Raw genomic sequence first — 72,089 nt, 5'->3', positions numbered from 1 at the left:
GAGAGGGAGAGAGAGAATCCCAAGCAAGCTCCATGCTCTGAGGGCAGAGCCCAACACGGGGCTCAATCTCACCAACTGTGAGATGATGACCTGAGCCGAAATCAAGAGTGGGCGCTTAACCCACTGAGCCACTAGGCACTCCAAAAACACAGGGTTAAAAACAGTTTAACAGATACCTTTATTATAGGATTTCTCAACGTTAAAATAGAAAGTTTCAAAAACTTAGTTTTTTAAATTTATGTGATGAAACAAGCCTCTCATCCTGCCTCTAGTTTTTGAAGTGTACCTAAAAGTATCTCCAAGAATTAAGCATTTATGGATCATAGTTTAGAAAACTAGTTTTTACCAGAACAGATGAGAAGAGTGTGTGACTGACTTATGATACAGCACAATGATGACAGTAATACAGGGACAGAAATGTGCTACGGGAATCCAGAGGGATCACTGCCCTTCTCGGAGGTTCTCACTCAGAATGGCAGATGGGTTTCACATTATGTGCCAATTCTAGTAAATATTTACTAATTGCCTGGAATACTATATTGAAAAGGATTCTGAGGCCTCATCCAGATTCAGCAGGAAAACAAAAACAGCCTTACTCAATTAGAAATGATCATCATGAGCATAGAAGGGGTAGTTGGGACATGATTCTAGTTCATCCTGAGACTTCTAAAGTGACATCAATTCCTAAACAAATCCTAGAACCATCCCAAAGAATTTCAAATTTTTTTAAACCTCAATCAGGTGAGATTGATCTTTAATAATTAAAAGGGTAATAAAGTGGTTAAGTGTATGGACTCCAGGGTAAGAGAGACCTGGGTTTAATTCTTAGTTCCTCCACTTGCTATGTGGACTGGATACAGTATTCAGCTGCTCTAAATCTAAGTTTTCCCATCTGTAAAATGAGATGAACAGTCCTAACTCACATGGTAGGTTTAAAACTTAAATTAGGTAATACATCCAGCTGCATACAGTATGTACAATAAATATTAAGTTTAGCTACAGCAATTACTAAGGCATTTACTCTGATATTCGTATGTGTCCACTGTATACACAACCATGGACTGGAATGCAATGAATTAAATGGAGACCATACAACCTATTTCCCTGAACCCGTTAACAATGCCAAGATAGGCTACGATAAGCAAGTGGCAAAGATGATTACAAAGCACTGTTCAAAGTGTTACTTGCCTTTAAGGAGACCTATGAAATAAATAAAGCTAACACCTGAGAGAATTCTCTGCAAAACACACTTTTCCAGATCTCTCCATAGAGAAAGCCAAGAAACAATGACCAAACCAAGCCTCCTTAACACCTAGAATGAGTTTTATTTTTTTCCCCTGGGGCACAGAACTTTTGGTACTAAAACCAAGACAGTTGGAAGCAAATCAGGTCGGCTGGTCACCCTACAAATAAAGCAAATGAAGTCCCAACAGCTGGGTCCGGGTCTTGGCTGTGCTACTCAGAGCTGAGGCAGAATGAGTTCTTGAAATACCATTTCCCACTAAAAGAAATCAGGGCTCTTTTTGGAGAAATGGCTAAGTCCAGGTGTGAGAAGAAACTGCTCAAGATGAACCTGAAATATCCGGTTATGTCAGACAGCAAGAAAACTCTAAAAACTAATCAGGGTCATATCAAAAGGTAGGGTCATATAGAAAGGTCTCTGGAGCCAACTTCCAAAGGCTCCCATGGGCCAAAGATGGGATTATAGAAGCTTCAAAAAAGATCATTACAACTGATCAAAACCTGTCTATTATGTTCTCATCTGCAAGTTCGTAGTAAATTCTTTTTTCAAAACACATAACTAATTGATTACCTTCAAAGGATGTTGGGGAACCAACTCATCATTTTAGAAACTAATAATGGGGGAAAATCTAGCATTTGCTCTGCTTTTCTATATGAACTGTATACCACTGTGTAACCAAATAGATGACGGAAACAGGTCTCTTTTAAAAAAGTATTCAGGGGTGCCAGCATGGCTCAGTTGGTTAAATGTCTGACTTCGGCTTCGGTTCTCATCTCACCATTCTTGAGTCCAAGCCCCACATCAGGCTTTGCACTGTGCTGACGGTGCAGAGCCTGTTTGGGATTCTCTCTCCCTCTCTCTCTCTCTGCCCCTCCCCGACTTGTTCTTTCTCTCTCTCTCTCCCTCTAAGTAACTAAATAAACTTAGAAAAAAATTTTTTAATTAAAAAAAAGTATTCAAAGCAATAAATGAAAAGTAAATGACAGAATTTGAACATTACCATTTTGTCACCCCCAACAAATTAGTGGATCTAGCTATCAAGCATCAGCAGCTACTAATATAACCAAAAGTCAGTACGATGTTTTGTGTCTCCCAATGAAAGATCACACCACCACCTATAGTCTGTCAAATGGATCGAACACAAGTTTGATCACACCTCTGGATCCAGCTGCCAATTTGCGGGACATACAAAGGAGAGGACATGTTGAACTGCATCATTCACGTGTAATCAGCAAAATCCAGACCACAGGATACTCCACAGGACAAATGCTCCAGGTTCTTCACAAATAAATTGCAAAGAAAGGACAGAGGATAAGAGAATAAGGATATCGCATAAGGAAAAGGATAGAGGAGAAACTAATTTTTTTTTAATGGGGGAAAAAAACCTATCATGTCCACTGATGCACATTTGAGTGATAACACCATAACAACATGCAAGGAAGTGAATACTATAAAGTCAAGAGTTACTTAAGTGGAAGAGGAGGGGCTGACATTGGGTGGAAATACAGAGGGGCTTCTGGAGTTTCTGGAAGTTCCAAGGGTGTTCTCTTTATGATCATTCATCCAACTATACATTTATTTTCTGTGATTTTCTGAATCTGCATTTGTTATTTTACAATAAAAAGGTTTTTTTTAAAAGTGATAGTGCAAAATCTACTATTTAACACCTCCTATATTCAAAACACTTTTACAAATATTAGAATTTGTATTTTCAAATACTATAACATTGTTCCAAATAACCCTTGAAAAGTATTTATTATCTCCATTTTTCATATAAGGAGACTGAACTCTAGAAATGTTTTTTTAAAAAATATGTTAATGTTTATTATTTACTTTTGAGAGAGACAGAGACAGAGCACAAGTAGGGGAGGGGCAGTGAGAGAGGGAGACATAGGATCCAAAGAAGGCTCCAGTCTTTGAGCAGTCAGCACAGAACATAATGTGGGGCTCGAGACCACAAACTGTGAGATCATGACCTGAGCCGAAATCGGACACTTAGCCAACTGAGCCACCCAGGCATGAGGTCTAGAAATCTTAAGCAGGTTGCCCATACTCAGAGTTATTAGGGCAGAGCCATGATTCAAATTCAGAAGAGTGGCTCCAGAACCATTATCTTATTGTCAATGCTCTATTAATGCCCAGTTATTTATTTGGTCAAGAAAGATTTATTGCTCACCTACTAAATCATGCTCTTAAAGATACAGGGGAGTTTCTGCCTTTGTGGAGATCAAGACAGACAAGGAATCATCCAAGGGAATATAAAATTACAGCCGTTGGTAGGTACAGTAAGGAAAAGGTATGTGGTGCCAGGAGAATCCACACAGCAGAGAGGGAGACCCTCCCTGCACAAGTGATGACTGAGGTCTGGGGAAGCAGTTCACTAAGTAAGGGGGGAGTGGGCTGCTCCACGCAAAGGAGGCAATGTACAAAGTCGCCAGTGATGGAGGGAGCATGGCCCTTTAAGGATGGAGTATGAGGATGAAGGTAGTGAAGACAGAGGAGGCTGAAGAGCTGGGAAGAACAGGAAGCCACTAGCGGATTTTAATTAAACCTGTTGCTGAAGATGGATTGAATTAGGTTCGCATTTTTAAAATGGCAACAAGGTCAGGGCGCCTGAGTGGCTCAATCGGTTAAGCATCTGACTTCAGCTCAGGTCATGATCTCGCGCTCTGTGAGTTCGAGCCCCATGTCAGGCTCTGTGCCGACAGCTCAGAGCCTGGAGCCTGCTTCAGGTTCTGTGCCTCCCTCTCTCTGTTCCCCTCACCTGCTCATGCGTGTGCGCTCGCTCTCTCTCTCTCTCTCTCTCAAAAATAAAGATTTTAAAAATTTAAAAAATAAACAATATAAATAAAATGCCAACAAGGAGACAGAGAGCGGAGTTGAGAGGCTACTGCAGCCATCTAGGTGAGACATGATGGCAACTGGGACAAAGCAGAAGAGATGGAAAGAAGGGGATGGGTGCAAGACACTCAAGAGGTAAGAAGGCAGGACCTGATGATAGACAGCATATGCACAGTGAGGAGAAGGAGATGTCCAGGCAACTCAAAGCCTTCTGGCCATAGGGGCGCCTGGGTGGCGCAGTCGGTTAAGCGTCCGACTTCAGCCAGGTCACGATCTCGCGGTCCGTGAGTTCGAGCCCCGCGTCAGGCTCTGGGCTGATGGCTCGGAGCCTGGAGCCCGTTTCCGATTCTGTGTCTCCCTCTCTCTCTGCCCCTCCCCCGTTCATGCTCTGTCTCTCTCTGTCCCAAAAATAAATAAACGTTGAAAAAAAAAATTTAAAAAAAAAAAAAAAAAAAGCCTTCTGGCCATGGGACCTGACTTTTGGAGGTGCCAGTCATGGACATAAAGGACAATGGAAGAGGGATGGGGACACTTGGACTAGCTGAGTTTCAGGCACCACGACAAATGCCAAATAGAAATGTCAAGTCAAGCAGTTGAATAAATGAGTCTGAGGCCCAAAAAAATAGAGGAATAAATCTCTAATCCTGAGTGTAGGGATGGTTTTTACGGGGGCTCAAGGATGAGACTGCCTAAGAGTGAGATAAAAAAAGAAAACTCAAGAACAACCATAATTCAAATCAGGAAAGCAAAGCAACTTCCTGAATTTATCTAGAGATGATCATCTCAGAAAGGTTTAATGAAACAGGAAAAAAGAAAATCAGAAGGAAAAAGAGATTAACTGTCTCAGAAAAAACACACTGAAATTTCTGGAACACTTAAAGATGTTAATTCCATGTGTAACAAGTTGGTAAAGCCTGCATGCAGCCCTCAGGTAGATATTTTAAGAACTAACTTGCACAGGGTAATGAGACCTTCTGGGAGGTGGCTTGTAGATATGGGCTCAAGGCTACAGACAGAAAGCTTTGATGCTAGGAAAGAAAGCTCTGGCTTCCCAGGGCTGCTCCTGGCCAGGTGGACAAAAGGGAAGGGGCTGTCTTTTGAGATGCATACCCTAGAGAAACAGGGCAACACTTCAGCTGCTATGAAGTACATAATGGGGCTTTGGCTCAGAGGGAAGCACACCTGGATATCCAGCTTTGGGGGATTGAAACCCTAGTTGCCCAAAAAGAAATGTGCTTTTTCACAGACTGACAGTGGTGATGGCAGAGAAGCCTCTCCCCAATGCTTTGCAGGCACCAGAAATGAAGGAATATAAATGAGCTTATTCACAAATACAGAAGACACTGCCTATGGACTCTCAGAAGTCTGGGGAGGGGCAGCTAGGGGCACTGCAGACCAAGGTTCTGCATGAGCAGACAGAAGCAAACACCTGTAAAATTTTAGTTACTACCATTAATGTAAAGTCACTCATACATACACACAGGTGGTTGAGAACTACAGAAATTCAGGTTACTTTAGAAATAAGTATTTGTAGGGGTGCCTGGGTGGCTCAGTCAGTTAAGTGTCTGACTCTTGGCTTTGGCTCAGGTCATGATCTCTCGGTTTCATGGGTTCAAGCTCCGCATTGGGCTCTGTGCTGGCAGCACAAAACCTGCTTGGGATTCTGTCTCCCTCTCTCTCTGCCTCCTCCCCACTTGCACTGTCTCTGTCTCTCTCAAATAAAATTTTAAAAAATGTATTAAAAAAAAAAAAGAAAGAAAGAAGTATTTGCAAAAACTTACCTAATTTTCCAAGAGCAGTATTCTACACTACAACTGAAAGCTTACTAAATAGATCCCAGTGGCCTAAACAAGTTCATGTTTCTTATCCTAAACATGGACAATTCATTCCTTTTCCTCTTTGGCCCCAGAGGCATTTTATCTGGAGTTACCATATTCGTTTTTCTTCACATCCAGCTCTCAGCTATTCAGATGCGGAAACCCCAGGCTGGCTGACAAATGTACCAGGACTGGTCAGTGACCGTAGTAACCGCACAGAACAGGTCAGGCCCAGGGACACAGCAGGCACACCTCACACTCCCAACTGCATTCTCCCAAAGCAGAATCTGAGCTGAGAAACCCACCAAAATACAACCAAATCGGTTCCCTGGGCTTTCTGGAAAGCTCCACTGTGTTTGGAGAAACTATACAAGCACACAGCCCAGGGCTGACACAGGATATGGAAATGAGTAACTGGGCCTGGGCTCAGGGTACCCAGGAAGAGCCCTTGAGAAGGGCTGCCGATCACACCTATCATTCCCACCCACACCCCCAACCCTAGTTTAGAAAGTGACCTAAGAGGGAAGGGTAAAAAAAATAAGTTCCAAGTTTGCAATTTTTTTTTCCCAAAAGCAAAGGTGCAACTTTTTTGTTTTACACAAGTCTGTACGCTATTATTTTAATATTTAAAGCCTTCTACAGACAATGTTCATTTTCTAAGCCTGAGCCTTTAGTACTAAACCTGCTGAGTCACCTTTTTAGTACAATTATGTGCATGATTCTGACTACAAGAACTCACATTTTCAGGAATCTGGGGGTACTCCCTACCCCCGAAACTATAAGGTTGGGAAATGAAACATAAGAGATTTTCAAGAAGGCAACATTCAATCATGAAGGTGACATCACAGCATGCTCCCAAAACAAAAGCAGCTTGAGATAGAAGACAGTGAGAAATCAACCTCCCAGGAAATGACCAGACTTTAGGCTCCAAGGAGAACATTCAAGCTTGGAAACTGTGTTCATTTTGTGAACAAGACAACCCTTTGTTTGGGGGCTGAATTTACTATTTTGTTTGTTTATTGGGGGGGGGGGGGGGGGGGGGGCGGGGGCATGTGTTAGTGGGGGAGAGGAGAAGGGGAAGTGTGTGTGGGGGAGAGAGGGGGAGAGGGAGAGAGGGAGAGAGGGAGAGAGGGGGAGAGGGGGAGAGGGGGAGAGGGGGAGAGAGGGAGAGAGGGAGAGAGGGAGAGAGGGAGAGAGGGAGAGAGGGAGAGAGGGAGAGAGGGAGAGAGGGAGAGAGGGAGAGAGAATCTCAAGCAGGCTTCATGCTCAGGGCAGAGCCAAATGTGGGGCTCAATCCCACGACTCTGAGCTCATGACCTGGGCTGAAATCAACAGATGCCCAAGTGACTGGGTCACCCAGGTGCCCCGAAATTTACTGTTTACAGAGAATGTTAGGACACTCCTGAAAAGATTCTTAAACCTATCTGTAATGATAACTAATGATATTTTACATCAAATAAAAAGCTCAAATTTATTGCCTTTTATCTCCATTCACACAGCCTCATTAATTCTCACTTTTTACCACTGCATTTAACATGGTATTTTCTCCTCCTGAGTTTATCCTAATCACTTTCCATTTAACATTTGTAAAGCCCAGCTCTGAGGCTATCACTCCTGTCTCAGGAAATGCCAATAGCTGCCATGCCCACAGACTAAAATCCAGTTTTGCTCTCGATTGAAGACTTCTACAACGTGGCCCAAAGTATCTTTGCAATCCTAGCTCCTGTGATTCATCTCGTATACTCAGGGGCAACTCAAATCCTAAACGGTACATGTACTCTGTCAAGAGTTTGCTTTGTTTACTTTTTGTAAATTTACTTTTTCATAAATTATGAAAATAAAAATTGTTTCCTTTAGACAGTCTGGTAAATTCAAATAAACACTTTCTTCACTTCTTAGCATACATGTCCTGTGTTTGATGAGCACTATTATGTTCTAGGTTTAATCATGTATCTTCCTACTTAGAAGTTATCATTCCTATATAACTTTTTTCCTAACCTTAAGAAAAAATGCCTTCACAATGAAGATCTAAAAAATAATTCTCCTATATGTGTTATCATTGTTTTTGTATCAAGAGATTATAGGTGTCCAAAACTTCTCTCTTTGAATATATGTGTTTTCTTGTATATGCATAATATATATAGGGAAGAATAAACAACTATTAATATTGTCTGTAGGGAAAATTTCACTGTATACCCTTTTACACGTTTTTTTTTTTTAAAAACGTGAATGTTATCATCTGCATAAAAAATTTAAAAATTATGAATAGTGTGAATTTAAAGGAAAACAACCTTTATACCAGACAGGGAGGATCCTGTGATTTAAGGGGTTCTCAAAAAGCCATCTTCCTCAAAAACATTTTTCCCACTATCCACCATGACTTCAATTGTCTAGTTAAAACTTTAGCAAACAAATATTCTGAAGTAAGTATATTATGCCATTATCCATTATCAAATTATTGAGGATTACTTTACCACATTAGCATAATAAAGGAAAGTCACAAAGAGGCTGTATATAGTCTCCCTAATTCCTGTTTCTTTTCCTTTTTCCCCTCAAGTAACTAAATTAAGTTTGTTTTACTCAAAGAACTTTTGTATTTCTAAAAGAACTCATTTAGGAATTCTAAAAGTCCTACCCAAGCCAACTGGCACCATGGATTGCTGTGTGAATATTTTACTGTCTCTATAAACATCTGCCCTCCCATCCAGTCTTCTCTATCAATCCAATCTACTCAGCCTGAGAGCGCAGGGACAGGGAGATTCTTGTTCATCTGTGAATCCTCCCCAACGCTAAAAACATGGCCCTGCATTTCCAGAAAGCAATTTCCCAAGCTCTTAATGAGCTTACTGCAAGGTTCTGACCCTTCTCCAGGATGCTGGGGTTATAACTTTAAACCTAAAAATGTGAGTAGGGGCACCTGGGTGGCTCAGTCCATTAAGCATCCGACTTCGGTTCAGGTCATGATCTCACAGTTTGTGAGTTTGAGCCTGGCCTCGGGCTCTGTGTTGACAGCTCAGGGCCTGGAACCTTTAGATTCTGTGTCTTCCTCTCTCTCTCTCTCTGCCCCTCTCCCCTCGTGCTTTTCTCTCTCTCTCTCTCTCAAAAATAACATGTAAAAAAATATTTTTAAGAAAAAAATTTAAAAAACAGTCAGTAGAATACTTAAATTTGCTATCGTCTCAAACAATAATCCATTTACGCAGGCAAAACTGATCTATTGAGAGCCTACCATGTGCCTGGCACAGGCACTGAGCAGCTAGGCAAAAAGTGATCTAACAAGATCGTAATAGCGGCTATTTAACAGGTACTCAGTAAATGCTTGTTAGATTTGATAAACCACTTGAACTTTTCTATCTGCCTGAACTTTGAAGTCTTTCATTAATGTTTTCTTCATATAGTAGTGGACTTTGGTTTCCCACATGCTATTAAGCATTTCACTTTTGTGGATATTCTCGTGTCGGCCTTCTGACCATCGTTAATTGCTTAGTTTTGAATTTATGGAACACAAATCAAGAAACATCCAACAAGTTAAAGTGCAAAAGAGAAAATCCATACTATATGTGAATAATTGATGGGTAGAGAAGCTATTCTCTTATCTTCCTATTGTCAAAACGTAAGAAACAATTTTCCTTTTTTCCATTATATGAAGATGCGCTTTGTATTGCTGGTCCAGTAATGAAACTAAGTTTTCTAAACTACTAACTGGCTTCTGCCATATTTCTCTTTCCGTTGCCTTGGTTATTAGATGAGGTGCTAAGGTCAAGTTAACCGTGACCAGTGAATTGGAGGCTCTTGGTCCAGGTAAGTTAACTTGCCTGGCGCAAGACCAAACACAACCTTGGACTGGGAACGCCACACTATGACAGCCTGCTCAACAAAGGTGGGCTAACCACTGTTAGTTACCCCCGGGGCAGGCCAACCCCACAGCACCACAGCTCCAGTGTGCTTGCTGGCCTGCCACAAAGTCCACGTTTTTCTAAGTGGGGCCCAGAGAGCAACTGTCAAGACCTTCTTGACCTTACAGAAAAGCTTCCTCAGGACCTGAATACACCACTGGATATTATTTCTACCTGAGTTGAAAATGATTGTTACTACTTTAATCAGCAGTAATTCCCACCCAAATGAAACAAAAATTCTTGCACATAGCAGATGCCCAACAACTACTACTACTGGATTAACTGGAGGGGGAAAAGCATGAAGTAGTGAGAACAGACAATTTTATCATCGTCTGCAAACACTCCCTGAGCTCCTGCTAGATACAGGTATAGCAAAAGGTGTCAATCAGGGGTCCTAATCACATGGAGTTTACAGCCAATAACTACACTGTGAGACACACAGAAGCATTTTAGACACTCCCTGACACAAAAACCACTTTTCGCTTTCAGTGTGGCTTTTTTAGCTGCCTACTTTGAACGATGTATGCATTTTTTTTCCCTCTATAGGAGACCAAAAAGAAAACGAAGAAGAGGGAAGGAAGGACGGACAGCTAGAAGGACAGCATTTTAGAAGAATCTAAAATGTGTGAGAACAAATGACTATTCCTTCCTTCATGCTGAATCAAAATTTCTGTAGTAATGTACTCACTGTATCTTAGAGGCACCATTTGGTTTACTACTCAACAGCCTCCCCCTCCACATATGTTAGATGACCTGTGTGGTCCAGCTGCTACCCCCACAGAACTGACAGATATTTCACACTACACCACGTGCTTATGCTTCCATTCATAAAGAACAGAGCATTGAAACAAACAAAATAAAACTAAACACAAATTAGAAATACAGCACAACTAAAGGCTTGAGTAAATAGCACCAGTACTATTAAAAAAAAATAAAATTTTATGTGAAAAATCTGCATTTCAATTATAATACAGACTTAGAAAGTAAAGTTTCTAATGTACTTACTTTCTCGTTAAAGACTATCATAAGGATCCAAGTTCAAAAAAAATGACCAATCATCTACTTTCCATAAATTACATTTCACTTCTTCTAGTACCTGAAACCTTCAGGATTACATATGCTGCTTCATGTTCTGTCACCTTTAAAGTACTATTTTCTCTGGGCTGCTGGGTGGTTCAGTTAAGCGTCCAACTTCGGCTCAGGTCATGATCTCGCGGTTCACAAGTTCAAGCCTTGCGTTGAACTCTGTGCTGACAGCTCAGAGCCTGGAGCCTGCTTCAGAGTCTCCTCCTCGCTCCCCACCCCTCCCCCGCCTGTGCTCTACCTCTCTCAAAAATAAACATTAAAAAAATAACAAAATACTATTTTCTCTAATTCCTCTACTAAACCATCTTTCTGGATGCTAATCCCAGTTTTATCTACCCAGAAGTATAAGTGAGTTGGGAGGTTTGAGGAAATGTATTTTCCAGGAAATAGGATGGTAACTAACCCACAACATGCAGCTTCTAGGCCTTCAGAGGACTAGAATACTACAGGATTTTGACCCTGACCTCACCATCTAAACTTCCTGCTCCCACTTACTAGGCACTCTTAATCACTTAACTCTTATTTTTTGTTTCAAAAGCATTTATCACTAACAAAAAATATCTCCTTTGTTGTCTGATCTCCCATAAGACTATAATCTCCAGAGAGTAGGGCTTTTGTGTGTCTCATTGATTCAACCCCAGCTTGCAGAATAATACTTGGCTCATATAAAACACTCAGTAGGGGAGCCTGGGTGGCTGGGTTGGTTGAGCTTCCAACTTCCGCTCAGGTCAGGACCTCAGGATCTGTGAGCTGGAGCCGGGCGTTGGGCTCACTGCTGTCAGCATACAGCCCGCTTCAAATCCTCTGTCCCCTTCTCTCTCTCTGACCCTCCCATGCTCATGCTCTCTCAACCATAAATACAACATCAAAAAAACCAAACTCGATAAACAGATATGGAGTAAATTATTTCTTACAATACTCAAAAGAAATGGAACATCATTTACAAATCAATAAGCCAACTAGTAAAATCTTTGGATCCTTATTTTTCTGTCATTGTGGGAAAAAATCATGAGAAAAAACACACCTGCTTACCAACTCTTGCTAAATTAGATATGAAAAAAATGGATAGTTAAATGAAGGTTTTTAAAGGAAATAAACACTACTAATTTTTTTAGAATACCAGGGAAACAGAAGTTCCTATACCTTAATATATTGAATTCCTGATGGATTTACAGAGTGAGGATGCCTGACTTCCTTACCTACAACCCTCCAGCCATTATCTCAGGGCTGCATTTCGAACTGACAGACTCAGGACAGGGTAATTTTGGCGAAGAGTGTGATGATTTTTACAAGAGTAAGTGGATCATATCATAAGCAAATACAAAACCCAGAGGATAATGAGCCCTCTAACAAATATCCTTATGAACCACTGCCATTTCCCTTACCCGAATGTGCTTAGGCAAGTTCAATTTCATGACAGTATCATTCAGTCGAGCAGCTAGTGCCACATTATGTTGTGTATTGATCTGTTGTGATTTCAAATCCATATTGTTTTGAATTGAGGTTGTTTTGATCTAGTTTGAGAAACCACGTCAAGATGCTATCTGCAGAACTGTTGTGCTGAGTGCTTCTCCATATGAATATATGGATGAATAAGTATGATGTAATGGGCTTTAAATACCAGCAGTTTGTGTGGTCCTACCCAGACTGTTCAGGCGGGGCAAGGCTACTCTTTGCCGATCTAAACAGCTCTCTGTAGATCTTAAGACACTTGCTCCTGTTGTAGTCAGGCAACTCCCGGTCAGCAGGGGTGTTAAACCATACAGCAGTCTTGGGAAGGGAAGGGACATCTGTTCCTGCCGTGGTGAGGGTATTTCTCACAGGCAGTGGTACAGGCTGTGTAACTGTCCCCAAAGTACTAACCTTCAGGGCAGCCAGCCCTGCCTACCAATGCCACTGTCACTAGCTACATGTCCCAGCAGTTAATACCCAACTTTTGGTTGAAAGGACTTACTCTACCAAGAACCAACTCCTAGAGAGGCACACCTCAAATAAATCTGGACTTTATTTCTCCACTGCCTGGAACAACAGTATAATTCACCTATCATGGGTTTGTGGGGTTTGTTATTTCCTTACCGTATTATTGAGAGACACTACCCTGTAACCTATGGCTTATGAAATAGAACTCATAATTATATTCCCATAGAAGTTATAATTCCCATAGTAAACCCGTGTTAATACATTATTAGCAGAAACAAATCTCAGGCTCGGCATAATGTGCCCCGAACAAAACAAGCTACAACAGAATCAAGTTTCATTATTTGATTTAAAGGGTTACGTATGAAAGAAAGCTGGGAGGCTGAGCAAGTAGCGGTCTGGCACTAAGGAAGAGAAGAGCTCATTTGAAACACTCTCATTTCCTAGATTTTCTAACCACCGCCCTGCTGTCCCACCCCTCCCTGGGATACCTTTGCTTTTGTTGCAGACTGAAGTGCTGACATCCCCTTTCAAAATCACAGAAACTAGCTGGGGCTGCGTTCTCAACATGGTGGAAGACAGGATGCCGCGGTAAGAAGTGTCCACAGCCTCGGGTGAGAGGTCCCGGCAGGGCGAGCTAAGCCAGACTAGCCTGTCTGAGCAAGTTTCCGCACCGGTGAAAGGTCATAAAGTTACCTCTCCCAGAAAACGGTTAGAAGCAGCAAACACCATGATCCGCACAGGGCGCAGCGCGTGCGTACAGGGGGGGACTCCCCTCGCCAACTGCAGAGCAACATTCAAGATTTGGATTATTCAGCTATCAAGGTTGTGCCTGAGGATGGCTGTGGAGCAACTACACTGCCTAACAACGTGCATCTCGGCGAGCATCCCTCAAGCTCAGAGGAGCCCGGAGTCCGCCCCCCCCCCCCCACCGGCGCGGGCCGAGGGAACGCTCGCAGCTACCCGCCGGGCCGACCAACCCCAGCCGGGTCTCTCTCCGGGAGGCCAGGCAGAGGGGACCGGCCACGCCGCCGCCACCCGGGGCTCCGAGAGCGGGCGGCGGGCACCGGAAGCGGGGAGGGCCCGGACGAGGCCCCGAGCGCGCGAGGCAGCGGGGAGACCGGTACTTACCTCCGGCCCGCGGCGGGCGGCCGCGGCCAGCCGTCTCCAGGTGGCGACGAAGTCGGGCGGCGGGGCTCGCCGGCTCCGGCAGACGAGGGAGAACAGGGTTCCCAAGAGGAAGGCGGCCGCGGCGCAGCCCAGGTACAGGCTGAGCCGGAGCAGGACGGTGCACGGCCCCGCGCCTCCGGCCCCCTGCCAGCAACCGGGCCCCAGGCAGGAGAGGCACACGGCGGCGAGTGCGGCCACCGCCACTGACACTCGCCAGCTCCAGCCGCCAGGGCTCCCCGGCGCCGCCGCGTCTTCCCGGGCGTCCGGCCGCCGCTCGCCCGGGGCGCCCGGGGCTGGGCGGCCGCCGGTGGCCGCTGCCGGCACGAGGCTGAGGCCGGCGCCGCTGCTGTCGGTGGCATCGGGGTGCATGCTGCTTCCTGTACCGCTAAGGACAGGCACATCTCCTGCCCTGCTGTCCCCCGGCGCTGCCCTGGACGGTGGCCTCTGCGCGGCGCCCCCTCCCCTCGCCGCTCCCGCCGCCGCCGCCGCCGCCGCTCCGGAGGCACAGGCAGTCCGCGCTCATGCCCTCGCCGGCGGCCCACCGAGGGAACGGCTCCAACAGACGCCGCCGAGCTCCTCTCAGCGACCCCTCAGCGCCGCCACCCGGCGCCGGCCCCGCAGCCGTCCGGCCGGGCGCGCCCAGGTAGCCGGACCGCGTTGTGACTTAAGCTGGCGAAACCAGAGGCGGAGCGGGGGCGGGAGCGGCCCGGAGGTGCTCGTCAGGCGGGGGGCGGAGAGCGATCGCGGCCCGCTGAGTGACAGGTGGGAGGTGCCCGGCCTCGCCCGGCCCCCACCGCCCACCCGCGGCGCGGGGGCGGGGTCCGAGCGCCACCGCCCCTCAGGGGAGGGGGCGCGGCCAATCGCTGGGAAAACTGCTAGGTCCCTGCCCTCCTCCCCCCCTCCCCCCAGGGTACCGTCAGAGGATGGAAAATTTTGCCGCAGGTGTCAGAAGCGCTTGTAATTAATTCTCCGGCTCAGGTGATCCCTTAATCCTCGCTCTGGGCTCTTCACTGACAAGTAACCTCTTCGCGTGCTTAGGGCTCCCCAAATGTCTGCCTTATTTTCACCTGCTGTTTAGATTCGGGGGGCAAACCATTCCTACGCCTCACTTTCAACACAGGTTCCCTCAACGACCTTCCTTTCCCCACCCAGACGCCTCAGGGAAGGGATCGACGACTGTGGAAGAGGAATGAAGCCTGCAGTTGCTAGTTATGGAAAGGCCCAGAGAAGTGGGCCTAGTGCCAGGGAGTGTACACAGCTGCCATAATCACTTTGGCTCCAAGTCCCTATATTTTTGTTACCAGAGATTCAGTACAAATGTTATTACCCACGCAAGTGAAAGCGGTCCAAATCGTTTTTAGAGAACGTATTTTCCTATTCTCCTATCATGGTCCCGTCGTTAATATACAGATAATATTTACTGAAAAAAAATGTTGATATGCTAGATAAATGCTAGTAAATTACTACTAGGACCAAGAAAGCAGCAGCTGTATCTTTAATAGGTAAAAAGAATTGGAAAGGAAACGAAGGAATTCTAAAGAGATTAATGATTTAAAAGGATGGGTGATAGGGCAAATCCGGAATAGAAGAAAGGGAAGGAGAGGTAAACAGACTGAGAGAGGCAGTGAGAAAGGACACGGGCAACAAAAACAAAGTCTCAAAACTCTCTTCAAGTAGGAGTCCTGAAGAATTTCAACAGTTTAACAGCACTATTGTTTTCCAATAAAATGATTTATATCCTGCTTCCCAGGGAGCATAGTTAAGAAAAATAAGCATTAGGGGCGCCTGGGTGGCTTAGTCGGTTAGGCGTCCGACTTTGGCTCAGGGTCATGATCTCACAGTTCATGAGTTCGAGCCCCGCATCCGCCTCTGTGCTGACAGAGCCTGGAGCTTGCTTCAAATTCTACGTCTCCCTCTCTCTCTCTGCTCCTCCCCAGCTCATGCTCTGTCTCTCTCTCCTTCAATAATAAATAGAAACATGAAAAAAAAATTTTCATAAAGACAAATAAGCATTAAAATAATATTTTCAAATTCCTCTGACTATACTATTTTTCAATAAGGAATCATCTGTCATTATTTCAACAAAGAAAAAAACACATTCATGTGAAGTAAGATGTTTGGTGGATATTTTGTGTTTTTACTATTTTTTAATTTTCTTGTAAGTATTGTTTTATGAAGAATAATTTACATACAATGAGCTGTGCAGTGGATTTTTATATCTGCCAATTTATTTGTTGTTTCAAGTTTTTATTTAAATTCCAGTTAGTTGTTTATTCTTTTAAAACAAAGTATTCCAAAGGTTATTATCAAGAAGACATACTGGAAATATGGTGTGTCGATCATCTATTGTCACATAACGAACTACCACCAAATAACCACTTTATTTGCTTATGATTTTGTGGGTCAGCAATTTGGGCTGGGGTCATTAGGCAATTCTGCTCTTGACTTGGGTAAAGTAGTGAAACTATGGTCTCCTGGTGCACAGGCTGGGCTATTTGGTCTATGGAGTCTGTTGAGATGGCTCGTCTCTGCTTCCTGTGTACTTATCCTCCAAAGGTCAGCTTGCCCTTCTTCACGTGACAGTTTCAGGGATGCCCTGTGCAAATTCTTTTTAAGCTTTTGCTTGCATTACATTTGCTAATGTCCCATTGGCCAAAGCAAACATATGGCCCAACCAGTAATTAAACAGGGAGTGGTCTACACATGGACTTAAATATAGAGAGCTATAATTCATTGGTTGTATTACTTTAACAACCTACCTCAGTTTGCTCGACAGAATACACTAATCAGTTTCTCATGGATAATCTGGCTGCTCACCCAAATCAGTGGTATCCAATGACTTATCACTGCAAATATGTTAAAGTTCACATTTCTTTTCCCTGGAATTAATAGTTCTTCATAATCTAATTCCATTTATCTATAAAATAAAGAAAAGGACCTAAGTAAGGATAGGGACAAGGGAGACAGTATTTAATTATGTTTGCCAGTAAAGAGTTTGGCAATAGAGCTTTATCATTTACCTTTATTTTACTCTAATATTTTTAAGTTATGAAACATAAAGCAAAAAAAATAAAAAACTGCACTCACTTAGCTTTTTTTTTAACGTTTATTTATTTTTCAAAGAGACAGAGTGCAACCAGGGGAGGGGCAGAGAGAGAGGGAGATGCAGAATATGAAACAGGCTCCAGGCTCCAAGCTGTCAGCACAGAGGCCAACGCAGGGCTCCAACCTACGAACCGTGAGATCATGACTTGAGCCGAAGCTGGACACTTAACTAACTGAGCCACCCAGGTGCCCCGCACTCACTTAGATTTTAATAGCCAGTATTATTGGGCAGCAGATTATAAAGAAAGAATGTAAATTGTGTTTACTTATTATCTAATTTCTCCAAAATGCATGTGGGCCAAAAATGCTTTTCGAACTCATCTATATGCTGTTTCATGAAATATATTATGAGCAGAGTAAAATATAAAATAGGCAGGGCACGATATTGATTAAATGTACTTGCATAAATTAGGAAAGAATTTTGAATATTTTCAGATTAACACTATGTATTTAATATTTTTTAAAAAATTTTTTTACATTTATTTATTTTTGAGAGACAGAGACAGAGCACAAGCAGGGGAGGGGCAGAGAGAGAGGGAGACACAGAATCCAAAGCAGGATCCAGGCTCTGAGCTGTCAGCACAGAGCCCAACCGGGGGCTCAAGCCCATAAACTGTGAGATCATGACCTGAGCCGAAGTCGGATGCTTAGCCGACTGAGCCACCCAGGCGCCCCTATGTATTTAATATTTTATAAAGTTTGTATACCAAAAAGAAGCCAGTGTCTCTCATTTGTCATTTATTTGCTCTAAGAAAGAGAACATAATTATGGAAAATAAAAATTAGTATTAGAGGTTTTTTTAAATGTTTATTTATTTATTTATTTTGAGACAGAGAGCATGGGGGAGAGGCAGACAGAGGGGGAAAAAGAGAGAGAATCTGCACTGTCAACACTGAGTCTGACATGGGGCTCAATCTCACCACCATGAGATTATGACATGAGCTGAAATCAAGAACCAGATGTTCAACCCACTGAGCCACTCAGGTGTCCCCAAAATTAGTATTAGAGTTTTAATGAGTCCTGAACAGGGGTTGCACATAGCAGGCCCCTAATAAATACTTTTGAATGAATAAATCTGATATTCTTCCATGATAATATATCTAGGATAATTGAGTAGACCAAAAAAAGTAATAAAATAATCTCATATTTTAATGGAAACTTCAACTTTTGAAAATCCTTTTAAAACATATGTCCCCCACTATAACTCTGTAAAGGAGATATGGTAAGCATGATCCCATTTTCCAGAGGAAGAAACTAAGGCTCAAAGAAGTTAAATGAGTTGCTCAAAATCACAGCTAGTAGGTGGTGGACCTAAATTATAGGATTCTGCTCCATTATGCTATCTTTCAAATACGGTAGTTAAAAGTAATGTCAAAGGACAAAATTGCTTCTAAAGTATACAAATAATGTCCTTACCAGACCAGTGCAATAAGAATAGCACTCATCTGGCTTTTAAATAGACTGTAAACTTCTGTGAAGTAGTATGTGACTTCTATTCATTCTTTCATTCAGTCCAAAAATATTAGGAAGGTGCTTTGTTAAAAAACAGTATAGGGGCACCTGGGCGGCTCAGTTGGTTAGTCTGACTGGATTTTGGCTAAGGTCATGATCTCATGGTTCGTGGGTTCCAGCTCCACATTGGGCTCCGTGCCGACAACACCAAGCCTACTTGGGATTCTCTCTCCCTCTCTCTGCCCCTTCCCAGCTTAAGCTCATGCTCTCTCTCAAAATAAATAAATAAACTTAAAAAAATAAAAATAAATTTAAAAATATAAAATACGGTCTTTGTCCTTGAAGAGCTCACATTCTGATTGGGGTAGGGGGGAGGAAGCATTAAGCAATGTAACGTATATTACTAAGGTATTACAAAGTTCTATGATGGCAAGAAGAGAGCTACTAATTCTGCTTTGTGGGAGTTCAGGGAATTCATATGTGAACCTGTCATTTTGCTTCCTCAATTTCCTCTATTCCAGCATTTAAATGTGTTGAACTACCCCCTTTTAGATACTTAAAAAATATGAAACCTAACTACATTTAATTTCAATTTGGTTTATAAACTTCAACCCAGTAAAGATTTCATCCTTCAAAACTTAATTCATAAATTAAAAAAGTTTTCCATATGCTTATAAGAAGTTTAGCATAGATGAAAAAACCACCAGCTATTATCCCAAGGTCTTTTAATAGCTCTCTACAGAAATAGTCAAGCTCATATTCTGCTTCAAGAGGTACACAATAAGTGGAAAAAAAAAATGTTTTTTAAGGGGCCAAGGGATATTATTTACATCTTTTCTGATGGAAGAGTTCAGATTCAATGAATTTGGGGAAGAGCTTTTTTACACCTCTGAGTTGATGACCCTCTGTGACCAGAAGTATGAAGAGGCACAGAGCAAAATCTCTGGCCTGAAGAAGTTTGTTTACAATCGACTTCCTGCATTCGTTGATTCATTCATTCAGTACAGACTACTGAGGATGTGCTCTTTCCAGGAAAAGAAAACCAGGGAAAAGGCAAAAGTTTACAAATTAATAGCCCAGAAAAAGAGCCAAAATTAAAGTTTAAGATATAAGATTTTTTTATTTTTCGTAGGACATGCACAAAATTTAATATTTTGACCATTTTTAAGTGTACAACTCAGTGGCATTAGGTACATTCACATTGTTGTACAACCATCACCGACATCCATCCCCAGCCCCTGGTAATCTCTCTTCCTTTTTCTTTTTTTGAAGATTTTATTTTTAAGCAATCTCCACACCCATCATGGAGCTCAAACCCACAACTTTGAGATCAAGTGTTGCACATGCCAGACTGAGTCAGCCAGGTGCCCCAATTCTATTCTAATCTGTTACTGTGACTTGCCTATTTTAGGTACCTCATTCATGTGAGTGGATTCATGTAATATTTGTCCTTTTGTGTCTGGCTTATTTCACTTAACATACATGTTTTCAAGATTCACCCATCATTACAGCACATGTCATAACTTCATTCTTTTTTGTGGCTGAATAATATTCTTGTATGGATTTACAGCATTTAAAAAAAATTTTTTAATGTTTATTTTTGAGAGAGAGAGGGAGGGAGAGAGAGAGAGAGAGAGAGAGACAGAGCCTGAGCGGGGAGAGGGGCAGAGAGAGAGGGAGACAGAACACGAAGCGGGCTCCAGGCTCTGAGCTGGCAGCACAGAGCCCGAAGCGAGGTTTGAACTCACGAGCTATGAGATCATGACCTGAGCCGAAGTCAGAGCCTTAATGGACTGAGCCACCTGAGGTTTGTTTATCTGTCTTCGGTGGACATTTGGGTTGTCTTTTGGCTTTGGTAAATTATGCTGCTATGAACATGGGTATACAAACATCCATTTGAGACTCTGCTTTCAATTCTTTAGGGTACATTCCCAGAAGTGCAACTGCTAGCTCACATAGTACCTGTGTTCAGTTTACTGAGGAACTGCCATAGTTTTCCATAGCAGTTGTACCATTTCATATTCCCAGGAGCCAAACACAAGGGTTCTAATCTCTCCACATCTTTGCCCATCCTTGTTATTTCCTGTCTTACTTTTATAACAGCAATCCTAATATGTGTGAAGTGATATCTCATGATTTATTTGCATTTCCCTAATGATTAGTGATGTTGAGCATCTTTTCCTGTGCTTATTGGACATTGTATATATTCTTGGAAGAAATGTCTATTCAAACCCTTTGGATAGCAAACTTTGACCAGAGAGTTAGACAGACAATCATCCCTGGCAAATGGTGCCAGCATAGTTTTACCAAGCAGAATTAAGTGAAATCCTGGCGGTTAGTCTACAACAAGAACAAAATGATTCTGTGTATTTGTTGGTAGTTACAACCGAAAAGTACAAAATGCATTGTGAAGAACAAAAACAGAGCCAATTCCTTAGTAATGCTCCCTAGGCTATGCATAACCCTTAGTTCCCAGCTTTCTTTGCACTTCCTTGTAAAAAAAAAAAAAAATACATTATCAAATACCCATTGAATTAGGTTTTTAAGTGCTGCTATAATAAATTACTACACCCAGTGCTTTAAAACAACACAAATGTATCCTCTTTCTGTTCTGGAGGTCAGAAGTCTAAAATCAAGGTATTAACAGGGCTGCATTCCTTCTGGAGGCTTCAGGGGAGAATACCTTTTCTTCCCTTTGTCAGCTTCCAGAGGTGCCTGCTTTCCTTGGCTCAAGGCCGCTTACATCACTCTGATGTCCTGCTGCTTTCTTTAATTAAAAACATCTTTTAAATGACAGTTAAAAGGGGCGCCTGGGTGGCGCAGTCGGTTGAGCGTCCGACTTCAGCCAGGTCACGATCTCGCGGTCCGTGAGTTCGAGAGCCCCGCGTCAGGCTCTGGGCTGATGGCTCAGAGCCTGGAGCCTGTTTCCGATTCTGTGTCTCCCTCTCTCTCTGCCCCTCCCCCGTTCATGCTCTGTCTCTCTCTGTCCCAAAAATAAATAAACGTTGAAAAAAAAAAATTTAAATGACAGTTAAAAAAATTTCTTTTAATGTTTATTTTTTGAGAGAGAGAGAGAGATAGCGCGTGGGAGCGGGGGAGGGGCAGAAAGAGAGGGAGGCACATAATCTGAAGCAGGCTCCAGGCTCTGAGCTGTCAGCCCAGAGCCTGACATGGAGCTTGAACCCAAGAACCGTAAGATCATGACCTGAGCTGAAGTCGGATGCTTAACTAACTGAGCCACCCAGGAGCCCCTAAATTGACAGTTTTACTGAGATAAAACTGACATATAACAGCATGTAAATTCAGGGTGACATGATATATATGTTATGAAATGAATACCACAGTAAGTCCAGTTAACAACAATCACTTCAGTTTTTTTCTCTTGTAATAAGTTTTCAGATCTGCTGTCTTAACTTTCAAATATACAACACAGTATTGTTAACTATAGTCACAGTACTATACATTACAATCTTGCTTCTATGGCCACCCCTCCTATTAATGACTTGGAATCTTCTTGACTCTCACTTTTAAGAATCCATCTGATTACACTTGGAGCGCCTGGGTGGCTCAGTCGGTTAAGGGACCTACTCCAGCTCAGGTCATGATCTCACGGTCTGTGGGTTCGAGCCCCGCATCCGGCTCTGTGCTGACAGCTCAGAACGTGGAGCCTGTTTCTGATTCTGTGTCTCCCTCTCTCTCTGCCCCTCCCCTCCTCAGGCTCTGTCTCTCTCTGTCTCTCAAAAATAATTAAGTGTAAAAAAAAAAAAAAAACACAAAAAACCATCTGATTACACCGAACCCTCCTAGATAATCGAAGTTAATTTTCCCATCTCAAGATCCTTAGTCACATAGCCCAAGTCCCTTTTCCCACGTGAAACAGCATATTCACAGGTTCTGGGGATTAGGAGGTGGACATATTTGGAGCACCATTATTCTACCACACCTACTACACAACTATGAGTTCAAAATCGAAAAATTATGGCATTCAACATATTCCACATTTTTCTCTTATTTTAACTACCCACCTCATTTACCAATAGTCAGAGGACTTTATAATGTGTCACCAGCTCTTGAATCACACAACTAGTTCTTTGATCTGAACTTTACTGACCTAAATAATCGTAAAGCCACAGCCGCCCTCATTTTTACCACTGTTGTTTCGGGGAGGAGTTACAAGATCATTAAAGCCACTTTCCCAATTAAGTTGGCCACCCTAACAACTAGGTCCACCCGCACTGCTGTTAACAGCGGGGGCAACAGCAGTTAACACCTTGACGGTGCACCGGGCAACTAAGGGCCTAAAAGGTAAGCTTCCTCCCGTGTCCCTTCCCACTCGAGAGTCGCGGGCCCTGCCTCCCAGTCCCGGCCACCCACCGCACGGCGCGTCGAGCCTCTCTAGGCCGCCGGCGAACCCCCCGCGCTCTATGACGCCCGCCGCGAGGAGCGGAGAGGAACCACCAGGAGCCGCGCCGCTCGCCGGGTCCCCGCCCAGTTCCCGCGTGGCTCGCAGCGCTCCCTCGGCTCCCTCCTTTCCCTTTCCGCTGTCTCCGCCTCCGGAAGCTCGAGCCAGGCTGCTGGGAGCCGCGAGCGGAGATTGCGTGCGCGCGGTAGCGTGTGCGCGCGAGCCTGCAACGCCTCGGGCGGCGCGCCAGGCGGCCGCAGCGGCTCCGGCACCCAGGTAAGCGGCGCGCGAGCAACCCCTCCTGCCCCGCCGCCCCGCCGCCCCGCCCGCGACGCGCCCGCCACCCTTCCCCTCCGGGATCCGTTTCCTCTCTACGGAGCCCAGGCTGCGGCGAGCACTCAGAGTCGGTATGAGGAAGCCAGGGTGGGAAGTTAGGAAGGCCGGACGGCCGGGACCCCCCCCCCCCCCCCCTCAGCCCTTGGCTCCGCCGGCCCTATGGGCCGGCCGGCCTCTCGGGTGGCGGGTGTAACCACAACAAAGACATCCGAGCCTGCGGTCGGCGGGTCCGTGGGGCCGCTCGCAGCCCCAGCCGGCCCCTGTGGGAGCCGCCGGGCCTGCCCTCAGGACGCTTTCGGGGATGGAGTGGGGACCGGGGTCGGCCGGAGTTAAGAAGTGGTTGTAACCAGGAGCTGGGTTCCGGCCACCGCCGCCCACCTCCGCGGCCTTGACTCTGAACCCTGGCGCCTGAGGGGCTGTCAGTTTTCTGCTGCTGCCTGGGGCCGTGGGGGTGGGGGAAGGGGGTGGTCCGGAGGAGGTGGTAAAGTGACCCTCTCGAGTTCTTGGAAAAGGGATGTTTATTTCGGGCCGAGATTTTCGTGTACCCCACGGGTTACCTTCTTTGGACCGTATTATATACATAATTATAGAAACAGTGTAATGCCACAGTAACAAAATGACAGTTTAAAAAATGCCAGATTATTTGTGTGTTTTTCTGATGTATCTTGAACATTAGTATTTCTGGTTCTGTAAGAGTTAGACAAACGGTGAGTGTCCAAGGGACGCTCAGTCAGCTTTGGCACATGCCGGTTTTCATTGAGCCCCAGAAGAGTTATTAAGTGATCTGTCATTTAATTTTTACCCTTTCCCAGTATGTGGTGAAGAGAATCTTTACAGTGTCATTAAATGCATATTTTTATGTAAATGGAATCTCATTAACTTGGAAATAAATGTTATCAGAAGGATTACTTGGTGGATGGGATCACTGGATAGTTTTTCTGTAAATTACGTTTAAACCACTGGAGTGTTTAAATCGTAACGATAACCTTGTCTGTTGGATGTTATGCCTGAAAAGTCTCCCAGGGTTTATGCGCCACCTCCCACGAACTGTGACCACTTAGGAAGTTGGGTCCTTACAACTGTTGAGGAAGACATGAGCCATGTAAATACAAATAAGGGGATACTTAATTCTTGTGTGGGGGGTGCGGTGGGGATTGGTGGGGGACGATTGTGGGAAACTATCAAGGAAACTAGCTCAGGGAGAAGCATTGATTTTTCTGCTTACATAGCTAGCAAAGAGACTAGGGTTCGGTCTTCAGTCTCCTAACTCCAGACTCCCTCATCGGGTAAACATTCTTTGAATGTCTAATATTTGTCAGATCCCACTTTAGGCACTGGGGATATAAAGATGAGCAAGATGCCAGGAATTCGCAGTTTGGTAAGGAGATAAGGCGGGAAACTTAGCTATGAAAAATAGGGATTTCAAAGAAGTTCCTAATCGTTTGGCTTACAGATTGATGTTGGGATTTAGACCTAGTTCATAAAATGTTAAAGTTGGGAAAATCATATCTAATACATGAATTCCTTTTGTAGCATCCCAGCAAGTAGACATGTAGTTTTTACTCCAACATTGTCTAGTGACTTCTGGCTCATAATCTTAGAAAGTAGCCCATTCCATTTGAGCAGTTCTTACGTTAATTCCAGAACAGCTTCCTTATACATTATACATCTGTTGATGCAAGTTCTACCTCTGGAACTACCAATAACAGTTGTAAAATCTTTTTTCATATCACAGTTTTTTGAGTATCTGAATACCTGCTTTCTCTTAGCCATTTCTTTTACTAGCCTATGAATGCCTTGTTCTGTAAACCACTGATCATGACTTAAATTCTAGACTCTTCCCCCTAGCACCCAGAACTAAATGCTTCATTCAAGAAGTAGTTTGACCAGCAGAATATAATTCAAGTTGCCTTAGACTGTATATTACTATCCCGATATGATTTAAGAGTATTTTGGTCTTTTGGTTCCTAAGTCATGCTTTTGCCGCTTGGTAAGCTCCGCGTCTTTTTTCAAAGAATCTTCTTTTAAGCTGGGGTCCTCCGTGCACCTTCCCTCCTTACCTTCCCTCATTCTGTGCCTGTGCTATTAATTGTGTTATTATTTGGCTGTTTCAGAGTATACCTCCCCATTGGGTTTTTTGCTTATTAATATTCTTCTGCTTATTTGAGTATAGCATAATCAGTAAGACTGCTGACTGTCTGGCCAGACTGCCTGGATCCAAATCCTGACTCTGCTGCTTTCTGGCCACGTGGCCTTGAATATGTCAGTTAACCTGTCTGAGCTGCAGTTTCTTCATCTCGAACCTCAAAGCTGTTACCAGTATTAAATGGTTGATCAGTGAAAAAGTGCTTAGAAAGTGCTTAGTATATAACCTATATGAATGTTAGCTTCTTTTCCATTTATCCAGAACCTTCTGAATCTTTATTTTCAACCGTCCATCTCAGTTTTTTTTTTAATTCACAAATTTGATAAAGCTTGACATCACAAGAAGCATACAGAAACAAACTAATAACTTGAAATTGGTCAGGCCGTTTAAATGTGCTAGGCCTTAGTTCTAGTGTAAGGGGGTACAATCTTTTCCTTTCAGGACTGTTGGGGATCTCTGAGGATACAGGAAGGGTATTAGTTCTAACTTGCATTATTTTGCCATGTACCATCTTGAGGAACTTCACGTAGGTCTCACTCAAGGTTATCAGGGATCACAAGATTTAACTTGAAATGCCAAATACACAAAGAGGAGGCTTGCTGGAAACATTTCAAGTTTAGTGTCTTCCAGAATTGTCACTCTCCTTGCCAGGATTAACTTTGGAATTCACTACTGTATTTGGAAAGGGGGTTTGGTCACAAGCTCATATTGGATTCTAGGGAGTCACAAGTTAATTCAAAGTTCTGAATTCTTGTTACCTAGGTTAACACTTCTAATTTACCTAAGGCTACTAGTTTATTTCATTTGTGGTGCCAGTGAGATTTGTTCCAATTTACTTTGTTAGAGGAAAACTGCTACATGGCAGATTAGCAAAATGCATGGCAATCACTGGCATGTGTATCTTATTTTAACTGTACAGACCATCCTCTCCTACAGAGAACTCCTAAAACCATTGCTAAACAGGTTCTGTTTTCCTTTAAAAATCCCAATGATGAGAAGAAAATCTTGTTACCTTACCCAGTTTACCATCATATAAATCATAGATATCACAGCCATGTATCTTAAAGGTTAAAAAACAAAAACAGATCTTAGTTCCTTTGGAAGGACCATACTTTGAAGCAGAATAGAACAGGGGTTAATAACAGGATCCTTAAACTATGCCTGCTTTAGAATCCTGGCTGTGCCACTCACTAGTTGTGTGACTCTGGGCAAGTTCTTGCTCTGCTTCATTTTTCTCATTGGTAAATAGTAATAAAACTTCTTTTTTTTTAATTAAAAAAAAATTTTTTTTTTTTAACATTTATTTATTTTTGAGAGAGAGAGCATGAATAGGGGAGGGTCAGAGAAAGAGGGAGACACAGAATCCGAAACAGACTCCAGGCTCTGAGCTGTCAGCCCAGAGCCCGACGCTGGGCTCGAACCCACGGACCGTGAGATCATGACCTGAGCGAAGTCGGACGCTTAACCGACTGAGCCACCCAGGCGCCCCAATAGGAGTAATAAAACTTCTTAAGCTCAGATACATTTTAGTTGTTAGTTGTACTAGAATAATAGCACTAATACAAATGGAACTTAGTTATGTTAATTTTGTGTGTTTCCTGAAAAATGTAAACAAATTTTTCTGAAGATGAAAGGTGAAATGATTTGGATGATTTGTTTTTGAAAGATTTTTTTTAAATTTTTTTTTTAACATTTATTTTTTATTTTTTATTTTTTTTAATTTTTTTTTTCAACCTTTATTTATTTTTGGGACAGAGAGAGACAGAGCATGAACGGGGGAGGGGCAGAGAGAGAGGGAGACACAGAGCCTGACGCGGGGCTCGAACTCACGGACCGCGAGATCGTGACCTGGCTGAAGTCGGACGCTTAACTGACTGCGCCACCCAGGCGCCCCAACATTTATTTATTTTTGAGACAGAGAGAGACAGAGCATGAACAGGGGAGGGGCAGAGAGAGAGGGAGACACAGAATCTGAAACAGGCTCCAGGCTCTGAGCCGTCAGTACAGAGCCCGATGCGGGGCCCGAACTCACGGACCGCGAGATGATGACCTGAGCCGAAGTCGGACGCTCAACCGACTGAGCCACCCAGGCGCATCTGAAAGATTTTTTTTAAATGTTTATTTATTTTGAGAGAGAGAGAGAGAGAGAGGAAGGGAGGGAGGGAGGGCAGGGGGATGGGAGGAGAGGGAGAGAGAGAGAATCCCAAGCAGGCTCTGCACTGTCAGCCTGGAGCCCCATGCCTGGCTCATACTCGAGAACTGGGAAATGATGACCTGAGCCGAAATCAAGAGTCGGATGCCCCTGAAAGATTTGTTTTTTAAACTGACTAGGAAAACTTATGCTTTGGGCTATGCCATGAAACCATTTGTTTTGAAAATTTGAAGAAACCTACAAAATTTTTTTTTTGGTTTTAATCACAAAGGTATTCGTACCCATGTGACAAAGTGCGAAAGAAAAAAAAAAAACAATAATAACCCCTTTTTATTCCATCCCTTGACATTTTGGATGAAAGAGTTGATTACCTTGCAAAAGAGGGTAATGTTTTTTGGAAATTTAGTGACAATGTTTATAAGAGCTACTTACTCACCATTCAGTGACTATTTTAATTGGTCGTTTTTCTTTCTGAACTCAGGTGGGCAGAATTGGATTGACAATGACCAATCATACTATTTTTTTCTTTAAGTTTTTCTTAGTTAAGTAGGCTCTGGGGTGCCTGGGTGGCTCCTTTAAGTGTCTGACTTTTGATTTCTGCTCAGGTCATGATCTCATGGTTCTTGAGTTTGAGGCCAGCATCAGGCTCTGTGTTGACAGTGCAGAGCCTGCTTCGGATTCTGTCTCCCTCTTTCTCTGCCCCTCCCCTGCTTGCACTCTCTCTCAAATATAAATAAATAAACATAAAAAAAAAAAAAAAGTAGGCTCTAGGCCCAATTGAGGGGCTCAGACTCACAACCCTGAAATCTAGAGTCACACGTTCTACCAACTGAGCCAAGCCAGGCGCCCCCAGTCACACTCCTTAGGTATGTGATGACCCAGGATCACCAGCCTCTGCCAGGTTCTTTATCCTCACCCCGCCCCCCAACTGTCTGCGTCCCTTCACAGCTTATAGTTGTTTAATGTATGTCCTTCCAGTCCGTGCTATGTAACTGTGCCTGTGAGGAATTTAGTTTTAAGTTTTACATAATTGTATTGTTGTTCATTTAATTTTGCTCTTTTAGTAAACTTTATTTTTATAGATCTCAGCTCACCCTTTTTGACTGACATATAGTATATCACATACAACATTTCGTTTATCCATTTTCCTCTTATTAGACATTGAGTTTTTCCCTAACTCATTTCTATTATAAACAGTAGGGCTATGATGAACATCCTTGTACATGACCCAGAAACACAATTGGGAAGTGGTAGAACCAAGTTTGAGCCTGAGTGTGTCTGACTCAGTTCCTTCTTTTTCGTTGCACAGACTCGCAGTCATCACTTATTTGCTTAATTTATTGCAAGGACACTATTATAATAACAGTGATGGAAATATAAAAAATGCAGTGGGATTGTTGGTTTTTCTTCTAACAGGTCGACTTAATTTTGCCCTTTTTCCCCCTGGTTTTTATTTAAGTGTGTAAATTGTATTATTAACCCAGTATGGCTAACAGTTTTGTAGTGTTCATTTTTCATGCGGATACAATGATACCATATATCTCTGATATAATATAAGCAGAGATCCACAACCTCCATAATCCACAGTCATTTGGTAAATATTTTAGGCTTTGTGGACTATATAGTCTCACAGCTACTCAACTCTGCAGCTGTAGTGTGTAAAACTTTATTTACAAAAACAAATGGCAGGCCAGATTTGGCTCATGCACAGTAGCTGGCTGACTCCTGATATAATAGTAATTTTGATGGAATCATATTCCTCTTCAAGTTTTTTCAGTATTACTGAAATAATATGAGAATTCCATTCCTTCTTTTTAGTATTATATCCTTAGGATAAATTTCTGAAATGAAAGTACTGATTCAGAAGGCTTATGGCTTTCTTACAGCTCTGAAAATTAATTGCCAAAATCCTTGAAAAGAGATGTTTCGATTTTTATAAATTAAGAGAGTAAAAAAAGAGTAGACTTTAATTCCATAATGGATAAATATGACATCTAAAACCTTATTAAATATCTTTTGAGGACTTGTGGAGGAGGCTTCCTTCTGCTGATTTGAGTTTTAAAACTTAAGAGGGCATTGATCTGTGCTATGAGAAATAATATTTTTTCTTTTCTTAGTAAATAATATTTCTTATATTTAATATTTAGGTATAAGTTACCTAATTTTTCTTAAATTTTTTTTTTATTATTATTTTTTTTTTTTAATTTTTTTTTTTTTCAACGTGTATTTATTTTTGGGACAGAGAGAGACACAGCATGAACGGGAGAAGGGCAGAGAGAGAGGGAGACACAGAATTGGAAACAGGCTCCAGGCTCTGAGCCATCAGCCCAGAGCCCGACGCGGGGCTCGAACTCACGGACCGCGAGATCGTGACCTGGCTGAAGTCGGACGCTTAACCGACTGCGCCACCCAGGCGCCCCTTAAATTTTTAAGATCTACTTACACATCTCAATTTAAATCAATTTAATTCTAATAATATGTTAGAATTTTAAAACTTATTTGTACTTTGATTAATCTGACTTAGCTTAAATTTCCCTGAACATTGTATGCCATTTGCAAGCTTGCAGCACAATTCAATTTTAGTATATTTAATTTTCTTATGTACCTTGAACACCTGACCAGGGATACTGACATATCTAATAGAGGAAGTCCTAGTAAGCACTTAGACTTTTTTTTTTTTTAATGTTTTTATTTTATTTTGAGAGAGCGAGAGAGAGACAGTGTGTGAGTGGGGGAGAGGGAGACACAGAATACAAAGCAGGCTCCAGGCTCCCAGCCATTAGCACAGAGCCTAATGGGGGGCTCAAACCCACGAACCATGAGATCATGACCTGAGCTGCAGTTGGATGCTTAACCAACTGAGCCACTCAGGCACCCCAGCACTTAGACATTTTTTTTTTTTTTCAACGTTTATTTATTTTTGGGACAGAGAGAGACAGCATGAACGGGGGAGGGGCAGAGAGAGAGGGAGACACAGAATCGGAAACAGGCTCCAGGCTCTGAGCCATCAGCCCAGAGCCTGATGTGGGGCTCGAACTCACGGACCGCGAGATCGTGACCTGGCTGAAGTCGGACGCTTAACCGACTGCGCCACCCAGGCGCCCCAGCACTTAGACATTTTTAATAAACCTAATTATAAGTCTAACCTTACTAATTTAATCAGATTCCCTAAGTGTTTAATAGTTGATTGTGAATAGTTAAATGTTTTAATATGCCTTATATTCTTCAAAACCTTAAAGGCAAAAAAATTTACCCAATGATAAAATGTACTACCATATATACCTCTAATCTATCATATTAACCTATTGCATTAGTATTAGTAATGTAAGTTTGGTTGATTTTTAAATCATATTTGTACTTGATTTTATAGGTTGCAGTATCACTTCAACAATTAAAGGCTCCAGAGAATCATGATTGCTTTAGAATATAGATTATATAATCTTTTATTGTTTGATTTTACATAATAGAATTAATCATAATTTGAATATACTGAGCACAAAATTGGATTGTTGGCTATATGTTATTAGTTTATATATGCCTTTCCTTTAATGCAGCTCATATTATTTGCTCTTTTGAATGTCACTATGGACTAAAAGTTATCACAGAAGGACTTTTTCACTTTTATGTGTATTTTGGGGGGCACCTGGGTGGCTCAGTCAATTAAGCATCTGACTTCAGCTCAGGACATGATCTCAGAGTTTGTGGGTTTGAACCCCGCATCGGGCTCTGTGCTGACGGCTCAGAGCCTGGAGCCTGCTTCAAGTTATGTGTCTCCCTCTCTCTGCCGCTCCCCTGCTCATGCTCTGTCCCTTTCTCAAAAATAAATAAACATTAAAAAAAATTTTTTTAAGTGTATTTTGTGTGTTTTGTTTTTCAGTGTTAAATTGTGCAACCTGAACAGAGGAGGCCCCTTTAAACTGGAGCCTTTCTTGTATTACCATTATATCAGGCATATTTGAATATTGTGCCTTCTGGTAACAGTAAAATACTCTAGGCCTTTGTTTTTCTTTACCTCCAGAAATAGAATCAGCTACCTTCCAAGTCATTATGATTTTTTGATTCTTGTTTTGTTTTTGTTTTTGTTTTTTGTTTTTAGTGTAGAATGGTGTTAGAGGACAAATTCTGAATTCAAGCTGGCCTAGCTAATTTTAGGAGGTTTTAATATCATCCTTTCTTAGTCTAAATTAATTGTACTTCTAGAAGGCAGATTTTCCTTAGGGTTCACCTAGGTATATGTTTGCGATATGCTTGCCTTGATGACTCGTGAACTGAATTATTAGACTTACTTATTTTTCAAATCATTGGTACAATTTGTTAACTCAGCCCCATTATCATTTCACTGAGTTAATATTTTTGGGGTGTTTTTGTCATGTTTCTTTATAATCAAACGTCTCAGTTTGAGATATGCAATTACTGTAAAAAAATGAAAAGTATTAAGAAATTATTCTTCAGTCTGATGGTAACACTGGCCACTTTTTTTCAGATATATTTTTGCCATCATGGATCGTTTTGGAGATGTATCAGAAGGTGAAGTGGACCATTCTTTCTTTGACAGTGACTTTGAAGAAGAAAAGAAATGTGAAAGTAACTCAGTTTTTGACAAGCAAAATGATGACCCTAAAAGGAGAATAGACGAAGATACAGAAAATGTAAACTTGAAATTTGGAATACAAAGAAAGGAGAATGAAATAAAAAAGAAAATTCTTCCAGAAGAACACCCCGTAGAAAATAATATGCGAACCAGAAATTCTTTATCATTGTCCACTTCAAGATCAAAAAAATTGTGGGATGCTACAACAGGGCATAAAATACACTTACCCACTCCAAGTAGAATTCCCAAAATTGTGAAAGAAGGTGACGATGATTATTATACAGATGGAGAGGAGAGCAGTGATGATGGGAAAATGCAGCATGTCAGGTCCAAGTCAGCTAAACCACCTAATAACCTTAAAAAAAACATAAGTAAAAAGTATTCCAAAAGTAATTCTTCTTCCTCCTCTTCCTCTTTGTCTTCCTCATCTTCAAGTTCAGGTACAGATTGTTCAGATGCAGGGTCTGATAACTGTATTTCTGGTACATCTCCATCATTAAAGAAACGTCTGTCTGGTGTAACCCACTTGTCACCAAAACAGAAATATAAATCAGGAGTAAACTCAACAGGAACACGGCCTTCAAGTACTAAACCAAAAGTCAATGACTACACTGAGGAATCTGAAGATACTGTGACAGATGTCACTCCTCTCTCAACTCCAGACATCAGCCCTATTCAGTCTTTTGAACTGGGAGCATCAAATGATCAAAAAGTAAAAGTTAAAAGGCAAGAAAACGTGAGTCAAGAAGTATATGGAAATGTTGAGGATTTAAGAAATAATTCAAAATGTTTGAAATCAACCAAAAAGCGGAAAGAAAAAACTGGGCCTGATCTCACTCCAGAATCTTCAGTGTTAGATTCCAATGTAGACCACAGTTATAAACAAAAAGTCTTACATGACACAATGGACCTCAATCATCTTTTGAAAGGTAAGTTTCTTTTCTTTTTGAAAGCTGTATATATTGAACTTACATATTAAACTTCATGGTATATTGAGCTTAAAATATCAATTGCTATGAATTTGCATTGATTTTTCTAAATATATTTTATTGTTGGATAATTGATATTATAGTAACTTTTCCATTTACTCTATTTTACCGTAAAAATATCTGGAATATCATTTATACTATTGAAAAGCTAATTAACTAGGAGTAGAAACTACTTCACCGTAAATTTTGTTTTAGTGTCTTACAAAATCATAAAACCTAGAGGGAACAGCTAGATAAGATAAGTGGGGGAGGCGGAGCCAGATGTTTTTCACATTTGAGAGGGATGTGGGCATAAGATACATTTCGCTTTTTTCTTTAAGAAAGACAACAGCGCTGAAGTTAAAAATATCCTAACCTGTTGTCTTCATGTCAGAGAAAGTGGTGAGAATGCTGGCAAATGAAAGAACTCAGAATAAACTGTAGGGAACTATTCAGATTTTAAGTTAAATATTAAAGAGCATTATTTGAAAATAATTACCAAGTTGATGAAACAACATAATTTAAGTTTCAGTTCCTTTAAGATTGAAAATTTTTTTGAAGTATAGTTGACATAGAGTATTCTATTAGTTTCAGGTGTATATCATAATGATTTGATACTTTTATACATTATGAAATGATCCCCATGATAAGTCTAGTTACCATCTGTTACCATACAAAGTTATTATAACTTTATTGGCTATATTCCTTATACTGTTCATTACATCCTCATGACTTAATTTATTTTTATAACTGGAAGTTTGTACCTCTTAATCCCCTTAGCTTATTTCATCCTTCCCTCCCCCAAGCCTTCTTCCCCTCTGGTAAGCAACAGTTTGTTTTCCTGAATCTAAGAGTTTAGTTTTGTTTGTTCATTTGTTTTGTTTTTTTAGATTCCACATACAAGTGAAAGACAAATATGGTATTTGTCTGACTTATTTCACTCAGCATCATACCCTCTAGGTCCATGTTGCCACAAATGGCAAGATCTCTTTCTTTTCTATGGCTGAGTAATATTCCATCGTATATATATACCACATCTTCTTGATCCATCCATCCGTCAATGGACACTTAGATTGCTTCCATAGCTTGGCTGTGGTGAGCAGTGCTGCAGTGAGCATAGGGGTGCATATTATCTCTTTAAATTGTTTTCATTTTCTTTGGATAAATACCCAAAAGTGGATTGCTGGATCATATGGCATTTCTGGGGTTTTTTATTAAAAAAAAAATTGTTTTTAATGTTTACTCATTTTTGAGAGACAGAGCGTGAGTGAGGGAGGGGCAGGGAGAGAGGGAGACACAGAATCCAGAACAGGCTCCAGGCTCCGAGCTGTCAGCACAGAGCCCAATGCGGGGCTCGAACTCACGAACTGTGAGATCATGACCTGAGCTGAAGTCAGATGCTCAACCGACTGAGCCACCCAGGCGCCCCTGGCATTTCCGTTTTTAATCTTTTGAGGAACTTCTGTCCTGTTTTCTGTAGTGGCTGCACCAATTTACATTCCCAACAGTGTAAGAGGGTTCCCTTTTCTCTACATCCTCACCAACACTTGTTGTTTCTTGTGTTGTTGATTTTAGCCATTGTGACAGGTGATATCTCATTGTGGTTTTGATTTGCATTTCCCTAATGATTAGTTATATTGAGCATCTTTTTATGTACCTATTGACCATCTGTATGTCATCTTTGGAAAAATATATATTCAGGTCTTGTGCCCTTTTTTGTTGTTAATTTTTTAATTAAAGTATAATTAGTATACAGTGTTATTAGTTTCAGGTGCACAGTGTAATGATTCAACAAGTCTATACTCAGTGCTCATCATAAGTGTACTCATAATCCCCTTTATCTTTTTCACCCATCCCCCCCACCTCCCCTCTGGCAACTACCATTCTCTGTATTTAAGAGTCTATTTGTCTCTTTTTTTCTTTGTTTTGTTTCTAAAATTGCATGTATGAGTGAAATCATATAGTATTTGTTTTTCTCTGACTTATTTCATTTAGTATTATCATCTCTAGGTCTCCATGTTGTTGTAAATGGCGAGATTCCATTCTTTTTGATGACTGAATAATATCCCACTGTGTGTGTATTTATACGTATACATATATACACACATATATACCACATCTTCTTTATCCATCTATGGATGGACTCTTGGGTTGCTTCCATATCTTGGCTATTGTAAGTAATATTTCAGTAAACATAAGGGTGCATATATTTTCAAGTTAACGATATGTTTTCTTTGGATAAATATCTAGTAGTGGAATTACTGGATCATATGGTATTTCTATTTTTAATTTTTTGAGGAACCTCTCATACTGTTTTCCACAGTGGCTGCACCGGTTTGCATCCCCACCAACAGTGCTTGTCTTGTTTATTTTACCCACTCTGACAAATATGAAGTAGTATTTCATTGTGGCCTATTCGGGTCCTCTACCCGTTTTTTAATCAAGCTTCTTTTTTTTTTTTTTGATAGTTTTTGAGAGTGTAAGTTCTTCATGTATTTTGGATATTAACTCCTTATCAGATGTATGATTCGAATATCTTCTCCCATTCAGTAGGTTGCCTTTTCATTTTGTTGATGGTTTTCTTCACTGTGCAAAAGCTTAGTTTGATGTAATCCTACTTTAGCTTTTATTACCCTCGTCTGAGGAGACTGAGCCAAAAAAATATTGCAAAGACTGATGTCACGGAGCTTACTTCCTATGTTTTCTTCTAGGAGTTACATTCTACAGGTCTTACATTCAAATCTTTAATCCATTTTGAGTTTATTTTTATATATGGTAGAAGATAGTCTAATTTCTTTATTTTACATATAGCTGTCCAGTTTTTCTAACACCATTTATTGAAGAGACTGTCTTTTCCCCATTGTATGATCTCACCGTCTTTGTCATAGATTGACTATGTGTGTGTGTTATTTCTGGGCTCTCTGTTCTATTCCCTTCATCTACGTGTCTGTTTCTGTGCCAGTCCATACTCTTTTGAATACTGTAGCTTTGTAGTAGAGTTTGAAATCAGGAAGTGTAATACCTCCAGCTTTTTTATTCTTTTTCAATATTGGCGTGGCTATTTGGGGTCTTTTGTTTTTCCATACAGATTTTAGGATGCTTTGTTCTAGCTCTGTGAAAAATGCCATTGGCATTTTGATGGGGATTGTACTGAATCTATATGTTGTTTTGGGTAGTATGGACATTTTAAGAATATTAATCTTCTAACCCATGAGCATGATATATTCTTTCATAAGCTGTAAATACTTTTTAATTAGTAAAAATCTTTAGTGCTGTATTTCCACATCAATTTATTATTACTTCTTGGATATGCCAATTTGTTGTTATTATTTGGTGTGAAAGAAACTATATTTTAGGTAAAGTAAAAGCAAGTTGAAACGTTACCTTTACACTAGTTAACGTAACTGTGAAATATTAGGTTTCCAGGTTAGATTTTAGGTCAGTTGAAGACAACATTTTTATTTACTTATTTTTTTAATTTTTAAAAAAATGTTCATTTATTTTTGAGAGAGAGAGTACATGCAGGGGAGGGGCAGAGAGAAAGGGAGACACAGAATCCAAAGCAGGCTCCAGGCTCTGAGCTGTCATTATAGAGCCCAACGCAGGGCTCGAACTCACGAGCTGTGAGATCATAACCAGAGCCAAAGTTGGACGCTGAGCTGACTGAACCACCCAGGCTCCCCAAAGACAACATTTTTAAGTTGTAAGTAGTATTTTCCATCTTTGTTTAAAATGTCAGTTGAAAGGATAAATCTTTAGCTACATAATTCACATGGGATGGTAATGTAAGAGCATAAACAAATCCCTTATGTAGTCAAATTATTCTCACAGTCAGATGGATAAAGTATTTTGGACATTTGAACGTCCCCTTTTTTGTAGGTTTTCTTTTTTCTTTGCTCTGATTGTACCTGTTGATTGTTTAGTATGTCTGAAAAATCAGACTCTTGGCTTTGCCCATCACCATCTATGTTTTAGGCCTCCACTCACTGTTCTTTTTTTTTTTTTTTTATAAAATTTTTTTTTTTTTTCAACGTTTTATTTATTTTTGGGACAGAGAGAGACACAGCATGAACGGGGGAGGGGCAGAGAGAGAGGGAGACACAGAATCGGAAACAGGCTCCAGGCTCCGAGCCATCAGCCCAGAGCCTGACGCGGGGCTCGAACTCACAGACCGCGAGATCGTGACCTGGCTGAAGTCGGACGCTTAACCGACTGCGCCACCCAGGCGCCCCTCCACTCACTGTTCTGATAAATGCTCCTTCAGTCTCTTAAAACTTTCAGGATTGAGGAATTTTTTTTTTTTTTTTTTTTTTTAATTCTTGCCCCTTGTGTCTTCCCCTAACAACAAGAGTGATCTTTTAAAAATAAAATCAGTCTTACCAGTTTCCTTCTTAATTCTTCAGTAGGCTTACTCGTACATTAAAAGTAAAATCCAGGGCACCTGGGTGACTTAGGTGAACATCTGACTTGATATCGGTTCAGATAAGATCCCAGCGTCCTGGGATGGAGCCCCGCATCCAGCTCTGCACAGAGTCTGGAGTCCACTTAAGATTATTTCTGTCCTTCTGCCCCTCTCTTACTCTCACGCGTGCTCTCTCTGTCTCTCTAAAATAAGTAAAAGTAAAATCCAAATTCCTTACAGTAGCCTAACAGACTCAGTATTAGTGATTCTTACCCTACGTGGTATATTAGTGTCATACTGATGCCTAGGCTCTGCTACAGGAATTCCGACGCAGTTAGTCTCGTATCCTTTAAAGTTGATGAAAACCATTAGTCTACATCATATGGATATCCTGCAACTCCTTTTTTTTTAAAATTTTTTAAATATGTATTTATTTTTGAGAGAGAGAGAGGGAGAGAGAGACAGAGCGTGAGCAGGGGTGGGGCAGAGAGAGAGGGAGACAGAATCTGAAGCAGGCTCCAGGCTCTGAGCTGTCAGCACAGAGCCCAACGTGGGGCTCGAACTCACAAACCGCGAGATCATGACCTGAGCTGAAGTCGGAGGCTTAACCGACTGAGCCACCCAGGCACCACCCCCCCCTTCTTTTTTTTAAATCTCTTATTACCTTGCTCCAGTCACAATGCTTCCTTACCATTCTCAGGATACTTTGTATTTATGGGGCATTTCCACTTGCTGTTGCCTTTTTTCTTTGCATAGGGTGCTTCTATCTGTTGCTCAAGTCTTAGTTTATATATCACCCACTCAGAGATACTTTTTCTGAATGTTCTGTCTTGAGTAGCTTCACATCTCTATTTCACATCTCTGGCTCTCTGTCACAAAGCCTGTTTCCTTCCATCAGAATACTTACCAGACCCTGGAATTAGTGTAGTTTGCTTACTTATTTCTGCCACTAGAGTATAAGCAACATGAGGGCAGGATCTTGCTCATTGCTAGAATCTCCAAATTCAGCAGGTATTGGCACAAAAGAGACACTATTTGTCAATGAAGGAACTGAGGAACCCAGCTACAGTGTTGGGAACTGTACTTCATATGTTTCACTGAAATTTAATTGTTTTTAACAATTACCTATTCTTAGATTTGCCATCTGAAATACACGGAATACATGTGTGCTTCCTTCAAAGTTATAATTGTTAATATATCTGATTAATTTTCTTTTTTAGGGAAAATCTCTATTTCTTTATCAAGCCATCCACTGTAACAATTTAAAAAAAAATTTTTTTTTTAACATTTATTTATTTTTGAGACAGAGAGAGACAGAGCATGAACGGGGGAGGGGCAGAGAGAGAGGGAGACACAGAATCGGAAGCAGGCTCCAGGCTCTGAGCCATCAGCCCAGAGCCCGACGCGGGGCTCGAACTCACAGACCGCGAGACCGTGACCTGAGCTGAAGTCAGACGCTTAACCGACTGAGCCACCCAGGCGCCCCACACTGTAACAATTTTTAATTTAAAAAAAATTTTTATGGCCACTTTTCAGTCTGTAAGATCACTTGTATGATTCAACTTGAGGACTGTACCTACAACTCTTCCAGATTTTCAGCACCAACCCCGGTGCTCTAGCACAACAGTTGACAAACTTTTGGGCCTTAAGACCAAGAGCATTTACACTCTTTTCTTTTGTTTTTAAAAAAGCATCTACGCTCTTATTAAAAATTATTGAGGACCCCAAAGAACCTTTTGTTTATGTGGATTATATCTATAAATGTTTACCATATTAAAAATTATATGAGGAATTTAAACAATACTTATTAATTCATCTAAGAATAATGGTAATAAACCAATAATGGTAATAAGTAACATACTTCATGACACATATTTCCAAAAAAAAAAAAAGAGTAATTTTTGCTAATCTCTAATGCCTGGCAATAGAAGATACCTGGATTCTCATATTGACTTCTGCATACAACTGTTGTGATACGTTATTTTGGCTGAAGTATGTGAAGAAAATCTCGTCTCACACAGATATGTTTGCAAAACGGAGGAGTGTTTTAATAGCCTGTTCAATTAAGTTTAGATATTCTTTGACACCATACCAAGATTCCACATTAGTTGCATTGTGAAATTTGAAACTAATTAATTCATAGTCTTTACATTATAATTTACTTGCCCATCGTACATCTTGAATGTGTCTTTCTTTAATTTTTTTTTTTAACATTTATTTATTTTTGAGAAACAGAGTGAGACAAAGCATGAGCGGGGGAGGGGCAGAGAGAGAAGAAGACACAGAATCCGAAGCAGTCTCCAGGCTCTGAGCAAGCGGTCAGCACAGAGCCTGATGCGGGGCTCGAACCCACGAACTGTGAGATCATGACCTGAGCTGAAGTCGGACGCTCAACCGACTGAGCCACCCAGGAGCCCCTTGAATGTGTCTTTTAACCTTGCATGGTTTTGTAATAGGATGTATAGGTTGTTGAGAAAATATTCACTGAGCTTACAAATGACATATTTCAGAATACATTATTTAAAATTATAGTTGTTAATATTCCCACCAATCTCATCAGAAGGTTTTTGAGACGCTTTCAAACTTGTTTACCAAAATTCTAATTTTTACTAAAACACTCATTTTATTATCACCAAAAAATAGTTTCAATTGTTTTCCTTGAAGTTGACACCATTGTTTTTATTTACTTGTTTGTTTGTAAGATTTTATTTTTTAAGTAATCTCTACAGTAATCCCCAACATGGGGCTCAAACAGCTCTGAGGTCGAGTTACTACTCTACTGACTACTCAGCCAGCCAAGCACTCCAACAGAATTGTTTATAACAATTACCTTTGTAATGCAGGGGCACCTGGGTGGCTCAGTAAGTTAAGCTTAAGCGTGACTTCCGGTGACTTTGGCTCAGGTCATGAACTCGCACTGACTGCTCAGAGCCTGGAGCCTGCTTTGGATTCTGTGTGTCCCTCTCTCTCTCTCTCTCTGCCCCTCCCCTGCAGACTAACATTTGGCATATAAAGCATCTCATAAAATTTTCTTAAAATTAGGTTTGAAAAAAGTGACGTATATTGAAAAGAAATAATGTTACAGAAAATTAATGAAAATGTATAATATGACTTGCAGGTTTTATCGTGTGTGTGTTTTTTTTTAATACTGTTTGATTAAGTTATAATTTGCATTTTAAGGGCCCACTGTTGCATTTTTTTTTTTACATTTATTTATTTTTGAGAGACAGAGAGAGACACAGCTTGAGCAGGGGAGGGGCAGAGAGCAAGGGAGACACAGAATCTGAATCAGGCTCCAGGCTCCGAGCTGTCAGCACAGAGCCGACACGAGGCTCGAACCCACGAACCGTGAGATCATGACCTGAGCTGAAGTCGGACGTTTAACCAACTGAGCCACCCAGGCACCCCTGCATTTTTTATTTTTATAAGTACTTTTTGATTCCACAAATTACAAGCACCACTCTATCCTAGAAATTGGCTGGGTGGGGGACACATCCAATAAAAAGCTTCTTTTAGGAAGAAAGCCCATGACTGTTTTAGAATTGTCAGATTTTGAAAAAGCCATCTAAAAAAGCCATCATCTCAGTGAATCACTGAGCTTTTTTTTCAGGACTATTGATGATTAACTGTTTGTATTAGGATGATTTTGGAAACGGTATTTCTCACCTAACAAGAATTCCAGAAATAGATCATGCTTGAGGGTTGACCAGTACAGTGGCTTAAAAATGTCCTCAGGGACCCAGGTTCTACCACTGTGTTCATCCAGCTGTGTGGTGTTGGTTTCATTCTAAGGCTAGTAGGAAATGTCTGCAGCAATTTTTAGTATTCATATCCAGACATGATGATGTCCAGGGAAAGGGAAACTGTTTCTTCCTCTGGCTTTCTCGGAATGGAGGAAACTTTAAAGAAGCACTCTCAACTGACTCACGTCTCATTGCCCAGAATTGGGTAACACTCCTATTCCTAAAACATTCATTGGCAAGAGGAATGGGATTATTGTGGGCTGGTCACTCACCCTAGAGTTAGGGGTGGGAGTCAGGAGAATGGAAGTAATCTTCCCCTTAAGGACAGGGCTTCGTGGGAAAGGGATAGGTAGGTGTCTTTAAAAGGGAAGTGGGGTGGGAAGACTTGTTAAGAAGAAATGAAGAGGAGGGGCATCTGGGTGGTTAAGTGTCCAACTGACTCTTGATTTCTGCTCAGGTCAGGATCTCACAGTTGGGTTCCTAAGATCTAGGCCTGTGTGCACTGACAGCACAGAGCTGGCTTGGGATTCTCTCTGCCCCTCTCCCCCACTCAGTCATGTGTGCATGCTCGCTCACGCGTGCACACGCTCTCTTTCTCTCTCTCTCTGTCTCTCAAAATAAATAAATACTTTTTTTAAAAAAAAAGGAGGAGGAAAGTAGAAATGTATGCTAATTGGGCATCCACAAGGCCAAGGTTTCTTAAGCTTTAATATGCATACAAGTCCTTGGAGAGCCTCTTAAAATGCAGATTCTGGTTCTTTAAATCTAGAGTAGAACCCAAGGAACTACATTTCTAGTCAGCTCGGTGGTGATACCTTGGCTGATGGAGATACCGGTCTCCAAGGACCCTAGTATTGAGATTCAAGACACAAAAAACTATTTGGTTTCACTGAAGAAACCTACAGGTATCTCACTATTCCTGTCTAATTCTTTTTGGAAACTTAATTGGATATAGAAAGCCTAAACATTTTTCCCACCCCAAATCCCTAAAAAGTTTCTCCTCCAAATATAATTGAAGCACTGAAATACTGTTTAAACACAGAAACTGAGCTAAATGTAGGAGGAAAATTTATTCATACTGCTGCACGGTAGGGAACCCTGATCTGAGTGACCTGGTTATAAGTAGTGCTCAGAACTTTTAAAGGTACAGGAACAAAGGTGGCATTTTGCCACTTGGTACATCTGTTACTGGAGCCCTTAATCCACAAGGGTTCCTTTATTAGCAGTAAAATACTTTACTTACTTCTTTTTAATTTTTTTTAATTTTATTTATTTTGAGAGAGAGCATGCGAGCAGGGGAGGGGCAGAGAAAGAGGGAGACAGAGAATCCCAAGCAGGCTCCACACTGTCAGCACAGAGCCTGATGCCAGGCTTGAACTCATGAATTGTGAGATCATGACCTGAGCCAAAATCAAGAGTCGGACACTTAACTAACTGAGCCACCCAGGCACTCCTTTAACAGTAAAAGATTTGAAACACTAATCATGGCCAACAGTCTATTGCAAAAAGTATTTCTGTCTTTCAAAATTATTATTCGTGCTCGATTGACCCACTGTTTTTCAGATCCAAGAATATTTTTGTAAGGATTCTTGGTTTTTTCCCCATAAAACTAAAACATTGGACCTGGTAAGATAGAGATGTGTGCATGGCCAGCACGCATTTCTGCACGCATTTCTCAGTATACTTTATCACTTTCAACTTACACTCTTTGGGCTCTTCTAGGCCTCTTAGGCTCAACTAATTTCTTCATAACCTTTTCCACTTCAAATGAAGAAGACAACAGTGGCAATGCATACCACAGCTCAGAAATTGTGAGCAGGAGAGGTGCCTGGGTGGCTCAGTCGGTTAAGCTTCCGACTTAGGCTCAGGTCCTGATCTCACGGCTTGTGAGTTCCCAGCCCCGCATCGGGCTCTGTGCTGACAGCTCAGCCTGGAGCCTCTTCAGATTCTGTGTCTTTCTCTCTCTCTCTCTCTCTCTCTCTCTCTCTCTCTCTGCCCCTCCCTCGCTCATCCTCTGTCTCTCTCTGTCTCTCAAAAATAAATAATCATTAAAAAAATTTTAAAAAAAGAAATTGTGAGCAGGAGATGTGACACCATCAGAGAACAGCTGAGGTGGGAGCACAGCATACTCTGCACCCTCTCAATTTAAACATCATGTTAAAATGGTTTATTGTTTTGATTAAAAATTTAGTGAGCTATTAGAGGAACTATTGGGCCAGAGTTCAGATAGTGAGGGATGCCTGCACAGCTAACAGTGTTAATGTTATTTACTGGTTTCAAATAAACTTGTTAACAAGTTTGTAAATTCGAACTATAAAATATTAAGCCTGGGAAACAAAGGTTAATCAAAGAATGTAAAATCAAGTCTCCCAGTTATAGGCAAGAGAACAGTGATACAATATTAAACTTGGTTACTTACAAAATGTGGTGAAGAAAATTCTAGAAGTGGAATCAGAAGATTTTTGGCTTCTGGGTCTCATCCATGTGACCATAGACAAGCAGTTAACTGTGCCCTAGTTTCTTCATTTGTAGGATTAGGTAGTTGATGTAGGTTGCTAAGGTATATTCTAAGTTCAGAGTTCTGGGGTTCTATGAGAACTATTAGAAGGGAAGATTAGTGTGGACTAGCATTATTAAGTGTCTGGCTTTATTTACTTAGTTACCTATTTATTTTCTTATTTGTTTATTTTAGATATCTTACTTTAAAGTAGACCTGGAAAGTTGAGTAGGATTTCTAAATATTTCAGCCTCTTTTAGCTCAATTAGGTGGCTGCTTTGGGGAGACTTCCCACCCCACCCCAAGCCTGCCTTGACTATTTAAATGTTCATAAGGTGTGGTTGGAATTAAGTTCTTCGGCCTTGGTCTGTAAAGCACCGAATAGGCAGGCAGAGAGGACATTTTGAAAGTGGAGTAAACAAAAGTTTATGCGTTGGGTTATGGCATGAATCTCATGTTTGGAGAACAGTGAATAAACGGACATGACCACATTTGAAGGTATGTTTCGTACTTTGTACAGGTGAAATTAGGTCAGTTTAGGAAGAATCTGCAGGGCAAAATTGACACATTTTGGAAACGTACCACCTAGATTCTATGTGAAATAATTAGATACATCATTAGAGGATGTATCCTGAGAAGAACAACTCATGTAAGAGAAAGATAGGATTAAGGCAGCATTGATGAGTGAAGAAAGTGGTTGCACTTACTGTTCAGCTGATAGCACCACCCGGGAATGAAGCAAGCGCCCTACTGCAGGGGAGGGCGTGGGCCTGTTACACTCCTGGAGAAGAGGCTGCCTGTCCTGAGAGTAGCTCCTGCCCCCTCCCCCCGGGCAGCACCTCATCCCTTTACAGGCAGGCTTCAGTGAACAAAGTTCAGATAGGTGAGTAGGAAATCTCAGACATTGTCAGCTCACTACCAAGCATTAGTACCTTTGGAGAAAAGCTAAAATCAGCCAGAGGCACCAGACTCGTACATGAAGGACATAATACTTGAAATAGAGCTCAGTGATTTTTTTGGAGAGTAGCTGCAGGACCCCACTATTTCCACTAATAAAACAAATTTGCCTTTTACCTCACTCTCCTGTCTCGTGTGCACAGTGGCTTTTCTGGGGGCTGTACTACAGTGACAGACAGCACGCTACACTGAATGCAGAAGCAGACGTGGATCCAGCTGTCTTCTATTAAGGCAGGCGTTAAAATATTTGCAAGAATTAAATCTGCCATTCTCCTCGCCAATTACTGTTTTTTTTGTAAAAGAACTATTAACCTATCACTGGTTTATTATTTCCAGATAAATGAAGATCTTTAAATGTTTTTGCTTTTAACTTTGAAGTTTATTTTGAGAGAGAGAATCTCAAGTAGGTTCAACACTCAGCACAGAGCCCCATGCAGGGTTCTATCTCATGCCTGTTATATCATGACCTGAGCCAAAGTCAAGAGTCGGGGCCCTCAACTGACTGAGCCACCCACACACCCTACTTTAAAATTTCTTTTAATGTTTATTTTATTTGATTGATTGAGAGAGAACAATCGTGAGCCACAGAGGGGCAGAGAGAGAGGGAACAAATCCCAAACAGACTCTGCATTATCAGTGCCAAGCCCGACATGGGGCTTGATCCATGACCCTGGGATCATGACCTCAGCTGAAATCAAGAGTCAGACGCTTAACTGACTAAGCCACTCAGGTGCCCCCTACTTGTAATTTCTAACATAGTAAATATTGATAGATGTAGCTCACATAAACATTCTTTGGGGTCCTCAATAATCTTTAGGTGTGCAAAAGGGTCCTGAGACCAAAAAACATAACTTCTATTCTAGAAGGAAGTAATTAGAATATTTGATTTGCAGTGTATTAGAGGGAAAAAAAAATTAACAGTCTTTCTAGAGGGGAAACAATGGGAAAAAATAACAAAAAAAGTATTTAAAAAAAAAGATGGGGCACCTATGTGGCTCAGTCAGTTAAGCGTTAGACTCTTGATTTTGGCTCAAGTCATGATCTTACGGTTTGTGACGTCAGGCCCCATGTTGAGCTCTGTACTGACAGCACGGAGCCTGCTTCAGATTGTCTCCCTCTCAGTGCCCTTCCCCTGCTCACTTGCTCACTCTCTCAAAATAAATAAACTTTAAAAAAATGAAAAAGATTGTAGGAAGAGATCAAACAGTATAAGTAGGTGGTTTCAACTTACCAGAAGATGCTATCAGAATATCTTTAAGAATTTAAATCAAATCCAACCTAAAAAGACATTTTAAGTCGTAGGAAGAATGGAAAAACTAAAGGCTTGAAAAAGATATGCTTAGGCAGGTATTAACAAGGAGAAAATAGAAGTATCAATCGTAACAGTATGCAAAATCGCATTCAAGAAGTGAATTTGTCCCACTAAAGGGACAAAGAAGTATTTTACATTAATAAACTGACCACAAATCTACCAAAGAGATTGATAAAAAGCAAAACAGAACTAGACCATGAAATGGACGGAGCCGTAATCGCTGTGGAAGACTGATTGATTGATTGATTACATCATACACACAGAAAACTTAACTGCTTGCTTATGGGATAAATGTCCACATGTGTTTTGTCTGTTACACAATATTTAAAGTGATGAAATGCCAGTTACTGTTGCTACGTAACCAATTAGCCCAGCACTGGGGTGTGGAGAGACTCCAGGGTAGGGTGACTTGATGGCTGGGGACTGGAATCAGCTGGGTGCTGATTTATTGATTTGTCAGGTGTCTGGGCTTGCGATGACTTAAAGACCAGACTTTGCATGGGTCCCGACTTCTTCACATATGGTGGCCTCAGTGTAGCTGGATTTCTTATTCTTAACACGGTGGCTTAGGGCTCCACGTACAGTGTTGAAGGAAACAAGGCAGTAACCTCATCCCCTTTTATGACCTAGCCTCAGAATGTGATCATGCTAGTCCTATAGCATCGTTTCTTCCACATTCCTTTAGTTTAAATGGTTATAAACCTTCCCAGATTTAAGAGGGAGGGACATATACCCGCCATCCTAAGGGGAGGACTGTCAGGTAGCTTATGGACATGTTTCAAAACCTCTTTAGTCCAACATACTACTTTACATTCCTTCAAACGTAAAAAATACATTCCCCTTTTCAGAGATCCCCCACCCCCAACCTTGACATCGAGGGTCTAAATCAGGTCTAAGTGCAGCTGAACCTCACTCGTGGGTCCTCGGTCATATCTCTTTGAGTACTGGGACAGGCTTCTGCCAGGAGAGATTAGGAAGGCGTAGTAGTTATATTTTTGAACCCCATAAGTCCTAGTTCTTCTGTATTCTGTGTTTTAACTGAAAACTGATCAGTTCTTGTTTTTAGCTCCTCTCTCTCCTTTTTCATTATGGATACGATCAACCTTTAATAACTCTCAGCATCCTGCACGGGGGTCTACTTAGCCAAATCCACCAGTGGCAGGTATTTTTTCCATTTTCCTCGTCACCACTGGCGACAGTTTTGCTAAAATTCTGTCACTTCATCCTCTACATCAGCAGTCTCCTCCAGACCCTTCCAGCTCTGGTCTCAAAGCTAGTATTTTAGGTTTTTATTGCAGTAGTACTCCAATTACTGGTACCCAGTTTTGTGTTAGTTATTGTTGCTTTGCTAACAAAACACAAAACTTAGATGTGTGAAAGCAGCAACCTAGGCTGACTCGAAAGACTAGGATCGCAGTGCCTACACGTGGCCCCTTTGTGTGGTTCAGTTTCCTCACAACATGGCAGCTTGAGGCTAGTCAGACACAGGGTGGCTCAGGGGCCCAAGTACAAGTATTCCAGCAAACAACGTTGGGGGGCTATAAGGGGTGCATCTCCTCCTTTGCCTAGCCTTGAATGTCACACTTTTGGCTATATTGTTTTGGTCCACACAGTTTCAAGCCTGCCCAGATTCAAAGGAAGGGGGTGGGAAGAATGTCACAGAATTTCTCATCTGACAAGTTCATGAAGAAGACAAATTTAGTAAATTCAGTTGTTATTCCTTGCATTGAGACCTCTCAGCTACAGGTGTTGGATTTTTTTCTTTAAACCTTTAAAAATAACTTTATGTTTTTAGGTTTATTTATTTTGGAAGAGAGATTGCTCACATGCAGGGAAGGGTGGAGAGAGAGAGAGAATATAAAGCAGGCTCCACAACATGAGTGTGGAGCCCGATGTGGTACTCAAACTTGCAAACTGTTGAGATCATGACATGAGCCAAAGTCAGATGCTTAACCGACTGAGCCACCCAGGCATCCCTAAAAAACAACTTTAAAAAGAAAATACCATTGTTTTTTTTAATAGGGATCATGAATATGCCTACAGGATGTTTTTGTTTTTGTTTATGTTTATTTTTCAGAGAGAGAGAGAGGGAGAGAGTGTGCACCCACAAGTGGGGGAGGGGCAGAGAGAGAGAGATCTGAAACAGGTTCCACGCTGTCAGCAGAGCCCAATGTGGGGCTGGAACCCATGAACCGTGAGATCATGACCTGAGCTGAAGTCGGTTGCTTAACTGACTGAGCCACCCAGGTGCCCCCAGATATATATGTGTGTGTGTGTGTGTGTGTGTGTGTGTGTGTGTGTGTGTGTGTGTGTGTGTGTTTTAGGAACAGATATTATATGAGTAAGGACTTATATGGCTTAGAATAAAATTTCCAGTGAAAGCATCACATGTAAATTTTTTAAATTGCTGTCTGTATCTCAGCCTAGGTGAAAGCAAACTGATACATTTGGTGACTTGTGTTAGATGACTCAGTAACTGGCTCTAGCGATGATGGGCATGATATTGAAATACTGTAAAGAGTTGGAACAAAACTGTTTCATTAAAGAAAACTAGGGAAAGCAATGTTTCTTAACTATGTGAGTTTAAATATTTATATACATACTTACATAAATGTGTTCCTGAAAGTTTATTCAACTTACAAATTTTTTTAGATTTCAATTGAAAAACAAAGGATCAAGTATTTGAGCATGCCTCATGTTAAAGCATACATAGCCACTTTAGAAAAATGTACTAGTGATAACTAGTATGAGTATATGAGTACTCTATATATACTTTTTCCATCATGGAGCGTTAGAGTGCTATTATTTTAAATGTATTAGATTGAACTTTATTTTACTTACTTTTTTGCTATTGCCTTATTTTACTTGTAAAAACTTTAAGATTTTTTTTCAATTTTATTTAATTTGAGAAAGAGACAGCACGAGTGGGGAAAAGGCAGAGAGAGGGAAAGAGAGAATCCCAAGCAGGCTCCACACTGCCTGTGCAGAGCCTGATGTCAAGCTCAAACTCACGAAATCGCGAAATCATGACCTGAGCCGAAATCGAGAGTCGGATGCCTAACTGACTGAGCCACCCAGGTGCCCCCTAAAAACTTTTTTTTTAAATGCCATTCAGAAAATAGCTTTTAATTCCCTTTAAGATTTAATTTTAAAAGCTTTCATATGTGGGAGAATTAATCTAGAAACCTTATTAAATTCTACAAAACATGCATTTCTTGGAAGGAAGATAATTATGAACAGCACATCTATATCTTTCTAAATGTGTTCTTCGGGTTTTACCATTAACTTGGTATGATTTTCAACAAATTACCAACCTTTAATTCCCTCATTTATTTTGTATCAGAAAGCCACTGTTAATCTTTTTTTTTTTTTTTTTTAAGTTTCTGTAATCTTTGGTAGTCTTTGGTTTAAACATGGGGGGGTAGACTTCTGGTTCTTTTGACCATGTTCAAATGATTTGACTTTTCTGCACCAGTCACATTTTTTTATTTTTTATTTAAAAAAAATTTTTTTAATGTTTATTTATTATTGAGAGACAGAGAGACACGGAGAGTGAGAAGGGGAGGGGTAGAGAGAGGTAGAATCTGAAGCAGGCTCCAGGCTCTGAGCTGACAGCACAGAGCCGACGCGGGGCTTGAACTCACAAACTGTGAGATCATGACCTGAGCCAAAGTCGGTCACCCAACCTACTGAGCCACCCAGGTGCCCCTACCAGTCACATTTTAAAATGGGGATTAAAAAATGTCTCTGTGGATTTAACAGTGTATTTAACAGTGTAAAATGCTGAGGAAGTTAAAGAATTGAAGGTACTCAAGTAAAAACAAATAACAGCTACTTTAAAAAAATATTGTAAAAAACAAATCACATGTTCCAGTCAGTTAATCTGATACATTGTACTCATTGGTAGTACAGAGTTAAGTTGAAACATTTAGCAAGCTTAGTATTTTTAGAAACTTTTAACAATTGTTTCGTAATAATTGTCACTTACTGAAAATTGGTGAAATTTAAGAATTAAGCATGTTGGTAAAATTTCATTTGATAATAATAGTATTCAAAATATTTTTATTGGTTAAAAACTCCTTTTATATAATGTATTCATTTTGGCTTATGTTTAATTAGGAATAAAATGTTTGATTTTTACTGTAGAAGTATTTGTTTTAATGTCAATATTAAGACCATAAAGTATTTTCAGATTAAGTTGAAAGTTTCAGAATATTCTGGGTTTGTTTTTTGCCAGTTGTTAGCCATTGTTTCCATCAGTCATTGCTGAGGACTTTATTTATGTATTTGTTTGTTTGTTTGTTTGTTTATTTTTAAGATTATTTGCTTATTTGAATAATCTCTGCACCCAATGTGGTGCTTCATCTCATGACCCCAAGATCAAGAGTCGCATCCTCTCTACATGTTGAGCCAGCCAGGCACCCCGAGAACATTTTATTTTCTAAGTATGCCCTCCAACTCACAAACTGTCTCAATTGAAGTTTTGTATTACATTTGTGTATTTGGTGCACTCAACCAGAGGTTTCTTTTTTTTTTTTTTTTTTTTTTTTTTTCCAACGTTTATTTATTTTTGGGACAGAGAGAGACAGAGCATGAACGGGGGAGGGGCAGAGAGAGAGGAGACACAGAATCAGAAACAGGCTCCAGGCTCTGAGCCATCAGCCCAGAGCCCGACGCGGGGCTCGAACTCCCGGACCGCGAGATCGTGACCTGGCTGAAGTCGGACGCTTAACCGACTGCGCCACCCAGGCGCCCCGCAACCAGAGGTTTCTAACCTCCCCCAGCTACTAGGCTGCCTTAGGGAGACATCTACATTTCTTATTAAAATATTTTTACGGTTGAATGTATAGTTTTTACTCCCAAAGAACCCATCCAAATGTGAAACTCTAGGCTGCCTCTGATTTTTTTTCTACGTAGTTGTAGTATGGATGTCATTATTTCATACGTGCCTTTTCATGACTTAACATAGTCTCCATTTCTAAGAGTTGAAGTGTCAGTTTGTGCCGTCACGTTGCCATGTGCCTTGTTCAGTCATCTTTCCTTGTCTTGTTCGCTTCTCTAGCTTTTCTGCAATTAGATAAAAAAGGACCGCAAAGACACCACTTTGATCAGCCTTCAGTAGCACCGAGGAAAAACTACTCTTTCACAAGAGAGGAGGTGAGACAAATTGATAGGGAAAATCAGAGGCTTTTGAAAGAACTCTCAAGACAGGCTGAAAAATCCGGAAGCAGTAGTACGATTCCTAGAAGATCGATTGTTCATCCCCCTAAGTTATGTCACAGTGCCCTCAACAGGCAGAGGGAACAACAAAGGATTGAAAGAGAAAATTTGGTAAGTAACTAACATTTTTTAGTCCTCAAAGAAAATAAATGGTAATGATTTATAAGGCCAACTGACAGGAAATCAGATACACCCACATTTTCATAATTATATAAAAGTAAGTATGGATGTGTATGGTGTGAAGTACATAATGAGCCACGAGCTGGAAAGTACAGTAGGTGTTTTTTGTTGGTTTTTTTTTGGTCATCAGGCTAGATTTTGAGGGAACGTTAGATGAAATTACTGAAAGCTGTATTATTTGGCCAGGTGTGTTAAATCTCTGCAGTAGTGTAGGAAATGGCATTCCAGGGGTCAGATACACGTATCTTTTGTGAAGTATTCAGTCACTAGCCAAATCTGTTTTACTTTATTGTATCCTTGAAGGCCGAAACAATTTACATATTATTTATTTTAAAGGATAAATACATCTCAAAGAGGTCAAATTTTGGTGATCTGCTCCTTGAATTAAGAATCAGATAACTAAACTGTGATGTTCCAAGGAATATAGGGACTGTTGAAAATCTTCACATTAAAAACTATTACTCGTATCATTTTCTTCATAAAACTCCATTCATAACAATTGTTGGTGTTTACTGGGCTCTTACCTAAATGCCGGGCATTGCTCTAAGTGTCTCCAAATATAAGCTTATTGAATCCTAACAGTAATCTTTCAGGTAGGATCTGTTTTTATCCACAGTTTACTGATGACATGACAGAGATCTAAAGGGGTTAAATAATTAGCCCAGGGACACAGAGCTGGTGAGTAAATGGCTGAGCCAAGATTTTAAATACAGGTAGTGTCTTAAACCAAAATTAGACCCTAATGGGCACATAAATTCAGAGCTAAGGTAATTGATAAAGCTATTATTAAAATTATTAAAACGGTTTCCAGAATTCATCCTCATTGTATTTCGTCACCCATACGGTTCTGTTTGACCATGTGCTTACCTGAACTTGTACTAACACTTGTAGAAATGTTTACTGTTGTCACTAATCTCAAGAGCCGGGGAGCTGGGATGGTGTATTTACAAAAACCAGTAAAGTCTTAAACCCTTACGGGCATGTGGCAACAGAGCAAGCTGAAATGAGGCTGTGGGCACTGAGCTACATGCCAACTCTGTGCACGTGACCGTGGCAATTGTTTAAGATTCATCCATGACTTAGGAAGATTTGAAATTATGTCCTGAACATTTGGGTTTGCCTTTTTTGTTTATTTTGACTCTCCTGCATGACTCTGGAGCCTCTTTCACAAATAGTTCAGAGTGTATCCTGTTTTACAAAGTTTAGGTCATTTCATCCTCACAGCACCCTAATGACATAGTTACTGTTGTTGTGGAGGAGCAAATGAGACTCTGATTGGGACATTGGGATTGTTCAAGGTCAGGCAGGTAGCAGAATCATATGCGAGTTACCTAGCTTTGGGGTTACTTTTTTTTTTTTAACAGCTTTTTGAGATACAATGGGTATACCATAATCATTTAGGGTACAATTCAATGGGTTCTGGTGTCTTACTAATTTTTTTAAGTTGTAGTAAGACAGATATAATATAAAATGTGCCATTTTAACTCATTTTTGTGGTCAGTTCAGTGGCACTATCACTGTTGCCAAAACTTTTATTGTCATCCATATAGAAACCCTGTACCTATTAAGAACCCTCTTTTCCCCCTTCCCCTCAAGTAACCTCTAATCTACTTTCTGTCTCTGTGTATTTGCCTAATCTGCGTTTCATGTAAATGGAATAAGACAATATTCATGGTTTTGTGTCTGGCTTATTTCACTCAGAATAATGTTTTTAAGGTTCATCCATGTTGTAGCACGTGTCAGAGCTTCATTCCTTTTTCTGGCCGAATAACATTCCATTATATGTGTGCACCACAGTTTGAATATCCGTTCACATGTTGATGGACACTTGGGTTATTTCCTCCTTTTGGCTGTTTGTGAGTAATTTTGTAGCGAATACTGATATATAAATGTCTGTTCAAGTCTCTGCTTTCAGTTCCTTTGAGCGTCTACCTAAGAGTGGAATTGCTGGATCATATGGCAGTTCTGTGTTTATCTTTTTGCAGAACCCGGGTTTACTTTTGAACAGTTGAAACCATTCGTGTAGAGTGACAATTCCGTGTATGACCAGGATGAAAACTATCAGCAGCCTCTTTTTACAGCTTCGGTCATCCCTGAAATCAGTTGTACATTACAGCTATTTTAATAAACAGTGGAAAATTACCAGTTTTACTCTTTTTACATACACCTAGTAGTTTGTATATGTGAGCAATATGTTTGTCCCATTTGATAGTAAGATCTTATTAGTATACTTGAGAACAGTAGAAATAAAATGTGGGCCACATGAATAGTTCAAAATTTTCTAGTAGTCATATTAAGAAGGTCAAAAGAAACAGATGAGATTCTGATAAACTATTTTATTTACTGAGTAAATTCAAAATACTACATTTTAAAGTATGTAACCAATGTAAAAAAAATTAATGATGAGATTTTTTTTTTCTTTTTTGTGTACCAAGTCTTTGAAATCTGTTGTACATTTTCCATTGAGTGCTCATCTCAGTCTGGACTGGCCATATTTCAAATGCTGTGTAGCCTCACAGTGGTTAGTGGCCTTGGGCATTTAGCTCTAAATCAAATACTAATTCATGCAGAAGTGAAAAAAGTAACTTCAAGCTGAATAGGAAAATAAACAATTTATTATAAAATATCATTTATTATGTTATTGTTTGGAGAGTTTATCATCTGCATTTATGTTTAACACTTCATTCTCTAAACCAAAACAAAACTTTTCTTGACTGTTTCTACAGTTATTCCTCATAATGACTGTTTATTTTTTCTTTTTTTAAAAAAATTCTAGGGGTACCTGGATGGCTCCATCGGTTAAGCATCCGACTCTTGGTTTCAGCTCAGGTCATGATCTTGTGATTTCATGAGTTCAAGCCCCATATATAAGTCTTTGTGCTGGCAGCACGCAGCCTGCTTGGGATTCTCTCTGCTCCTCCCTCACTCATGCTGTCTCTGTCTCTCTAAATAAAAAAATAAACTTAAAAATTTTTTTTTAATTCTATTATAAATTTCCATTAGAAGTATGTCAAATTTATGTTTTAGTTGGAGAGTGTTTGGTGGTCTTAAAATATTATCTTCTTATGGTATGTCTTTCCATTTATTCAAGCTTTCTTATATTCTACCTTAGTAAATTAAAAAAAAATTTTTTTATGTTTATTTTTGAGAGAGAGTGTGAGCAGGGGAGGGGCAGAGAGAGAGGGAGACACAGAATCTGAAGCAGGCTCCAGGCTCCGAGCTGTCAGCACTGAGCCTGATGCGGGGCTTGAATTCATAGACCATGAGATCATGAGTTGAGCTGAAGTCGGATGCTTAACCAACTGAGCTACTCAGGTGCCCCTTCCTTAGTAAAGTTTTGTGGTTTTCTTCAGAACTATGTATTTCTGTGCTCTTGTACATGAAATTTTAATTTTTTTTTTGTAGGTTATTTATTTTTTGAGAAAGCGAGGGAGCAGGGGAGGGGCAGAGAGAGAGAATCCCAAGCAGGCTCCACACTGTCAATGCAGAGCCCGATGTGGCGCGTCAAACTCAGGAACCGTGAGATCATGACCTGAGTCAAAATCAAGAGTCTTAACCGACTGAGCCACCCAGCAGACCCTGTGCATGAAATTTTTTATTACATTTTCTGTTTGCTCTTGTAAACTGTTAATTTTTGCATATGTATTTTATAACCTGCCACCTTCCAAATGCTTCTTTAGATCTGTATTAGCTCTAATAGTTCCTCTGTGTGAGCTGGTATATTTTTTAATCTGTTTGCTAGCATGTTCATAATCAAAATCAAAATACACGCATGCATACACACGTGTACACACCCACGCACGTTCGTGGTTATTTCTGTGTCAGATGTAGTGCACAGGCAGGGTCCATTACCTCTAAATGTTTATGATTTGTATTTCCTTCATTCCTGTATCTCCAGTGACAGAGACCAATCAGACGGCCAACAGGCATGATGACTGAAGAGTTCTGTTCCAGTACTTTAGCTTGCTGGTAGTCCAGAGGCTGTTTAGAGTGACATAATCCAAAACAAAGAAATAGTGCTGTGCTGAGTGGGTAGAACAGGAAGGCAAAGATCCTGTATAAAATCGAGTCCTGTGCTTCAGAGTTAAAAGCATACCGTTAATCTTTCTGGTGAAGTTCACAATTTTCATTATGTTTCAGGAGGCAAATATTACCTTTCCTTCTCATTCAAAAAGGAAACAAATAAAAGGAATAATAAAAAGTAATTTTATCTAGTAGAGGGCATGCTTGCTACCCTACATAGACTCGATTAAAATTTGTGAATTTCCAAAAATGGGTCTCATTTTTAAATTCGTGAATTTTGAAATACTCTCATTAAGCCATATTTCCTTAATTCATTTGAATATAATATGAATCCTATTTTTATGAAAGAGTACCACAATAATCTTAGCAGAAGGAGAGGATGATCAGGTGAGTAAGGGTATTTATATTTCGCTTTGCGGTCTAAAAGAAATGAGATTATTTTCATTTTTTTTCTTAACACTTATTAATTATTAAGAGACAGAGAGAGACAGACCGCGAGCAGGGGAGGGGCAGAGAGAGAGAGAGAGAGAGAGACACAGAATCTGAAGCAGACTCCAGGCTCTGAGATGTTAGCACAGAGCCCCATGTGGGGCTCGAACTCATGAACCGTGAGATCACGACCCAAGCCGAAGTCATGACTGAGCCACCCAGGCACCTGGAGATTATTTCATTATTTAAATGTATGTCAGTTGCCTTCTTTGTATGTGAAAGAAGAGGATGAGGGGAGGTGAGTATTTGAAGCAAGATTAGGGAAGAAGGAAGATTTCGTAAGGAATAGATAAGGATTAGAGCCTAGAGTTCAAATGGAATTAACTTGTTTTTCTTTTTTTTAACTTTCTGAGAATACACACACACATACAGATATATGTAATTAGTTTTAAATCCAGAGAAAGTAGGCAGTAAAGTAGAACATAGTCTTTCCATTCAGGAATTCTTCTGTTAAAATATTTTTTTTTTTTTGTTAAAATATTTTTAAAATAAAAGTAATGCATATACAAATTCAGAAAATGCAGGTCATTCTTAAAAACATTAAATGAAAGGTAGAATCCTCCTTCCATCTTCTGTTCTTTGCTAGTCCAGAGGAGGAATTTTATTTTATTTTATTTTATTTTTTAATTTTTTTTTCTTTTTTTTTTTAACATTTATTTATTTTTGAGACAGAGACAGAGCATGAACGGGGGAGGGTCAGAGAGAGAGGGAGACACAGAATTGGAAACAGGCTCCAGGCTCTGAGCGGTCAGCACAGAGCCCGACGTGGGGCTCGAACTCATGGGCCGCGAGATAATGACCTGAGCCGAAGTTGGCCACTCAACCGACTGAGCCACCCAGGCGCCCCAGAGGAGGAATTTTAGACCTCTTAGATAGAATGTGAAAACTATCAAGGGGAGAGTGATACGTTGTCACAAAGATGAAGATTTATGGTAAAGCTCATATAGGGGCGCCTGGGTGGCTCAGTTGGTTGAGTGTCCGACTTCGGCTCATGGTCATGATCTCATGATCTCAAAGATCTCGTGATCTTCGATCAGGTCGTGATCTCATGGTCTGTGAGTTCAAGCCCTGCGTCAGGCTCTGTGCGGACAGCTCGGAGCCCGGAGCCTGTTTCAGATTCTGTGCCTCCCTCTCTCTCTGCCCCTCCCCCACTCATGCTCTGTCTCTCTCTCTCCATCAAAAATAAACATTAAAAAAATTTTTTTATGGTAAAGCTCATACCTAGTGTAAGAATTCAAGTGTGATTCGTAAGATCTTGAAATAATTTATAGTTCACTCTGTCTGATTTTCTTCTTTCTCTGGTTATTGTCTGTGTCTCCTTTCATACAAGAAAGAAAGCTAAGGATAACTAAGGGTGGCTTCAGTTATAGAAAAATATGAAGAACAATCCTGGTTTTCCCTGACTGTAGGATGCTTGTTAGTCTTTAAAGTCCTTCGGGGTCTTTGCTTTATCACTTTAGAAACAATGAAGCACCTCCCCTCTGCTGACAACTGCAGAAATCATTAACACATTAGTCATTCCTTTGTTTTAACTTTTCTGTTTCCAGAGATGGACAGGATTCAGGTTGGGTTAGTTTTCCTTCCAAAAAAATACTTCCTAAATAGAAAAACAAACATTTGGACAAACTATTTGGGATTCATTATTAGAATTTGATTTGAGTAGCAGATTCTGAGATTGAAAATACTAAGATTTTGTAAACCAGAAATTGGAATATAAGTAACCAGTCTTATCATTTCTCAATTCATGAAACATATTTATTTAATGTCTGCTGTGATCTATGTAAGACACTGAAGGAATATAAAAATGTCTATAAAATACCGTCCTGTCATATAATATATAACATAGCTAGGAAGGTAATACTAGTGCATGTCAAAAAACTAGAAAATAATACAAAGCAATATGAATGGTAGCATTAATGTTTGATAACTCTGTACCAAATGCCAGGGACTGCTGTGAGCATTCTATATGCATTATCTCAATTACTGCTTAAAACTGACTCTTGGAGATTATTTCATTAATACCCACATCAAGTCATACGGTCATATAATCATTGGAAGAGCCAGGATTTAACTGCACGTCTTTCTGACTAGATAGCTTACATTTTTGTTCACTCTGATGCAAATGTTAAAATATTTTGAACTGTCATTTTTTAAGTTTTACCCAGAAGTACTGAATTATTCACTAGATTAAAATGTATCTACTTTTGACTTTACACTTTATACAGTAATCAGTACTTCATATTTTGATAGTTTCTATAAGCAAGAGCTGTTTCTAGTGGAAATCATCCCTTTAACTTCTGCTTAACTTATTCGTGGCATACAAATGATACAGTTCCATGTAATTTAGATAGCTGATCTCTCTCTGGTTTTCCGAAGTTTCTGCCTGTAAACTTGATAAGTGACATATCAGGACAACAAAATGGGTTTATTCTTTGCCTTATTGTCAAATTATTTCAGAATTGATTTTGATTATATTGCTTTATATGTTTTATATCTGATGAATAAGCGTCGCAGTTTTCTTAAAATTTAAAAAAGAAAAACCTACATCTAGCCAAATAAATAAATTTAGGAAGTTAGTTTATCCAAAAAATAGGGAGGCTTCTATTAGCAAAAAACCAAAATTAGTAGTTAACTGAAAATAAATTTTCTGTCCTGTCCCCCCCACAGCCCAGAGGGTAGTTAATAGGATAATCAGATGACATGGCAAACGATGCCCTGCCTAGCAGAGTACATGGTGTGATACGTAGGAAGTTTCTTACTCACTTATAAATGTCTCACTCGGGCATGCAAGAGTACTCTCTTCTTATGCAGACTATAAATGACAGGGCAATATTTTATATTTTTTCTTCTGTTCCTTCCAGTGTCTTACATAACTCAGAGCAGTTACAAACTGTAGGTAGAAAAGGTATAATCCTAGGAGGTTTTGCCCTTAAAATACACAGCCTCACTATGTACGGTGAGAAAAAGACCTCATGTGGTCTTGTGATGGCAAGACCATAGACTTTACAGACGGAACCATGTTTAAACTGTAAGTCTGGGTTCAGCAGAGAAAACCGTTAACTCTAGTTGAGTCTGGCTTCCTGAGGGAGTTAGGTGTTCTCTAGCCTTAGAAGGTAAAAACTGAGAAAGGCCATTTCATGCCAAAAAGAGCTGGCAGGCCGAGATCTCTCATTTGGTCGGTGTCCTGCTTCATGTGCTCTAGATCGCTGCCGTTTGTCTCCAGGTTCCATTTATTTCTGTAACACCTTCCTTCTCCCTTTTCTAAACAGCTCTCTGGAGTATTTTGACTTGTTCTACTACCATCTATCACTTCTCTGGAATTCCTCAGAACACCAGTCAGAATAGAAGGGTGAGGGTGAAACTGATCAGAGCAAGCACAAAGTTGAGAAAAAGTTCTGGATATGGTTGGTGGTCATGGTTCACAGTGATGTGAATATACTAAATGCCACTGAACTGTAAGCTTAAAATGGTAAATTGGTAAAATGGTAAAAATGGTAAATTTTATGTATTCTTTGCCATAATAAAAAGAAAACAACGTTGAGGCAGAAGGAAAAACAAGGTGTGCAGAAAAAAATTTGTCCTGTGACTGAATTCAAGAGGCTGGTTTTTTAATGGCAATCTGAGTGCTGAACAAGCATTCTCTTTTCAAATAAAGAGTAACTTGCTACAGAGATAGTTTAACTCGATAAAGAGATAATAAAACAATCATAGATCAATTCCTTGATCCATTTGGTCTGCTCAGATATTCCCTTCTCTACGATACCTTTGAAAATGAAACAAACTTTCTACCTTTTAATATATGAGGAAAGAAAAGAAAATTAGGAATGTTTACACATTAGATTCTGTTACGGAATCATATTAAAATACAATGTTACTGGATATTATGTTGCCTTGGCTAGTTGGTTTACATATCTATTTAAAAGTTATAGTAGATGATTTTCAAACTTAAGAGTAAAAACTTTTTTCTTCCAAACTAGATTTTATGCAGAATATTTAGTATATGAAACAGGCAACATGGAGAGCACAGATGGACCGGTAGAAACTGGGAGCGGGAGACCTGAGAGGCCACCCCCTTGGCCTCTCCTCAGTGTCCAGTTGGGGCACAACTGGAAAGTAAACAGCTAGAAAGCCAGTGCTCTAAAGTCATATATAGAATTGATAATAGCTTAGATAGGTTTGTGGTGATGTCTAGGTTGAACGAACACACTGGGCTTGTAGCATTTTGTCCATTCTCTGAGAAAATCACATTTCATGCATTTCCATTTATAGCACCTTTCCAAACATTGTAACCTGACATAAAAGAGATGTGCCTGTGATCAGTTGTTAAAACCATACTGGTTTTATAGGATAGGTGAAACCCTTGGATTTTCCTAAAAAAATTTTTTTAATGTTTATTTATTTTGGAGAGAGAGAGAGAGCAGAACATGAGCAGGGGAGAGGTTAGAGAGAGAGGGAGACACGGAATCCAAAGCAGGCTCCAGGCTCTGAGCTGTCAGCACAGAGCCTGATGCGGGGCTCGAACTCATGAACTGTGAGATCATGACCTGAGCTGACGTCAGAGGCTTAACCAACTGAGCCACCCAGGTGCCCCAAACCCTTAGATTTTCCTGAAAGTATATTATTTGAAATATTTTTTCACATAGCATCTCAAAAGTGATTTTAAAATCTTTATTTCATAAATTTCTATTAAGTATTTACTGATTTAACACTAATTTGAAGACATCTGTACCCCTATATTTATTGCAGCATTATTTACAATAGCCAAACTATGGAAGCAGCTTAAGGGTCCATCAATAGATGAATGGATAAGAAAGGTGTGGTATCTATACAATGGAATATTACTTAACCATTAAAAATAATGAAATCTTACCATTTGTAACGTGGATAGAGCTAGGGAGTATTATGCTGAGTGTGTCAGATAAAGACAAATACCATATGATTTCACTTCCATGTGGGATTTAAGAAACCAAACAAAGGGGGAAAAAAGAGACAAACAAAAAAGCAGACTCTTAACTACAGAGAACAAACTGATGGTTGCCAGAGGGGAGGTGGGGGGACAGGTGAAATAGGTGAAGGGGACTAACAGTACGTTTCTCATAATGAGCACCAAATAACAGAATTGGTGAATCACTATATTCTACACCTGAAACTAATACAACACTTTATGTTAACTGTGCTGGAATTAAATATTTTAAAGTGCCCTTTTAAAAACTCACTGCTGTTGTTTTCCTGAGTTATTGCTATCACTTACTTCTATCTAACGTTGACTTTTGAACTGTCTTTAAATGAAGGCTTTATTGAAAAGACTTGAATCTGTGAAACCAACAGTTGGTATGAAACGCTCTGAACAACTGATGGACTATCATCGCAATATGGGTTATCTCAGCTCATCCCCATCCACCAGACGAGTGAGATCAACTCTTGGCCAGTATAGCCCATTAAGTAAGCATGCTCAGAATTATTTTGTTCTTGTGTGTATATTTTATCCTTTTTAAAAAATATAACTTATGTTCTTGGATAGAGTTTGAAAATGGCTGACTTCTGGAAGGCATTGTATTATTTTTCACTAGTATGCTCTTCTCTTGTGTTAGTTCACTCAACTTCAGGTTTCGCTCACAGCATGTAATGGTAGCACAGGAAAGAAACAAGAAAAACGGTTGAAAATATCAATACTGTCTTCAGTAGTAGACATTTTATTACATTTGTTAGAGGAAGAAGTGAATAGATAACGTTGTTTAAAAGTGGCTGAGACATTCCCCCTAACGAGCTAAGGATTATTGGTAATATCCTCCCGCCCCTATATGTGCTTTGTCTTCCTCACTGGTTAACTAAAACAGGAATCAGCAGTCTGTAGAGTCATCACATATAATCCCTCCTAATGCTTGACCTGGGATCAGCACACACCCAGCTAGTGGTGCGTCCCACAGAATGTAGCCTGGAGTGGCCACCTCGTGCTAGGGTGTGTGACACAGGAAGTTTATGCTGTCGCTCCATGTGTGCATTCTAAACCATAAAAAAAGAAGCCGAGGCACCTGGGTGACTCATTGGGTTAAGCACCCGGCTTCAGCTCAGGTCATGATCTCACTGTTCGTGAATTCCAGCCCCAGGTCAAGCTCTGTGCTGACAGCTCAGAGCCCGGAGCCTGCTTCCGATTCTGTGTCTCCTTCCCTCCCTGCCCCTGCCCTGCTCACACTCTGTGTCCTTCAAAAATAAATGTTAAAAAAAAAAATTAAAAAAAAAAAAAAAGTGAGAGAGAAGCCAATGTTAGAAGAAAGGTGTAACCACCTATGACATCCCAACTTCCCAGTGCTCTTGTGAGTCTTAAACACTCAAATGACTAGTGAGTCCATTCATTCATCTCATTCTTCAAGCATCGCTTTCTTGCTATAGTCATTGACTGACATAGGGTCTTAATCCAGTAATTCATACTTGGCATTATGCCTTGAACATGGTTAATTATTTCTTGAACAAATTTGTAAATAGTTATATAAAGCGGCTTCTTTTATTGCTTGAATCATTTGAGCAGCTTTTTTTTTTTTTTTTTTAACGTTTATTTATTTTTGAGACAGAGAGAGACAGAGCATGAATGGGGGAGGGGCAGAGAGAGAGGGAGACACAGAATCGGAAGCAAGCTCCAGGCTCTGAGCCATCAGCCCAGAGCCTGACGCGGGGCTCGAACTCACGGACCGCGAGATCCTGACCTGGCTGAAGTCGGACGCTTAACCGACTGCGCCACCCAGGCGCCCCTGAGCAGCTTTTTAAAACATGTATTCCCATCCCAAATCTGTTGAATCTGAACCCCCCCAATGTAGAGTCCGGGCATGTTTATTATTATTTTTAATTTCCACAGGGAGTTCTGAAGTGCGTTCCTGTTTGAGAATCATACTAAACTACTAAAAATTCATGTGAGATAGGGAAGAAAAATTTATTCTGAACTTTAAATTAGGAGAGGAAGTTTATCAGGGGTTAATGGATGTATTTAGTTTAAATAAAATTATTTCTTGTTCTTCATATATTTTCAGGAGGAGCTTCTAGAACATCCAGCGCTACCAGTGGTCTCAGTTGTAAGAGTGAGCGACCAGTTTTTGACACATCCAGTGGCCTGTTGCTAAGACCTAAGCCCCCTAATGTTCGTACAGCTTGGTTATAAAAACTCTTTTTACTTTAAACATTGTTCATCCAGTTCTTACTGAAGCGCTCTTGTATATTATTATAATTCTCTGTGTAAACGTCTGTAATTTAAAATTTACAACGAGTTGTAATTTTATTGTAATTCAATGCAAAATTGTTTAAAAAAAAAAACAGTTTAGGGGTGCCTGGGTGGCGCAGTCGGTTAAGCGTCCGACTTCAGCCAGGTCACGATCTCGCAGTCCGTGAGTTCAAGCCCCGCATCAGGCTCTGGGCTGATGGCTCAGAGCCTGGAGCCTGTTTCCGATTCTGTGTCTCCCTCTCTCTCTGCCCGTTCATGCTCTGTCTCTCTCTGTCCCAAAAATAAATAAACGTTGAAAAAAAGAAATTAAAAAAAAAAAAAAGTTTAATGTAAAATCAGTGTTTCCTGTGAGGATGTATTTCTATGAGAGGTATATGTATTTGATAGAAAAATGGTAGTATGCATGTATATTTTCTCAACATAGAAAATGATTCAGCTCTTACACTGACAAAACAGTTGTGATAGTATCACACTGTACGTCGGACCCAAGATGTTAACTACATTGTTCTTGTTTTATGTTTTTTTTTTTTTAATTTTTTGTAAGTTTTAAACCATGATCGTAGCTCCTAAATATAACTTTGTTTTCTCTTTGCTCCAGAATTCAGGTGGTATAACTCTTAATTTGATTGTAAGACTTGATTGTATACTTACTGTGAAACGAAACTTGAAATTTGTTTCCATTGGTGGAGCTGATTTAGATTTGGTGAGCAGACTGAGAGAAGCTTGTACTAGGGCAGCCCTTGTGATTCACCAAAGGCATCTACTACCTCCATATGAGTAAGTGTGCTGAGTTAGATCTTAAAAATGTGATCAACCATTCCAAACCGTTTCAAACTGTGAGTATTACAAAGTTCATCTTGGAAGCAAGCTCCTTCTCTTCCACGTTCTTACACATTCAGGTCAAGTACCACTAACGATTCTGAGAAATGAGGTAGACTTTAGAGTCACAGGCCGCTACGTTGTGAATAGGTTGTCCAAGGACCAGATCACCACAAGCAAAAGCAACTATTTGTCGAGCACAATAGCACCACCAGTTTGAAAAGGCAAGAAGCAGATCCTGAGTTGTGTCAGAACAGTGTTTTAAGTGACACTGTTAACAAGTTGTGTTACATTTCAGTGTTTACTGTATTCAGAGAGGAGATAAATAAGAAATGTGTGGTCTTAAAGCTTTGGAAATTCCAGCTACTATTTTTAAGGACTGAGAAAGAAAATTAAAATATGAATGGTAGAGGAGAAATAGCGCACATTTTGTTGAGGCTACTTTAAATGATGTCAGCTAATTTTCTTGTTTGGTTGGGGCTTTTGAGTTGAATTCTGGCAGAACCATTTTTGCCAGTCCCACCTTGCAAATCCTAGTAATCTTAATGGAATTAGTAAGGGCAAATAGGGTGTCATATAGTTGACAAATCAGAATATTTCTCTGTCGATCTGTGGGGTCTCATTTCATATAGCCGAGTACATCTCGGTCATGGCCGCTTCTTCTGTCTTGGTCATCGCTGATGCATTATCACTTTTTCTTTACTGGCCTGTTCAGTATGCCTTTAGGATGTACTGGGAATTTTCCATATTAAATGCCAAATCTTTCTTTTTTTAATGTGAATTCTTGCTCTGTAGCCGCGATAATATTTGTTGTTTGTTTTTCCAAGTTAACTCAAGCTTTTGTAGCATGTGGACTGAACTTACTTTTCTAACCACTTTGGACAGTAAGCCAAACGTCATGTTGCTAAATATCTATTCAGAATTTCTTGGTCTTAAGTTGGCATTGATAGATTTTGTCAGAAGATAGGGCATGTGAAGTGTGGCAACAGTGGTGTTGAAAAAAATTCATGTGAACACAACCTGACAGATTTTTCTGCTTCTTTCTTTGAGCTATAATGTTCATTCATTGTTATTTGAAGCTCTCTTGTGCCCACGTTTTTACATCATTTAGCACTCTGCTTTATTTATTAACTGTAGCTCTGCTAAACCAGGGGTGTTTTGTTTTCTTTTGTGTTTAGCTTACTGCACTTTTAATGTTTGTATAACAACTTATCTTTAAGAAGAGATAAGGTAATGCTGAATTTGGACACCCGCCTAATATGGTAAGCCAGTTTTTAGAAATTGATTTTTAAGTTGTTAGGGAATATCTATCTATATATATCTATATCTAGATATCTAGATTGATATAGATATCTAGATATAGATATATAAAAATACAAACCTTTTATGTTCATGACATTAGTCTCTGAATATGTTTTATATGGCCTTTGCTGTCATAGGTCAGGATTACAACACATAATTTTTATAGATCAAGCTATATTTGGATTTTAGATACTAATTTCATGCCTTCAGTTTTTACTGCCTTGACGGCGGGTTCATCAAAGTATCGCTGATAGCTGGGATCCAACTTGGAGTAAAAGTTGGGAATTCCGAGCAGCAATGTTCGTCCTTTCAAAGCAGAATTCACAGGTCTGTCGTCATGAGTACTTGTATACGATAAGTAAAAATAGAAGGATAGGAGTGGAAGAATATACTATTTTCTGATATAAGCCAAACTACTTTGAAGGTTTAAGGGACACTTTTATGAAGGAATCGTAAGTATACTATTTTTATTTTCAAGAATTTCTGAAAGGTGAAGGATCACCTAGCACCACTACATATTAGGTTCACTTGGACCTAATATATATACTTTGGAAATTTACATCTGCAACTGGAAGTTATAATCCAGAATCTAAAATTATCAGGCAAGATTCTTATTGAGAGTTATTTTCATATCTGTCAAATGTTCAACTAATGTTCCCTCCGTTTTAACAAGATTTTATGAGAGATTTTGAACTATTGAGATTATTTCCTAAGGGATACCTATTTTATCTCACACTTTCCCTACTTTGTTCAGTCTCCATTAAAAGGCTGCTTTCTTAGCTACTACTCCGAATAAAAGTTTTCTGGTTTGCTTATAAATGTAGTGTAATGCAGTTCTCAAACCATTAACCCAGTGTCCAAAAATGGTACGGGAGCAACTTTAGAAAGAGGTCATGGTGATGCTTGTGCGCTTCTGTTCAGATTCAGGCACTGCACACTATGCAAAGTGTTATGGCCAGTATAAGTTGGAGACACAGTTGAATTTATTATATTTTAATAATTAAATTTATAAGATGTTTAATATCTTAAACGCCAAAATCTTAACCTATAAATGATTGTATACCATCCTAGGAAATCTGCTTAATGCTAATGGCTACTTTATTTCCATGAATAAAGATTAGTAATAAACTTAAAAATCAACATCTTTTTTTAATTTCCCAATCTGTTACGTGTTTTAAGCCTGAAGAATTAGCTTGACATAGTGAAGAAAGAACAAAAGATAACTTGATCCTGTGCCCATCTCTCAAATATATTTTCTTTTTTCCCCCATAAATTCATATGTGGCAAATGTATTTTCTTGTTCCCATTTTAAAAATGAGAATAATAACTTTTTTAAAAAAAAATTTTAATGTTTATCTATTTTGAGGGAGAGAGAGACAGAGTGCAAGCAGGGGAAGAGTAGAGAGAGAGACACACGCAGAATCTGAATCAGGCCCAGGCTCTGAGCTGTCAGCCCAGAACCCGATGCAGGGCTCGAACTCATAAACTGTGAGATCATGACCTGAATGGAAGTCGGACTCCCAAACGCCCAACCGACTGAGCCACCCAGGTGACCCGAGAATAATAACTTTTATGTGCCTTACAAGTCTAAGAATTAAAATGAGGTTGGAAGGAGGGTATTAGTTATTTATATCTTTGAAAGTATGACATTTACGTGGGAAAGAGTTTGCTTAAAATTGCCTTGCTAGTCGCCTCTTTAAACCACATCATCTAATTTGTTCCGTAAAATTGTTAAGATGCTGCAACACCTTATAGCCTGATAGAATGTTTTGTTTTTGTTTTTTAAGCGTCCACAGCAACATTTCATGTGCATTATGAGTGATAAGAAATACTCTTTATAAAACTTGCTGCTAAAACTTCAATTTAGGATTTTTTTTGATGAGGGTTAATAATAATGATGCCATTGGAATAAATCACTGAGTAGTTCCAGCAGTAGTATATGTGAGCTCCCAACTACAAAGTTCAAGGATGCTTACAGCAAATAAGATTACATCGTAGCAGAAAGTTTTATTTGATTTTAAAATTCTGGTGACAGATTTTTAAGCCACTGAGATATTTCTGGAGGCTCCATGATACAGTCTTAAATGTTCTGTGCCTCAGTTTGTAAGTTCAGGTAAGTTGCAGTATTTGTTCTAGATGACGTTTTTTAAGGTTTTATTGTTTTACAAAGTAAACTTACGAGGTAACCTGTCATTAATTTACTATAATGAGACACAGGATTTTTTCCTGTGAACCTAATTTGACATCCACTATTATAAAATGGTAAAAGAATGTAGATAGTTACCAAAAAACTATTAAAAACTATAGTTCCAAATTCTTACAGTATTTTTATTACAATGATAGTCTTCACCAAAAATCACACACTTATTTCATGTGTTTGGGAATTATAGCCAATCTCCAAGTTTGAAGTAAGCTTTGTTTTCTTTATTTCATTCTGAGAATTTTTTATTTCATGAAGAAGATACCTAGTATTAAGTAAATATATCTTCTTTGCATGTAGTTGTGTATACTAACTAGAAGAACCTAATTTTACCATTAATTTAAGAAGATTTAATTTTTAATAATATTTTGGGGAATGTGAGAGGGATGTGAGAATGACATAAAGATTTTGTTAACCATTTATGTAAATACTACAGAAATACAGAAAGGGGCACAAAACATAAATGTACACCTCATATATTGTTAGAACGCAAATACCTGTGTCACCAATAACCAGATCCAGAGTTGGAATATTGCCAGAACTCGTGAGATCCCATGGGGCTCCCTACCAGTCATGACACTCTTTTCCTGCCAAAAGGTAATTACCATGTTAGCTTTTAAGACTGTTGTGTAGTTTTGCCCATATTTGAATGTCCTACGAATGGAATTAGATTCTTTTGTGTCTGCCTTCTTTTGCTGTACGTATTCATGTTTCTGACATTCTTTCGTGTTGCATGCAGCTGTAATTCATTTGTTCTCATTTCTGTATAATATTCTAGCGTATGACTGTACCATGATTTTTCTTATCCATTCTGTGGTTGATAGACATTTGAGGTGGTTTCCAGGTTTTTGGTTATTACAAATAATGCTAATATGAAGTTTTTTGTAGACATATCTTGATTACATATGCATGCATTTGGTTGGCATATACTTCGGAGTGGAGTCGCTGGGTAAGATTTAGAGTTTTCCAGAGTGAGTGTACCAATTTTCTCTCCACCCAGAAGTATATTAGTTCCTGTTGTCCCATAGCCTCACTAATATACCCAGTTGGGTGTGTATATAGTGTTATTCCATGATTTACTCGCACTACTTTGATGACTAATAAGATTGAACACTTTCATGTTTATTGGCCATTGGGATATCTTTTGTGAAGTCCCTTTTCACAGTTTTTTGCCTGTTTTCCTATAGGTTGAATGTCATTTTCTTGTTGATTTGTAGGAGTTATGTGTTCTGGATACAATACAGTCCCAGTGTGAGGTATGCTGCAAATATTTTCTCCCAGTCTGGCTTGCTTTTTCACTATAAATGATGTCTGTGAACAGAAGTGCTTAATTTTACTTCAGTCCACTTTATCAGTCTTTTATAGTTAGTGCTCTTTTAAAATGTTGGATTTTAGGAAATTTTCATTTAACCAAACACATGAAGATATTCTGCTCTATTATTTTCCAAAAGTTTGACCTTTCACATTTAAAATAAAAAATTTTTTATATTTATTTTTGAGAGAGAGAGAGAGTGGGGGCGGGGCAGAGAGAGAGAAAGAGACATAGAATCCAAGGCAGGCTCCAGGCTGTCGGCACAGAGCCTGACGCAGGGCCCAAACTCATGGACTGCGGGATCATCACCTGAGCCCCAGTCAGACACTCAACTGACTGAGCCACCCAGGTGCTCCTTACCTTTCACTTTTAGTCATGCAGTTCATTTGGCATTGTTGTCTCTTTTTCAAGAAAGAGTTCTACTGTTACCTTAATTATTGGCTTCCAGCTTTATTCTTTAGGTTTAATTTGCCATTATTTTTCTAATTACTTGAAATGGATGTGTAGTTCACTGATGTTCAGGCTTTTTTTTTTTTTTTTTTTTTTTTAAGTAAACTCTGTGCCCAATGTGGGGCTTGAACTCACAACCCCCAGATCAAGAGTCACATGCTCTTCTGAGTCAGCCAGGTGCCCACAGCCTTTTTTATTTTCATTAAGTTCAAAATATTTTTGAGTTTCCATTGTGATTTCTACTTTTTAACCCATGGGCTCTTTAGAATATATTTTTATTTTTATATTTATTTATCTATCTATTTATTTAAGACAGTGCACAGGCGCACAAGTGGAGGAGGGACAGAGGAGGAGGGGGGAGAGAGAGAGACAGAGACAGAGAGACAGAGAGACTGAGAGACTGAGAATCTTAAGAAGGCTCCGAGCCCAGTTCAGAGACCAACATGTGGTGGGGTTCCATCGCACGAACTGTGAGCTCATGACCTGAGCCAAAATCAAGAGACAGTGTCTTAACTGACTGAGCCACCCAGGCACTCCTAGAATATATTTTTAATAGGATGTTTTAAAGTTATGTTTGCGTTTTTGGTTTATATGAAAAATTGTAGAAAGATCTTAAAACTCTACATCAGGAGTCTGCAAGTTTAAAGCCTCTGAGCCAGCCTGGTTTAAAAGGCTTTTACCTTTTTAAATGTTTTTTTATTAATCAGAAGAATATTTGTAACGTGAATATTATGCAATTCACATTTCAGTGTGTGTACATAACTATTATGGAACACAGCCATGGTTATTCATTTTCTCGTCCAAGGCTGCTTTTGCAATACAGCAAAGCCAATGTGTCAAAGACCATCTGGCCAACAAAGCCTAAAATATTTGCTGCCTTGTCTTTCAGAGAGTTTGTTGACCCCTGCTTTGAATGGTGTTTTCTTCCAGACAGGATTTACTTTTGCTTCTGGCAGGCAGCAGGGTGCTCGAAGTCTCAAATCGCATTAAAACAGAGATTGAATCGGCATCAGTGACTGCAGGCTTCCGGTTCCCTTATTGTCACAGTGTCACCCTTCGGGGGTCCCAGTCCAAATGGGTGTTTATCTAGGGCTCCCCTTTCTTGGAAGGCCCTGGGTTCTGGTTTTTGTCCCTTTTCCCTCAAGAGGTCTTTCAAATTGTTTCTAGTTCTTCAGCACTGCAGCTATGTTTTCCACAATTTGAAGATACCCCATGGGGAAAACTGACCCCCAAATACTAGGCTCACTTCTGTGGGTTCAGATCTTGGCGTTGGCCCCATAATATCACATGCCTTATTAGTTCTCCAGTGCCTTCGAGCAGATTTTTATTTTAAATATTAGTTTGAATCCCTTTTCTAGTAGTTTTCAGAGGGAGCATTGGTTTGCACTTACCTAGTCTGCCAATATGGAAACCTTTATAAACCACAAACTCACTTGTTTTTGAAGAAAATTCTTAGATCTTAAGGTGAAACTGACAAATGAGTTGTGCTGATCTTGAACCTGAAGGTGTTTGGCCCGCTGTCTAATGAAGCAGCCCAATTTTCTTTTCCCCCACTGTGTCCTTTCCAGGGTCGGGGATGGTGATTAACCTGATCCTATTGTCTTTTCATACCCATGACAGAAGCCTGAGGGTGAGCCTAGCCTCTTCCCTTTGGCTTCTTTTAACCAGCACTCCAAGCCCCTTCTTAGCCTTGTTGTTATGTTGCTCTTTTGTTTCTGCTGCTATCTCCTTGTCCCCCAAGTCATTGTCTACACTGCTGCCAAAGTGGTGCAATGGAAATTTGATCATGTCACTTCCCTGCACAAAAAGCTCAGCGGCTCTTTTTTTTTTTTTTTTTTTTAAAGTAGGCTCCACGTCCAACAAGGGGCTTGAACTCGAGATCCTGAGATTGAGTCACGTGCTCTACCACCTGAGCCACCCAGGTGTCCCCCTTCAGTGGCTCTTTATAGATTGTTGTATAGATCTCATGCCTGAAGGAAGCTTAGCTAGCACACATATTTTCTCCATAAGGAACATCACTGCCTTCTTGTACTTAGGAACCCAAGACATCAATCACTTCAGTACTGTGCTGGGGGGCCATCTTAAACAGTGAAATCATCGACAAAACACAGAAATGTAAAGGCCTCTTTCTTAAGAGTATGACAGCTGAAACTAGAGGGCAGATCCTATCTGGCCTTGTTTGACCTGTTTTTCGCCACTCGGTGCATACCCAAGAATGAACACAGAGAGGTTAGAAATAGAATTTTAAGAGGCCAGTTTGCAAATACATGATCTTCAGTGAGGGTCAACTGTACTTTATCACGGATTGATTAAAAACTGACACTCGAGAAACAAAACTTGTAAAAGGAATTCATGGCATGAACTTTGTAAAAATGTATTTTTAAAGACTTGAAAATTGAATGTAAGGCAGCCAGAAATTTCCATCCATTATATGCCCCCACATGCTCGTCCCCTTGCTATACATGTTGAGGATTCCCCCAAACTGGAGGACTTGCCCTTCCCCAGATATTCTGCTGGTTCTTTGTGGGTTTTAGGTGCATGTTTTCCTCATTCTTGCATTCAACAAACACTAAACAGTGTCTGTTCCCAGGCACCCTTTGAGGCTCCAGGCACGTGGCAGCGAAAAAAATAAGGATCACTGCCCTAGGAGAGCTTCCATTCCCTCCTAGCCCTGCACGTTGTAGGTGTTTGTAAATTTTGCCTCAGCACAAGCCGTGCTGCGTTATTTTATACAAAGTAAAATGGAAAGGAAACAGTTGAGATTTAAACACAGAACAGTTGAGGCAAGTGTGTAAATGTTACCATCATGGGCTAACCTCTGTCATCTTCCATGGTTTTTCTCCTAGACTCA

General features: G+C 40.2%; 2 protein-coding genes across 6 annotated transcripts in view; one reads left to right on the top strand and one right to left on the bottom strand.

The window, feature by feature from the left end:
- The window catches only part of SNX25 (sorting nexin 25), a 132,938-nt gene extending 118,468 nt beyond the window's left edge, over window positions 1-14,470 (bottom strand). The window contains exon 1 of one of the 3 annotated variants that reach the window (XM_045453754.1): window positions 13,932-14,470. In XM_045453754.1, coding sequence (XP_045309710.1) covers window positions 13,932-14,339 — 408 coding nt within the window. In that variant the 5' untranslated portion in view covers window positions 14,340-14,470. Of the gene's footprint in view, window positions 1-13,291; window positions 13,400-13,931 lie in introns of those variants that run through there. The other 2 variants (XM_045453741.1, XM_045453746.1) reach the window with 2 other exon arrangements.
- An 8,605-nt stretch (window positions 14,471-23,075) lies between these two features.
- Window positions 23,076-63,114, top strand: CFAP97 (cilia and flagella associated protein 97). Of its 3 annotated transcripts, none has more exons than XM_045453333.1 (5): window positions 23,076-23,205; window positions 32,047-33,083; window positions 51,096-51,364; window positions 61,237-61,387; window positions 62,968-63,114. In XM_045453333.1, the coding sequence occupies exons 2-5, from the start codon at window positions 32,063-32,065 to the stop codon at window positions 63,093-63,095; spliced, it is 1,569 nt and encodes a 522-aa protein (XP_045309289.1). In that variant the 5' UTR covers window positions 23,076-23,205; window positions 32,047-32,062; the 3' UTR covers window positions 63,096-63,114. The 3 variants fall into 3 exon arrangements, with proteins under 3 accessions (XP_045309289.1, XP_045309310.1, XP_045309299.1); XM_045453354.1 differs by having other exon boundaries at window positions 23,106-23,336; XM_045453343.1 differs by lacking the exon at window positions 23,076-23,205 and adding an exon at window positions 23,220-23,332.
- Window positions 63,115-72,089: the final 8,975 nt, after the last annotated feature.

This window comes from Leopardus geoffroyi, chromosome B1 (assembly GCF_018350155.1).
Source record: "Leopardus geoffroyi isolate Oge1 chromosome B1, O.geoffroyi_Oge1_pat1.0, whole genome shotgun sequence".
Lineage (NCBI taxonomy): Eukaryota > Metazoa > Chordata > Mammalia > Carnivora > Felidae > Leopardus > Leopardus geoffroyi.
Note: the sequence above shows the minus strand (reverse complement) of the source record. Positions and strands in the feature narration are given on the sequence as shown.

What these genes read in the sequence shown, in the direction of transcription:
- CFAP97 (XM_045453333.1), top strand. Translation starts at nt 32,063, where the DNA reads ATGGATCGTTTTGGAGATGTATCAGAAGGTGAAGTGGACCATTCTTTC. An exon ending in CCTCAATCATCTTTTGAAAG is followed by an intron (nt 33,084 to 51,095) that starts GTAAGTTTCTTT and finishes TCGCTTCTCTAG; the next exon opens with CTTTTCTGCAATTAGATAAA. An exon ending in TGGCCAGTATAGCCCATTAA is followed by an intron (nt 61,388 to 62,967) that starts GTAAGCATGCTC and finishes ATATATTTTCAG; the next exon opens with GAGGAGCTTCTAGAACATCC.